General features: G+C 46.9%; 1 protein-coding gene and 2 long non-coding RNA genes across 4 annotated transcripts; 2 read left to right on the top strand and 1 right to left on the bottom strand.

The window, feature by feature from the left end:
• The first annotated feature begins 25,651 nt into the window (after positions 1–25,651).
• Positions 25,652–27,543, top strand: LOC123166491 (protein ALTERED XYLOGLUCAN 4-like). Its single transcript, XM_044584296.1, has 3 exons — positions 25,652–26,098; positions 26,199–26,497; positions 26,598–27,543. The coding sequence occupies exons 1-3, from the start codon at positions 25,732–25,734 to the stop codon at positions 27,375–27,377; spliced, it is 1,446 nt and encodes a 481-aa protein (XP_044440231.1). The 5' UTR covers positions 25,652–25,731; the 3' UTR covers positions 27,378–27,543.
• A 28,318-nt stretch (positions 27,544–55,861) lies between these two features.
• On the bottom strand, positions 55,862–57,766 carry LOC123167252 (uncharacterized). The gene is made up of 2 exons (XR_006483878.1): positions 56,611–57,766; positions 55,862–56,123 (listed from the first exon to the last, which is right to left on the bottom strand). It is a non-coding gene; the product is annotated as an uncharacterized lncRNA (long non-coding RNA).
• A 210-nt stretch (positions 57,767–57,976) lies between these two features.
• Positions 57,977–60,203, top strand: LOC123169413 (uncharacterized). Of its 2 annotated transcripts, XR_006484798.1 has the most exons (4): positions 57,977–58,075; positions 58,181–58,372; positions 58,457–59,725; positions 59,821–60,203. It is a non-coding gene; the product is annotated as an uncharacterized lncRNA (long non-coding RNA). The 2 variants fall into 2 exon arrangements; XR_006484797.1 differs by having other exon boundaries at positions 58,457–60,203.
• Positions 60,204–72,089: the final 11,886 nt, after the last annotated feature.

Raw genomic sequence — 72,089 nt, 5'->3', positions numbered from 1 at the left:
ATAAGTGCTACAAGAACTAGAGGAACTAAAGGGAAGACGCACATGTTTGCCTAATTGACAAGACTCGCAAAACACAGAATTATGAGAGTCCCTATTACATGGTATGGTAAATTCACTAAGCATAGAAGCTAAGACGGCGGGGTTGGGATGGCCCAAGCGACGATGCCAGAGATCGACGGAGGCCAGCATGGATGTTGGAGGGGTGGCGGCAGGAACTCCATTAAGAGAATAAAGATCACCGGAGCTATTGAAGCGAGCGATCTCGGCCTTGGTCAGGTAATCCTTTACAGATAAACCAGAAGGGTCAAATTCAGCCGAAACTAGATTGTCGCAAGTAAATTGGCGAACAGAGATAAGATTTTTAATGAGGGCGGGTGCAACTAGAACATCGCGAAGTAAAAGAGGTTTGGTGGAAGAGGGAAGTTGAGCCTGACCAACACAATATATAGGAATAGATGATCCATCTCCAAGGATAATGGAAGGGAAAGGAGATTTAGTGCAAGAAGATAACCAATTACTAGATGCAGACATATGACTAGAGGCCCCTGAATCAAAGATCCAATCCGTACCTGAGTTTCCTTGTGCAGCAAAGTTATTAGTGGCCTGGAGAAAGGCAGCTTGATCCCAGCTCGGCGTCGCAGGTGAGGGTGGCGTCGGAAGCGGTGCCGGTGGATACGATGGTGAAGGCAGTAGGGCCGGCTGGGGAGTGTAGTAGGCATTGGCCGGCTGTGGTGGGGGTGGCGTCGGGAGCAGGGCCGGCTGAGGTGTGTAGTAGGCGCCGCCGTCGGTGCTGTAATGACCATAAGGAGCATAAGTCGGGGCGGCGTGATAGGCATTGGCCGGCTGTCGGGGGTTGAGAACCCCGGGAGCACTAGTAGGCGGCCGAAGGCCAGGTTGCCAGGCACCTGAGTATGCCGGCGGAGCACCGAGGGTGGACGGAGCGGACCAGGGCATGGGCCATGCTTGAACAAGCCCCGTCCAAGGATCATGAGGAGGCCGCCATGCAACCGCAGATGGAGCACTGGTGGGTGGTGCAGGACTCGGTGCTGGTGATGTCGTAGGCGGAACCGAACGAGTCGACGGCGGCCTGTAGATAGGGTTTTTGCCGCGGTAGTTCGGACTAGGACGCCAGCCTGGGGGCGGTTCAACAGATGACGATGCGGACGGCCCGGCGGCAGGAGCCGGCCTGAAAGGCGGTGTAACACCCCGGTGTAATGATGCTACAGTAACCCTGGGGTTAAGTTAATCATTTTGCTTAACAAGTGTTTGATCACCCTTGGTTCTCTCTCCTTTCAAATTCCAGTTGAATTCAAGTTCAAATTCTGAGTGAAATTCAAAATTGCTCAAACATGAAAACTAAAATGTTCATCATGTGAAACATATTCTTCTGGTAATATTGGTGGTGAACCAACATTTTTGCAAAGGGTTTAAGTGGCCTAAACTACGTAAAACAGTGACCTAAGCAATAAATTAAATGCCTTTTTAATTTATAAAATTGGCAAACTATTTCAAAAGTCTCACAATATTTTTGTGGCAGTGCACTTTAATTCTTTGAAATTGTTTTGGCCAATGGCATAATTTTGCAAAGTAATTATTGGCTAAAAAGAAAATGCAAAAGCTGCTGAAAATAAAAAGAAACAAAAAAAGGAAAAAGGAAAAGCAGAGAGAGAAAGCCCCTGCCCCACTTGGGCTTCGGCCCACCCGAGCCAGCTGGCCCAGCAGGCCGGCCCACTCCCCCCCCCTCACCGGTCGCTCCCTCCCCTTCCTGTTCCTCTGCTTCGTGTCGCTACAGGGGCGAGGTCGACCCCAACCACCTCGCCGGCCTTGCCGGGAGAGGATAAGGGCGACGCCTCGGGCTCCCCTCGTCTCCCCTCACCCACTTGCCCTCTCCATATCCCCTCTTCCTCACTCCTACTCTGCCGATCTGGAGAAAGGGGCCGACGCTTTCGTCACCGTCGCCGCGCCACCATCGCAGCCACTGCCGTCCCCGGGCGCCTCCGGCGTGTGCACCTGCCTCGCCGACCTCTGCTACGCCCTCCCCGACCACGGGCTCGGGTCGGAAGCCACCAGGGAACCCACTGCCTCCCCGTCTTCAACCTCCGTCCGCCACGGGCGCCGCCATCTTCCTCCTCTCCGGCGACCCCTGCTGCTACTAAACCTATCACCGGCCTCCGTGTGCCGCTCGGTGAGCCCCTCATCCTTCTCCCTCTCCTTGTTGACTTTAGCACGCCCCCTAGCTGCTTACCCCACGCGCGCCCGAACGCAGCGCCGAGCTCTTCGCCGGCGGGTCTCCGGTGACCAATTGGTCATGGGCGTATGCCCGTTAGCTTGACCGCATCGTGCAGCACCCGCCTAGCTGGTTAGTTTGGCCGCTCGCGCGCTCTAACGCCGCACCCGCTCGAGCCCGAACTCCGGCGCCGCTTCTGCTCGTCGCCGGTGTCGTTCCGGTCGTTCCCGGCCCAAGCCATCGCCTCCATCTTGCGTGCGACGTCGAGCCGCGTCGAACGCATCTAGCTACGACCCCGGAAACCCCCTGTGCGCGGAACCCGACCCCTCTCCCGACGTGCGCCGCCGCGGGAGGCTCGCCGGAGCAACTCCGGTAGCCAGCGCTGACGTGGCCGGCCGGGGCCACTCCCCTGGTCACTGCCTCGTAGGCCCTGGGGGCCCCGTTGACTGGGTCAACCTAGTCAACGTGCTGACTAGGCAGGCCCCAGCCACTGACGTGCGGGCCCCACCACTTACATAACTAATTGAAATGATTTTAAAATTAAAAGTAATTAGTTTAGCTAATTAGTCACTGACATGTGGGACCCAGCTGCTAATTAACCACGTTTAATTAAAATAACCCACTGTTAGCCCTCTCTCTATGACATGTAGGACCCATTGGTCAGTTTGACCTGGTCAGCGAGTCTGTTGACTGCTGACGTCATCAGCACATCATGCTGACGTCATTTTATCTTTTCTGTTAATTTAAATAAATCCAGAAAATGGTTTAATCTTTGAAAATTCATAGAAAATAAACCGTAACTCGGATGAAAATGTTTTCTATATGAAAGTTGCTCAGAAAAATCCAACGAATCCGAATACGCGGTCCATTCATCAGTCAGATGCCTCTAACTATCTGAACATGGAACATTCCCCCTCCGGTCATCTGTGTGACACAGGTCCGGAACCGGGAAAACATTCCCGGTTGAATTCCCCCTTCACCTATATCATGTAGCCTTACGTTAGGTCACACCCGGCACCGCATATTGCCATGTTATGCTTTGTGATGCTTTGCCTACTTTATATTTATTGTTTCTTCACCCTCTTCTCTCCGGTAGACCCCGAGACTGATGCCGCCCCTGTGATCGACTACGTCGACGACGACCCCTCCTTGCCAGAGCAACCAGGCAAGCCCCCCTTTTGATCATCCCGATATCGCCCATTCCATTCTCTCATGCTTGCATTAGATTTTGCTACTGTTATTGTTTGCTCCTATTCTGATGCATAGCCTGCTTTTGTAACCTGCTCATTGTATCTTACCTGCTTATCCTAAACTGCTTAGTATAGGTTGGTTAGTGATCCATCAGTGACCCCCACCTTGACCTTGTTGCCCCTGCTTCATCATCGAAGACCCGATCAATGGGATCGAAGACCAGGCCCCGGCATCGCACATCACTTTCTCCTTAGTTGCTTGACACTGCTGGGTTACTATCGAGTGCCGAGGGTGAGACCTCTACAGCACTTCTGATGTTAACCCTGTAGTGTAGCTATTCGGTCGTGGTCATCGAGGGTGATTCCGCCTTAACCACTTTCGATACGACTCTGTTGTGCAACCCCTCAAGTGTGAACCTCGGGGGTGATTCCTCTTACGTTCACCTTGATGATTACATCGAGTGGAATCCATCGGGGGTGATTCCTCGGGTTTTCCCCTTGATGTTTGGACACACGGATACTTAGACTTTACAATTGTTACTTGGAAAGGCGGGTCGACCCTGAGGGGTAACCGCTTGTGATGTGGAGACGGGTTGACCTGGAAGGTGCCCGCGAGATAATTACGAGGCGTGGCCGGGCATTCCTAGCCCTTGCCGCAAGTCCTCGAGACGGGGCGACGGGGGTCACATCTTTCGTGAGTCTCTGCTTGTTACCGCGTGCTCCTAATCCACTACGATTTGGATATTTGATCCGAGGGGCCTCTGGCCTGATAGCACTAACCATCACGTGGGCATAGTATGGGCGTTCTGCGTCGTATGCATCAGCCGAGGCTTAATAGACGTCAAGCGACTGAGCGGCGCGCGCCGGGTTGGACTGGTAAGCTCCTGCCTTTTTAAGGAGGTAGCTAGGTCTGCTCACCGGCCGCCCACGCAACGTGCAGGAGTTCCCGGGGCGATGGCCCATGACCCCTGGGGGCATAGGTTTAGTCCGGCGTGCTGACCTCTCTATTAAGCCTAGGTCGGGTTGCGGCGTATTGTTTGGCCGAGGCCGGGCATGACCCAGGAAAGTGTGTCCGGCCGGAGTTAATCGAGCGTGGTGGGTAAGTTGGTGCACCCCTGCAGGGAAGAAAACATCTATCGATAGCATGTCCTACGGTAACGGACACTTGGAGTTGTATCCCGATCGATACAACTAGAACTGGATACTTGTGATGAGACTTGGATATGAGAATTGGATTAATGAACTGGATAGTATGGCTCTGGGATTGCTTTCTCGCAGGGAGTCGAGAAAGGATCTCTGGCCGAGGTTGATAACACTTCTACTACTTTACTTTATGCTACTCTACTCCCTCCTGTTGCTGCAAGATGGTGGTTTCCAGAAGATGCTAGTCTTCGGTAGGACTATGCCTTCTCTCTATTCTGGCATTGCTGCAGCCCAGTCCACATATACAACCTTCCTTTGATAATGTTGCATATGTAGTGTAGATCCTTGCTTGCGAGTACTTTGGATGAGTACTCACGGTTGCTTTGCTTCCCCTTTGCCCCTTTCTTCTTCTTTCCGGTTGATGCAATCAGATGTCGGAGCCCAGGACCCAGATGCCACCGCCGATGCCTGCTACTACGTGGAGACCGCTGACGACCAGGAGTAGTTAGGAGGCTCCCAGGAAGGAGGCCTTGCCTCTTCGATCGTGTTGCTTTTTTGTGCTAGCCTTCTTAAGGCATCCCTGTTCAACTTATGTCTGTACTCAGATATTGTTGCTTCCGCTGACTCTTGTGTAATCGAGCTCATGTATTCGAGCCCTCGAGGCCCCCGGCTTGTAATATAAAGCTTGTATTATTTTAATTTGTATCTAGAGTTGTGTTGTGATATCTTCCCGTGAGTCCTTGATCTTGATCGTACACATTTGCGTGTATGATTAGTGTACGATTGAATCGAGGGCGTCACAAGTTGGTATCAGAGCTGACTACCTATAGGTAGCCCCCTTTCCAACTCCTTGGCCGAAGTTGAGTCTAGTCACTGAAAAACTTTTACTAACATTGGCTGTGTGGCTTACGGGCCCACGTCGCCATTGGGTGGTATTAGGATCTTTTACTCCTCATCTATACTCTGGGACTCTGATCTCTCTTCCATTCGGGTTAAACGAATTTACTAACTCTAACATTAGGATCCCGTGACCACATTCACCCCAAAGTTGGATAAGCCTTGGTTATTCCTTAGAATAGTATTCTGAATAGTACACACACTGTCGTGTTGACTACGAAGTGGTATCCATCGTACCTCTTTCATTATGCATGTTTCATCATGAAAGGTCCTTGTCTTTGCAAATGCTCAATGCTGAACTACCCCCTGTTACATGTTAGCAGGATGGTTAGACCCGCTGGTCGTGGCCGTGGTGCCAACGATCCACCACCGCCCGAATTCCTGGACGTGATGATGCAACAATTTGAGCTGAACCGCCAGTTCATGGAAGGAATGATGGCTCAGTTTCCTCGTCCGAATATGAATCAACAGCCAACCCCAGTAACTCTGCAGGACTTCATGCGCCTCAACCCAACTATCTACCGCAGCTCAACTCAACCCCTTGATGCTGATGACTGGCTCCGCGACATCATGTATGAAATGGAGTCTGCTAGTGTTGCCCCTGCTTGCTATGTCACCTTCGCATCCTTCTTCCTCAAGGGTCCCGCTGCTCAATGGTGGGACAGCCACAGGCGTACCCTACCTGCTGGAACGGTCATCACTTGGCCGGATTTCCAAGCTGCCTTCCGTGCCCGCTTCATTCCTCAGGGAATCATGGACAGGAAGAAGCGAGATTTCCGTAACCTCACCCAAGGCAACAAGTCTGTAGATGCTTATCAACGGGAATTTCTGGATTTGTCACGTTATGCTGAAGTAGACATTGCAACTGATGCTCGTAAGCAAGAGAAGTTTCGTGATGGACTTCACCCTGATATCAAGCTAGCACTGCTCGTTCATGACTTTGCCGACTTCGCCACCTTGGTGAACAAGGCTATTCAGGTTGAGACTGGTCTTCAGGAACACCAGGGATCCCTCAGGCAGCCATGACGCTGGCTCATCTTCGGGCCCGTCCGCGCAGAAGCGTCGGATATGGATCCCCCACAGCATGTATCGTCCAACTGCACCCGCACCAAGACAGTCCTATGCTGCACCTCGTCTGCCTCCTCCACCGCAGAGGCAGCCTCTTCGAGATGTACCATCCCGAGCTCCTGCTCCCGATCCCAATGATGGTCTGTGCTTCAGATATGGCCGCCCAGGCCACCTTGCTAAAGAATGCAATCAGAAAAAGAGCCAGTTGGCTCTGCCTTCAACTGGCCGTAACAATCAGCCCCATAACAACAATGCCAGACCTTATGGTCGTGGTCAGGCTAATCATGTTGATCTGAATGAAGCTCAAGACCAGCCTGCCACTGTGATGGGTACTCTTCTCGTTAATTCAGTACCGGCTTCTGTTTTATTCGATTCAGGAGCATCGCATTCATTCATGTCAGAAAATTTTGCATACGCACACGACATTCGATGCGAGCCCATGAACACCCCGATAGTGGTACGCACCCCTGCGGGTCAGTGTCGAACTACCATGATTGGTCGTGACGTCCCCGTTGAAATTGAAGGGTTGGAATTCCTTGTTTCTCCCATTATCCTGGAGTCTTCCAATATTGACCTCATTCTGGGAATGGAATGGTTGAAAGCGCATACTGCCTCTATCGTTTGCGCCACCAAGGTCGTTCACCTCCTACATCCTTCCGATGAGATAGTAACCTACCATGCTCAGCTTGTTCAAAACGCTGAAGCACGACTTTATGCTTTGAATGCGTTGAACGCAGCACCTCTTGAGGGAATTGAAAAGATTCCAGTCGTTCGTGACTTCCAAGACGTATTTCCAGAAGAACTTCCAGGAATACCCCCTGCCCGGGCTGTCGAGTTCGTCATCGACTTGAAACCAGGCACCGTTCCTATTGCCAAACGACCCTACAAGATGCCACCTCATGAACTCCTTGAACTTAAGGAGGAAATCGACAAATCTCTTTGCAAGGGTTTCATTCGTCCAAGTTCCTCTGCTTGGGGAGCACCTTCTCTCTTCGTCAAGAAGAAGGACGGAACGAACCGTTTGGTCCAAGACTACCGTCCTATCAACCAAGCTACAATTCAGAACAAATATCCCCTTCCTCAGATCAATGATCTGTATGATCAACTGGCTGGTTCATCGATATTCTCTAAACTCGACTTGAGGTTGGGTTACCACCAGATCCGTGTTCGTGAAGAGGATATTCCAAAGACCACATTCGTCACTCGTTATGGTTCTTACGAGTACACTGTCATGTATTTTGGCTTGACCAATGCTCCAGCTACATTCTCCCGTCTGATGAACTACATATTCATGGATTACCTCGACAAGTTCGTCGTAGTCTATCTGGATGATATCCTGGTATATTCGAAGAACAAAGAAGAACATGCTGAACATCTTCGACTTGTTCTAGAGAAGCTTCGAGAGCATCAACTTTATGCCAAGTATTCCAAGTGTGAATTCTGGTTACCCGAAGTCACCTACCTTGGTCATGTCATCTCCAAGGATGGTATTGCCGTCAACCCAGAGCGCGTTCAGGCTATTCTTGACTGGACCCCTCCGAAGACTGTCAAGCAAGTCAGAAGCTTTCTCGGACTAGCCAGCTATTGTCGCCGCTTTGTCGAGAACTTCTCAAGATTGCCAAGCCACTGACCAATCTGCTTCACAAGGGCATTAAGTTCGATTGGACAGACAAATGTCAGGAAAGTTTCCAAGCACTCAAGGACAAGCTGACTTCTGCCCCAGTGCTTGCTCCCCCTGATTCTCGCAAGGACTTCGTCATCTATTGCGACGCTTCACGTCAAGGATTCGGCTGTGTCCTAATGTAAGAGCGCAAAGTAATTGCGTATGCCTCCCGTCAAGTGCGTCCTCATGAAGAGAACTACCCAGTTCATGATCTCGAGCTTGCTGCGGTTATCTTTGCACTGAAGCTATGGCGGCAATACCTTCTCGGTAATCGTTGTGAGATTTTCACCGATCATCAGAGTCTGAAGTACCTGTTTACTCAGCCAGATCTGAACCTCCGTCAGCAGCGATGGATGGAAGCTATTGCTGACTACAACTGCGGTATATCCTATACCCCTAGCAAGGCTAATGTAATGGCCGATGCCCTGAGTCGTAAGTCTTATTGCAACAATCACATGGTCTTCAAAGCTCAGCCCCGCCTTTATGAAGAGCTATGCAAGCTGAACCTTCAACTAGTTCCACAGGGTTCTCTGAATAACCCTGTCTTGGAACCAACTCTTCTAAAAGCAATCAAGTCTGCTCAAGCCAAAGATGCACATGTTGATCTGATGAAAAAGGATCTTGCCTTAGAGAAATCCAGAGATTTCTCACTTGGTGAAGATGGAACCTTATACTTCAGAGATCGCATTGTAGTACCCCGGTTCGAGCTTATGACAGAGAAGGTGATGAAAGAAGCGCATGACACCCCTCTCTCTATTCATCCGGGAAGTACCAAGATGTATCTAGACATCCGTCAGAAGTACTGGTGGTCTAATATGAAGCAAGACATTGCTCGATATATTGAAGAATGTGACGTTTGTCGTCGCGTCAAAGCAGAACATCAGAAACCGGCTGGACTTCTACAACCGCTTCCGATTCCTGAATGGAAGTGGGATAAGATCCAAATGGACTTCGTCACTGGCCTTCCCAAGTCTCAGAAAGGTAACGATGCTATCTTTGTCGTCATCGACCAATTCTCGAAGGTTGCTCACTTTCTGCCAGTCAAGGAGACTATCACTGCTAGTCAATTAGCAAACTTGTATATCTCCAGAATTGTGTCACTCCACGGCATTCCGAAGGAGATCAGTTCAGACCGCGGCAGTATATTCACTTCAAAGTTCTGGGATAGTTTCCAAGAGGCAATGGGAACTCATATTACCTGGAGCACTGCTTATCATCCCCAATCCCAAGGCCAAGTCGAGCGAGTCAATCAAATTCTTGAAGACATGCTTCGGGCTTGTGTTATTTCTTTCGGCAAGAAGTGGGAAGAATCTCTCCCTTATGCGGAGTTCTCTTATAACAACAGCTATCAAGCCAGCTTGAAGATGGCACCCTTTGAAGTGCTTTATGGACGTAAGTGCCGAACCCCTCTGAATTGGTCAGAAACTGGGGAACGGACGCTCATTGGTCCAGACATTATTCAACAAGCTGAAGAGCAGGTTCGCATTGTCCGGGATAATCTCAAGGCGGCCCAGTCCCGCCAGAAGAGCAACTATGACCGGAAACACTGGGGTTCAACTTATCAACCTGGTGAACAAGCTTATCTGCGTGTCACTCCTTTGAGAGGCACTCATCGGTTCGGAGTCAAGGGCAAGCTAGCTCCGCGCTACATTGGTCCTTTCCGCATTCTGGCCCGTCGTGGACTGGTGGCTTATCAACTGGAGTTGCCACCTCAGTTCTCTCACGTCCATGACGTCTTCCATGTGTCGCAACTTCGTCGTTGCTTCAAGGATCCGGAACGTGAAGTGGATCCGGAATTGATTGAAGTTCAAGATGATCTCACATACAAAGAGCATTCGATCTGCATTCTTGAAGAAGCTGAACGTCGAACACGCCAGAAGGTTACCAAGTTCCTCAAGGTGCAATGGTCGAATCATACTAAAGAGGAAGCCACTTGGGAACGCGAAGATAACCTCCGGGCTGAATACCCCGACCTGTTCCCTTCTACCTCTTAATTCTCGGGACGAGAATTTCTTTTAGAGGAGGAGAGTTGTAACACCCCGGTGTAATGATGCTACAGTAACCCTGGGGTTAAGTTAATCATTTTGCTTAACAAGTGTTTGATCACCTTTGGTTCTCTCTCCTTTCAAATTCCAGTTGAATTCAAGTTCAAATTTTGAGTGAAATTCAAAATTGCTCAAACATGAAAACTAAAATGTTCATCATGTGAAACATATTCTTCTGGTAATATTGGTGGTGAACCAACATTTTTGCAAAGGGTTTAAGTGGCCTAAACTACGTAAAACAGTGACCTAAGCAATAAATTAAATGCCTTTTTAATTTATAAAATTGGCAAACTATTTCAAAAGTCTCACAATATTTTTGTGGCAGTGCACTTTAATTCTTTGAAATTGTTTTGGCCAGTGGCATAATTTTGCAAAGTAATTATTGGCTAAAAAGAAAATGCAAAAGCTGCTGAAAATAAAAAGAAACAAAAAAAGGAAAAAGGAAAAGCAGAGAGAGAAAGCCCCTGCCCCACTTGGGCTTCGGCCCACCCGAGCCAGCTGGCCCAGCAGGCCGGCCCACTCCCCCCCCCTCACCGGTCGCTCCCTCCCCTTCCTGTTCCTCTGCTTCGTGTCGCTACAGGGGCGAGGTCGACCCCGACCACCTCGCCGGCCTCGCCGGGAGAGGATAAGGGCGACGCCTCGGGCTCCTCTCGTCTCCCCTCACCCACTTGCCCTCTCCATATCCCCTCTTCCTCACTCCCACTCTGCCGATCTGGAGAAAGGGGCCGACGCTTTCGTCGCCGTCGCCGCGCCACCATCGCCGCCACTGCCGTCCCCGGGCGCCTCCGGCGTGTCCACCTGCCTCGCCGGCCTCTGCTACGCCCTCCCCGACCACGGGCTCGGGTCGGAAGCCACCAGGGAACCCACTGCCTCCCCATCTTCAACCTCCATCCGCCACGGGCGCCGCCATCTTCCTCCTCTCCGGCGACCCCTGCTGCTACTAAACCTATCACCGGCCTCCGTGTGCCGCTCGGTGAGCCCCTCATCCTTCTCCCTCTCCTTGTTGACTTTAGCGCGCCCCCTAGCTGCTTTCCCCACGCGCGCCCGAACGCATCGCCGCGGAGGTCGTCGCCGGCGGGTCTCCGGTGACCAATTGGTCATGGGCGTATGCCCGTTAGCTTGACCGCATCGTGCAGCACCCGCCTAGCTGGTTAGTTTGGCCGCTCGCGCGCTCTAACGCCGCACCCGCTCGAGCCCGAACTCCGGCGCCGCTTCTGCTCGTCGCCGGTGTCGTTCCGGTCGTTCCCGGCCCAAGCCATCGCCTCCATCTTGCGTGCGACGTCGAGCCGCGTCGAACGCATCTAGCTACGACCCCGGAAACCCCCTGTGCGCGGAACCCGACCCCTCTCCCGACGTGCGCCGCCGCGGAAGGCTCGCCGGAGCAACTCCGGTAGCCAGCGCTGACATGGCCGGCCGGGGCCACTCCCCTGGTCACTGCCTCGTAGGCCCTGGGGGCCCCGTTGACTGGGTCAACCCAGTCAACGTGCTGACTGGGCAGGCCCCAGCCACTGACGTGCGGGCCCCACCACTTAAATAACTAATTGAAACGATTTTATAATTAAAAGTAATTAGTTTAGCTAATTAGTCACTGACATGTGGGACCCAGCTGCTAATTAACCACGTTTAATTAAAATAACCTACTGTTAGCCCTCTCTCTATGACATGTAGGACCCATTGGTCAGTTTGACCTGGTCAGCGAGTCTGTTGACTGCTGACATCATCAGCACGTCATGCTAACGTCATTTTATCTTTTCTGTTAATTTAAATAAATCCAGAAAATGGTTTAATCTTTGAAAATTCATAGAAAATAAACCGTAACTCGGATGAAAATGTTTTCTATATGAAAGTTGCTCAGAAAAATCCAACGAATCCGAATACGCGGTCCATTCATCAGTCAGATGCCTCTAACTATCTGAACATGGAACATTCCCCCTCCGGTCATCTGTGTGACACAGGTCCGGAACCGGGAAAACATTCCCGGTTGAATTCCCCCTTCACCTATATCATGTAGCCTTACGTTAGGTCACACCCGGCACCGCATATTGCCCTGTTATGCTTTGTGATGCTTTGCCTACTTTATATTTACTGTTTCTTCCCCCTCTTCTCTCCGGTAGACCCCGAGACTGATGCCGCCCCTGTGATCGACTACGTCGACGACGACCCCTCCTTGCCAGAGCAACCAGGCAAGCCCCCCTTTTGATCATCCCGATATCGCCCATTCCATTCTCTCATGCTTGCATTAGATTTTGCTACTGTTATTGTTTGCTCCTATTCTGATGCATAGCCTGCTTTTGTAACCTGCTCATTGTATCTTACCTGCTTATCCTAAACTGCTTAATATAGGTTGGTTAGTGATCCATCAGTGACCCCCACCTTGACCTTGTTGCCCCTGCTTCATCATCGAAGACCCGATCAACGGGATCGAAGACCAGGCCCCGGCATTGCACATCACTTTCTCCTTAGTTGCTCGACACTGCTGGGTTACTATCGAGTGCCGAGGGTGAGACCTCTACAGCACTTCTGATGTTAACCCTGTAGTGTAGCTATTCGGTCGTGGTCATCGAGGGTGATTCCGCCTTAACCACTTCGATACGACTCTGTCGTGCAACCCCTCAAGTGTGAACCTCGGGGGTGATTCCTCTTACGTTCACCTTGATGATTACATCGAGTGGAATCCATCGGGGGTGATTCCTCGGGTTTTCCCCTTGATGTTTGGACACACGGATACTTAGACTTTACAATTGTTACTTGGAAAGGCGGGTCGACCCTGAGGGGTACCCGCGAGTGATGTGGAGACGGGTTGACCTGGAAGGTGCCCGCGAGATAATTACGAGGCGTGGCCGGGCATTCCTAGCCCTTGCCGCAAGTCCTCGAGACGGGGCGACGGGGTCACATCTTTCGTGAGTCTCTGCTTGTTACCGCGTGCTCCTAATCCACTACGATTTGGATATTTGATCCAAGGGGCCTCTGGCCTGATAGCACTAACCATCACGTGGGCATAGTATGGGCGTTATGCGTCGTATGCATCAGCCGAGGCTTAATAGACGTCAAGCGACTGAGCGGCGCGCGCCGGGTTGGACTGGTAAGCTCCTACCTTTTTAAGGAGGTAGCTAGGTCTGCTCACCGGCCGCCCACGCAACGTGCAGGAGTTCCCGGGGCGATGGCCCATGACCCCTGGGGGCATAGGTTTAGTCCGGCGTGCTTGACCTCTCTATTAAGCCTAGGTCGGGTTGCGGCGTATTGTTTGGCTGAGGCCGGGCATGACCCAGGAAAGTGTGTCCGGCCGGAGTTAATCGAGCGTGGTGGGTAAGTTGGTGCACCCCTGCAGGGAAGAAAACATCTATCGATAGCCTGTCAACCGGTAACGGACACTTGGAGTTGTATCCCGATCGATACAACTAGAACTGGATACTTGTGATGAGACTTGGATATGAGAATTGGATTATAATTGGAACTGGATAGTATGGCTCTGGGATTGCTTTCTCGCAGGGAGTCGAGAAAGGATCTCTGGCCGTGGTTGATAACACTTCTACTACTTTACTTTATGCTACTCTACTCCCTCCTGTTGCTGCAAGATGGTGGTTTCCAGAAGAAGCTAGTCTTCGGTAGGACTATGCCTTCTCTCTATTCTGGCATTGCTGCAGCCCAGTCCACATATACAACCTTCCTTTGATAATGTTGCATATGTAGTGTAGATCCTTGCTTGCGAGTACTTTGGATGAGTACTCACGGTTGCTTTGCTTCCCCCTTTGCCCCTTTCTTCTTCTTTCCGGTTGATGCAATCAGATGTCGGAGCCCAGGACCCAGATGCCACCGCCGATGCCTGCTACTACGTGGAGACCGCTGACGACTAGGAGTAGTTAGGAGGCTCCCAGGCAGGAGGCCTTGCCTCTTCGATCGTGTTGCTTTTTTGTGCTAGCCTTCTTAAGGCATCCCTGTTCAACTTATGTCTGTACTCAGATATTGTTGCTTCCGCTGACTCTTGTGTAATCGAGCTCATGTATTCGAACCCTCGAGGCCCCTGGCTTGTAATATAAAGCTTGTATTATTTTAATTTTTGTCTAGAGTTGTGTTGTGATATCTTCCCGTGAGTCCTTGATCTTGATCGTACACATTTGCGTGTATGATTAGTGTACGATTGAATCGAGGGCGTCACAGGCGGCCCTGGTGTAGACGACAGAGGAGGACGAGCCGCAGCATGAAAGACCTTGGGGCGAGAGTCCTTGCGAGCTTGTGTTTCCGCCGCGAGTTGTAGCAATGAACGAACTTCAGCGAAGGTAGGAGGGGGGCGTATCATCGGTATGAACGAGGCTTGCTTGTCAAAGTCTTCGCTGAGGCCGACGACGACGATATCGATTAGCTGGGAGTCGCTAACTGTATCGCCGAGTTCGCGGAGCTGATCACCAATGGTCTTAACGCGCTGGCAGAACAGGTTCACCGGGGCGTCTCCTTGCACCATATTGCGAAGCTCGGTGTGGATAGCGTTTTTCCGAGCGTCGGTGTTGCTTTGGAAGAGCTGACGGAGGGAGTGCCAGATGTTGGCAGCGGTGGCGCCGTCGTGATCGAGCATGTTGAAGATCTCGGTGGTGATGCGGGTGTAGAACCACTGGACGATCGCGAGATCGTCTTTCAACCATTGCGGATCATCGGGGCGGGGAAGACAGTTGGCGGCGACATGCGAGCGCAGGTTGCAGCGGCCGAGGTGGAGATCGAAGAGATGTCTCCAATGGTAGTAGTTGTGGGCGGCGAGATCAAGAACTATGGGGATGTAGGGGCTGACGTCGGAGATTGTGTCAGCAAGAGATATTGGTGCGGCGAGGATGGGTGCAGGGTAGTTTTGTGGGGCTATGGTGAGGGCCGAGAGAGAAGCGGCTGCGGCGTTGGCAGCCTTGGCGATGAGTGCGGCCCGGCGCTCGAAGTAGCCGGACGGCGGCGGCGGCGGTGGCGTTGGCGGAGCCATACCCTAAACCCTGGGACCGGTATCTGATACCATGAAAGCTGAATAAAACTGTTGCTTATTGATGATTTGGTGCGGCATACAAGAGTATATAAGAGGGTACAAACCGACTTGGGGTAGGGGTACAAAACTGACTTGGACTAGAAGTCGTATACCATAATGACTACTCTAACACTTTGTACTCCCTCTGTAAACTAATATAAGAGTATTTATAGATCACTAAAGTATATTAGTTTACGGAGGGAGTAACAAAAACATTATGGAAAAAGTCCAAAACAAATCCTGAACTTGTAGATGAAAGCTAAACTAAACCCTGAACTTGTAATCTCGAAAATTAGCACACCGAACTTTCTGATCTCGGTCTATTTTAAACTTTAAGGGTGTTTAGCTGGGATTCGTTGATGTGGCAAGTCAAACCCTAAAATTGTTGACCGGCTGGCTGGACATTAGGACGAAATCAGGCCGGCCCATTACCGCAATCATGCGTGCTGCTCTAATTTTTCTTTTCTATTTTCTTTTCTATTATTTTCCTTTTTTTGTTTCTTTGTTTTATATTAACAATAATTTAAAAATATTTTTGTAATGAAAATAAACATTTTTTAAACTGCACAAAGTCACTTGTCTTCTATAACTCGCCATGGAAAATAACTGGGTGACAAAATAAAATGCGCTAACCCAGAGTGACCGCACTGAGAGCGACCGCAGCTAGCCACTCGCCCTAAACACTGCTCATGACGATAGATAGCACGACTTCAACAAGAACAGACAAGAGCATTCCTATATGTAAACATTTTTTGAAACATGTGAAAAACTTTCGAAATTCCAAATATCTTTTGGCAAATGTGAGCAACTTTTCAAATCATGGACAGTTTTTTAAAATGTAAACAGAACTTGAAAATTTCAAACTTTTTTATAAACATGAAGCAATTTTCAAATTGTGAGCAAAAATAGAAAACATGAACATTATTTTAACTTCTGGACAATTTATGAAATGCGTGAACATTTCTTAAATTTATGAACAAAATTTTGAACAAAAAATCCTTTGAAAGCTTGTGCAAACTTTGTTCTGGATTCAGAAATTGTTTCCCTTTTTTAAAAATGTTTATGTTTCAAAGAGTGTTCGCTTTTTAAAAAATGATTGTGTTTTCAAAAGCATATTCTTTTTTTCAAAAGTTTTCGGAATTTCAGAAAGTGTTCGCACTTTAGAAAATGTTTGGGGATTTCAAAAATTATTTACGTTTTGAAATTTTGTTTGCTCTTAAAAAATGTTTTCAATTCTCTAGGCTGCTGTCTGTGATTAATTATGTTCGGGCTTCTATTTATTTCAGCAACTGCCATAAATCCTGGTGGCTAGCAAGTGGAGAACGGCAATGTCAAGTCTCAAGTGCTTCTATTTGGACATCGCGCCTTATGGAAATTAAAAAAAATCATCACTTCGCGCCTGATGGGCCGGCCCAATTGAGTCTGCAGCCCACAGTTCCGGATTTGTTTTACCACGTCAACAATCCCTGTTTGGGAATGCCCTCAAGGTTTAAAATAGACCGGGATTAAAGAGTTCGGTGTGCTGATTTCTGAGATTACAAGTTTATGGGTCGATTTAGTTTTCGTCTACAAGTTCAATCTGAATTGCAACCTGAACAACGAGATTCGAATTCCTGCAAGCAACCGAAGAACCAGTAAGAACAAAGATGAATTGCAACTAAATTTACGGATGATAAATTGAGTACACGAACTAGACGAAAAGTTAAGGTTCCACTGTAATCTGACAAGACGGTAGTCCTATACGTCTCTTAAATGCAAAGTAGCGATGACTGGACAATACAATAAAACCCAAAATCTAAACCCTAAATTATGACGACTATTTATTAAGGCAGGCAGATGTGTAGGCGTACGAGCTGTCCCGGAGTCCATCTCCTCACGTCCGTGAAACTGGACCAGGCTACACCATGTGCCTTGTCTTGCGCTGTGTGAAGTCTTTAGACACGCGTGCGTGCATGGCTTAGCACTTTAGCAGGCCGGCCTTCCTTGTGACGTACATGCATGCGTAGAGCTCCCTCAGCTTAGTGCATGTAAACATGGATACATGCATGGCCTTGTACGATGAAAAACCATGGAGCCCTTCTTCCTTTAATTGACGATGTTACAGCAACTCTAACGGGCCCATCTAAACGGATTTTTGGGTCAGCCGTTGGAGTTGCTCTAACATCATCAATTTAAGAAAGAATGGTGATTTCGTCTTTTTTTGTCCGTTTGGGTCGGCCAAACAGACACGGATGTTCGCTTCCGCATTTGGGTCGGCGCGTGCGCCTAACACTGGCTGAACCCATTTTGACGGCGCAAAAAAATGAACGCATGCATATAAAAAAAGAAACAGCATTAATTAAACATTAAAGCCGGCCACGAAGGCCGGCGAGAGTCCACGCGTCCACATTTGCATTTAAAAAAATAAAAACAGCCTAAACTACGAGGTCCGTGAAGTCGATGAGCGTCGGCGCCGGCCCGGTCCAGCGAACGCCGTGTTCCAGAGCGCCATCATGTCGGGTTGTGCCGGCGCAAGCAGTGCCGGCGCGGGGGGGTGTGCGGCCGCCTGTGCAGCCGCGGCCTGACGCGCCTCCTCCTCGGCCTCGCGCTGCTCCTCCCCGAGGTCGCGCTCGAGCATCTCGAGGTACTCGCCGTCGCGGCGCTCCTCGGCCACCCTGATCGTGCGCCAGTGCTCGAGGTACGCCTGCTCCTGCGCCGGCGTCGCTCCCATCCAGACCGGCGGCGCGCGTACCCACTCGCGCACTACTCCCGTCCAGGAGTAGCGCTCGATGGGGGACGACTCCCGCTCCGGCTCCGGCTTGATGGAGGACGGCGGGGCCACCGGCGGCACCACGCTGTCACCCGCCACGGAGAGGGCAAAGGCCTGCCCCATTGTCGCCTCGTACCGAGCCTCGCATTCCGCCTCCGCCGCCTCCGTCCTGCGCCGCTCGTCCTCCTTGCTCTCCCGGTAGACGGCCGCAAGGGCCGCCTGGTAGGCGTCCTCCGCCGCCTGGTCCTCCTCGCGGACGACGAGCGCCGGTGGCGGCGACCTCCGGTCGACCTCGCGCACGCCCCGTCGCCTCGCCTCCTTGTGCTCGAAGGCGAACCACCTCGCCCAGTTGGGCGAGTCGGTTGCGTAAGCGGGGTCGCGGTGTTGCTCCGGCGTCAGCAGCGCCCGCCGGCGCCGCACCTCCTCCGCGTGAACACGAGCCGTCCGCGGCGCCGCGGGCACTGGGATCCTATCTGGATCCAGATGCCAGTCGTGCGGCAGCGTCACGTCAGGATACGGCAGAGGCTGGCGGTGCTGCCAGTGCCACTCCGCCTGGTGCACTGGCACGTTCACGCGCTGCCTCTGCCGGCGAGGCGCCGGCGGAGGCGGGAGGAACTCTGAGGGGAAAGGGGTGGCGGGGGACTTGCCCTTGGCCTTGCTGCCACTGGCGCCGGAGAAGAGGCCCATCTCGTTGTGGTTGTGGTGGCTAGGGTTTGCCGACGACGAGGGGGCAGAGGTTGGCAGATGTGGATGGCGAGTTTGGATGAGGACGGCCCCGCCGCATGATCGGCTTAAAAAGGACGAGCGCCGTCGCTGACGCGTGGGCCCGTCGTCATAAATTAAGCTGACCGCGTGGGCAGCGGGTAGTTGGACGGCCGTCATGTGGGGACGTGGCGGATAGTGAGAAGGCGCGCGAAGCGTCCGTTCGGCGTCCGCGCCGACGCATTTGGGGCGCAAATTTGGGCTGCAAATGCATCGGCGCTGACGTGACGCGGACGTGATTTGGGTTTGGGTCGTCGCGTTGGGCCACCATTTTTGTCAATGCCAACCCAAACAGACGCAGGTGGACGAAATGGGTTGGCCCTTTGGAGTTACTCTTAGCTTCCAAAGTAGTACATGTACGTCTATATGTGTGCATGCATAAATCTTTGTTTTCCGTCTCACATTTTAACTCTCGGTTTGTGTAAATCTTCTGAATATCTGTAAGTAAGAAATAGATGTGTAGTATTTTTGTTCTTGATAATAAAATAATATAAATTATATTTACCACAAGAGTTCACCTAAAAATTATCATGTTTATAATACTTTCGATCGTATTCGAGGTAGTCATGTCCTTATTAATGACTTAATGCTTGAGTCATTTTATAGATAAACTAGGAAAATCAAGAAGTGTTTTGCGCAGTGCATGGCTGGCAGGTTGGAATGAACAAGATCACGCAGTGAGAAGACGGTGGTTAGTCTTCTCTCGTCGGCTATTTTGGCTTTTCCAGTGGTATGTTGGTTTGTAATATATTTTGGTTTGAGTTAAATGAAAGGGACAATTTCATTTCTCCCTTTAACTTGAACCCACACCTGGCATTTACCCCTAAATTTTGAGTATGCTCAAATCTGCCCCTGTGCCGTTAGGTGGTGTTATAGAAATACCCCTGAGCGTCCTTTCTGTTAGGTCAAAGGAGTTTGACCGGCTTCAAGACTTTTCTTGGACAATTATACCCCTTCTTACAAGTGGGGCCAATGGTAGGAAAAAAACAAAAAGATTGAGGCCCACCGTACCGGTTCACCTATTCCTCCTTCTTCAACCTCCCGATGCACGTGAAACAGAAGGGAGGAGCTCGGGCTCCGGTCATTGCCGGCAACTCCCGACGCGGGAGCGCTCACAGAGTACCGTGGCAGTCCGCAACGCCCTGCCGCATCCGAGATACATAAGCGCGGAACCCGGAGGCCACGGGGGCCTCACCCTGCTCAACAGAGGTGCGGTCATGGCAGGGCGTTATGTCGAGGTCCACCCTACGGTCAACCACACAACCATTTGTAGAGGGAGAAATCTTCATCACGATGAGAGAGGCACTTTGGAGGAAGGAATCGGAGAGGGGAAGCCTCAGGGCTCGGCATCGACGGCGCACTTCTTGTCTTCTTCAACTCCGGCGGCATCGTCTCTCGTGCGCGTGTGGTCAATGGACTCCCAGAGTTCAAAAATCGCCTCCATGAGCTTTGCCACTGTCTACTTTGTCTCCCCGCCGAAGGAATTGGCCTGGGATTGCCCAATCGCCGGCGCCCCTCTCCTTCTTCCTCAGCTCCGGTCCACCGCCGCCGCGGCCGATCTCCGGCCATGGTGAGCCCTCGGCCTCTACGCCATCTTCCTCGCGTTCCTTATTGCTTCCTGAAGCTATTCACGTCGTTCCCTTGGAGCCGCACGACCCCGAGTATATCCCCCCGCGAGCTCCGAGATCCACTGCCCCGCTGCCCTCGTCGCCGTACCTCGAGCTCACTGTTTCCCATCCTCCCGGCCACCTTGGTCCACTTCGGATTCCCGCCCACAGCCTCGTAGGACATCCCTGCAGCACATAGACCGCCGGCATCTTCCTGTACATCGCCGTCGTGCCTTAGTGCACGCGCTGGTGTTTACCTTTTTTTTTAGATCCGCTGGTGTTTAGCTGCTATCGTTAAAAACTTGTCTAGCCTAACCGTCCTCGTTAGGTATTCCATGGACCCATGGGCCTTCTACTAACTAAAACAAAAATGCATTAAAGAGACAATGACATGTGGGCCTCCAATATCTAATGACCAGTCCTTGTTGACTGGTCTAGCTTTGACTTATTTTTTTCTTTTTATAGTTTACCTAAATGTGGACTGGTACCACTAAGGGGCATTTTGGACAAATTGCACGGTCAAACCCCTTTGACCTAACAGAAACGACGCTCAGGGGTATTTCTATAACACCACCTAACGGCACAGGGGCAGATTTGAACATACTCGAAATTTAGGGGTAAATGCCAAGTGTGGGCTCAAGTTAGGGGGAGAAATGGAATTGTCCTTAAATGAAATCGGACAGGAAGTGCTCCTTTTTTATAAGAAGAAAAAAAGACGTACTGATGCGGTATGGAAAAGGGCAACCACGCAGTATAGGTAAGGTTGACAACTTGAATTAATTAATCCATGGAGATCTAGCTACTTCATGCATCGCAACAGCCCAAAGGCACGTGCGTACACTGCTGGTGCCGACTTCGATTCTGAGCTCTTAGTTTATAGCTCATTTACTTTACACAACGCTTGCTTGACTTTGATTCTGAGCTCTTAGTTTGTCGCTCATTTACTTTAAACAATGCTTGCCTGTTTGTTTTTCGAAATGACAGTTATCCTATATTAATTAAAAATAAAATAGTTACTCAGTTAGTTAAAAAATCAAGTGAAAATTAGATTTTGCTTAGTTAATTATGAAGATCCAGGCATCATAAATGGCAACTACTTGTCCAAGATGATGGTAGTTGTTACTAACTTCAAGACGGTCGTCGACCGACCAAGCAAATTGCATGCGCACGGTCAAATTAACGCCGATTCCGGCCCGCCCACTTGATCATCCAGCTAGTTAGTTGTCCGTAATAATCAGTTAACAATGTAAGAAAGAAAATAGTTGTACGTCATGGTAGCACAAGCATTGGTCATCGTGTTAGGAGCCCCAGACCATCAACCTAATGCGAATCAATCTGTGGTTGGATGATTAGAGAGACAGTGGTATCCTCAGCCCATCAGGGTTCAAATCCTGGTGCTCTCATTATTACTGCATTTATTTCAGGATTTTCGACGATATACTTTAAGTGGGAGGAGACGTTTCCGTCAACGACCCGGCATGGCGGTAGCTGCTACCTTCCGCCCTTCTCTTCTGCGAGATAGAACTCCATGTACTGATTGTAATAGCCAATGCTACTAAGTAATCCTTGTAAGTTGTGCCCTCCTCGGTCCACCTCTGGTGCCTGTCTTCTGGTATATAAGTCATTTTGACCTAGAGAAAAATAAGAGAAGGACTTTCGGGACGGACCACCGCCGTCTCGAGACGGAACTTAGGCAGGAGCACTTTTGCCCTCCGGCGGAATGATTCTGCCGGGCGAACTTCCCTCCCGAAGGGGGAAATCATCGTCATCACCAACAGCCCTCTCATCTTTGGGAGGGCAATCTCCATCAACATCTTCAACAGCAACATCTTCTCTCAAATCCTAGTTCATCTCTTGTGTTCAATCTTTGTACCGGAACTTCAGATTGGTACCTGTAGGTGACTAGTAGTGTTGATTACATCTTGTAGTTGATTACTATATGGTTTATTTGGTGGAAGATTATATGTTCAGATTCATTATGCTATTTAATACCCCTCTGATCTTGAGCATGATTATCATTTGTGAGTACTTACTTTTTCTTGAGGTCACGGGAGAAATCTTGTTGCAAGTAATCATGTGAACTTGATATGTGTTCGATATTTTGATGATATGTATCTTGTGATTTCCTTAGCGGTGTCATGTGAACATCGACTACATGACACATCACCATATTTGGGCATAAGAGAATGCATTGTGGAGTAGTTATTAAATGATGGGTTGCTAGAGTGACAAAGATTAAACCCTAGTTTATGCGCTACTTCGTAAGGGACCGATTTGGATTCAAATGTTTAATGTTATGGTTAGATTTTATTTTAATACTTTTTTCGTAGTTGCGGATGCCTGCGAGGGGGTTAATCATAAGTAGGAGGTTTGTTCAAGTAAGAATGACACCTAAGCACCGGTCCACCCACATATCAAATTATCAAAATAGCGAACACGAACCAAACCAACATGATAAAAGTGACTAGATGAAATTCCCGTGTACCCTCAAGAACACTTTGCTTATTATAAGAAACCGTTTTGGCCTTGCCACAAAAGGATTGGGCTACCTTGCTGCACTTTATTTACCGTCATCGTTACTTGCTCGTTACAAATTATCTTGCTATCGAATTACCTATTACCGATAATTTCAGTGCTTACAGAAAATATCTTACTGAAAACCACTTGTCATTTTCTTCTGCTCCTCATTGGGTTCGACACTCTTACTTATCAAAATGACTACGATTGATCCCCTATACTTGTGGGTCATCAACGCCCTTTGGGCCTAGTGGGCCCTGGACAAGGTCGAGGCCGGGCTCCTTTACATTAGGCACCCCGTGTCTGGAACCCGGTCAATATTAAGTATAAAAATATGATTCCACTCATTACAGGAGAATATGTATCGTCGTAGTCGATACCGGGTCTATGTGTAAACCCTTGAGCTACTAGTCTTGCTTTATATCTCACTATGTCATTGTTTCGTTAATTTGTTGGACAGTAGCCCCTGTAAGCTCCCGCAAGGAAGACTTTATGAGGAGTAGGTATTCCAGTTAGGCCAATTTGAGGGCTTCAGTCATTCTTCCATAGATTTTGCTCTGCATCTAGTCGAAGGGTTTTAGAAATTTTTGAGGAGAAATATGTGTCGACAAGTTTAGTTTTTCTGTTGTACGATTCTTTTGAATCAATATATAGAACTTATGGATACTTCATTTATTTATTCAGGCGCCGTGTGATTTTCCTTAACAATGGAGTTTGAGTGTTTCGATGTCCCAGCTTTAGAATTTGTGTTCACATTTATGATGGTTCTTGATGTTGAACACCTATTTGGTGTCTATCAACTTCAAGTTGATTCACATTTACTGTTGTACATGTTGGCTCAGTTTTCCGGAGGTGCTCATAGAGGTGGAGTATGCGTGTGTGTGTTTATAGGGGTGAGTGTATGCACGTTTATATGAGCGCTTGCGTCTGTACCGTGTTAAAATGTTTTTCTTTGTTTCTACGGAGGCTTTGGATAAACCTTTTCCCTTGTTACCTGATTTTTCCCTCTTTTATTTGCAGTTCGGAGTTTACTTGTTTTATTTGGTACCTCTAGTAAGATCTTTGTGAATAATTAATAAAATGGATGCATGCATTGCCCAGATGCAGAGATCGGGGTCATCCATATTTCTAAAAAAAATCAAATTCAAGTTGATTCGCATTTACTGTTGTAAATATGTTTTCTTTGTTTAACGAGGCTTTGGATAAACATTTTCCATTATGATCAGATTTCTCCCCCTTTTATTTGCAATTCGGAGTTTAGTAGTTTTATTTGATACCTCTAAGTTGCTCTGGTGCATTCACTGTTCGTGCTCGTAGCCGCTGACATCAACAGGCAGCTGTAGCAGCGGGAGAAGTCCATTTTGCGGCAACAGACACTTGCACTCTAGTGAGCCATTGCAGCCGGAGAAGTCTTGGGGGAGACTTGTGTGAGATCTCACATTAGGTGAGGTCTATGAGATCAATTTTCTTGAAAAATATGTACTTGTTTAAATATTCTCAAAAAATTTATAGACGCACATCAATATTTGATGTACGACCTCAAAAAGTTTCGGTCCCTAACTAAACTTACATTAATAGAACCAAAGAAGACAAAATCACAAAGTACTATTCACCCAAAGCTGTTACTATTCACATTCAAATTTGTTTTTTTATCTCCAAATATACATCGAGTTTTGAGCTGATTTTTTTGATAGTTGTAGACACACCTCACATGAATGTTGTCAAATAATTTCAGATTTTTTTGAAATGTGTAAATATGATTTTTTTTTTTTTGGGTTGATCTCACAATCGCACCTAAATGTGAGATCTCATACAAGTCTCCCCCGAGAAGTCTGCCTCGTGCCTGGCAACAAGTATGTGTGGAACTGCTGTGCCCCCGAGGATCTCCTAGCGCTCGAATTCGACGACGGCCGGAGTACACAGCCGCCCCCGGCGTGTTCCTTCTCCGGCGAGGTAGCCAGAGCCTCATCTACATATGCAATTTCAAAGTTTTGTCGTCCAGACAGAATTTGGAACTGAAGCCTAACTAAGATTCCACGAGTCAATTTCAGTGAACAACCAAACAACGAAATTCGTATTTGGTCCCATTTCAAGTTTTCATGGTGAATTCTAGCCCAATGCATACCGACCAATCCAGTTCATACACCCAAACAAAGCCCGGGAAAAAAAATCCTTTCCGCCTTTGGACCCCGACCATGCGTCTCGCGTACGTCGTCATTTCCCCAAGATCGATCTCTCCGCCTCTACAAAAGTAGACTAGACACGCCCGTAGGTAGGTAAATGTAGAGGTCCTTTGTCCGACCTCCCGAGGCCATGACACAATGGCGTCAAGTCAAAACAACCGCATGACAGCTGCCATCTGAGCCGAGTGTTGGCCAACCATCCCTGCCGTCTTTTCTTTTTCACTCGTACATCAACCCTGCGGAACGCGCGCCTTTCCGGCGAGTACACGTCTGGCTGGTGAGATTGCATTTCCTCCGTATACTCCAGCGCGCATCATGCCAAAGGTTTCTTCACCGAGAAAATTAGAAGTACTATCACGTAACTGCTCACTCCAAAATATTAACGGACCAAGGCTAGCACTATGCAGTTTGGTGATCCACTAGCTAGCGTGGCTACCCCGGCCCTATCGACAGCTCCACCAAACCCTACCCCTGAGCGCGGTAGGCTCACCAGAAGCGAATTAACCGGCGACCAGCACGTTCAAATTCCCGCGTCAGCTGACCAATCACCGGCCATTGTCAGCCAAAGCAGAAACACACTCGCCGGGCCCTTCAAAAGCTGGCCGACGCCAACCTAGTACTGTGACTAGAGCGTCGCGTCTGCAAGTAACTGAGAGACTAGTCTGTGAGGAACTTGCATGCATGGCGCCCCTTCTTCCTCCCTCGCCTCCGTCCGGCAGCCCGAGGCTGCTCAAGAGCGGCAGCGGCAGCGAGTGGAGCGTGGTGGCGCAGAGGAACGTCAAGTCCTCGCTGCTGCTCCTGCTGGCCATCTCCACGGTCGTCGCCTTCTCCATCCTCTACTCGTCCCGGAGCTTGACCGTGGCCAGGACGGCCGGCGAGGCGCTGACGCAGAGCCCTCTGCTCGCCGCCCTCGACCTGAGCAGCAGGATGCCAGAGGATGACGACGATCAAAGCGATGAGCCAGCGTTCCCTGCGGACGACAGCGTGACGCCTGAGCAGAGCACACCTGCGGAGGTCGTCTCCTTGCCAGCTGCTGCTCCGAGCACCGGTAAGCGCATTTGAGAGCACGGTGCTGTCGATATTGGCCTGTACGTGCACCGGTTTGAGTGTGTTTGATAACTCTGGCTACGTGCCTGCTTCATGCGTAGGTGAGGCGGCCATGCAGCTCGAGGAGAAATGCGACATTTCCAGGGGGAAATGGGTGCGGGAGCCGAATGGCCCGGTGTACACCAACCTGACGTGCCCCATGCTGCCGGACTTCAAGAACTGCCAGAAGTTCGGCAAGGACGACGGCCACCTCTACTGGCGGTGGCAGCCAGACGGCTGCGAGCTGCCGAGGTTCGTACCGGAGCGGTTCCTCGACGTCGTCCGCGGGAAGCGGCTGGCCTTCATCGGCGACTCGCTGGCGCGCAACCAGATCGACTCCCTGCTCTGCCTCCTGTCCCAGGTACGTGTACCGTTTATGCTTGCGTGTACGCGAGTAGTTCTGAGTAAGTAGTCAAGTGACGATGAAGACTGACCTACATGGTCATGGACTCATGGTGTAGGCCGAGGCGCCCGTGGACGTGTACTCGGACGCGTTCGACAAGTACCGGACATGGCACTTCCCGGCGCACAACTTCACGCTCATGGTGATGTGGACCGAGTTCTACGCGCACGCCGTCCCCGTCGCCGGCGCCGACGGGAAGCCCACCTCCTCCTTCGACATCCACCTCGACAGGCTCGGCGCCGACTGGACGAGCCGCCTGCCGGGCCTGGACTACGCCGTCATCTCGGGCGGCAACTGGTTCTTCCGCGTCAATTATCTCTGGGAGGGAGGGCGCCGCATCGGCTGCCTCAACTGCGCCGGCAACGACGCCAACCTCACCGACTTCGGCGTCGCCTACGCCGTCCGCCGCGTCGTCAGGGCGGCCGTGGAGGGCATCGCGCAGTGCCGTGGCTGCAAGACCAGCCTCGTCACCTTCCTCCGAACCTACTCGCCCGACCACTTCGAGCACGGCTCCTGGTTCGACGGCGGCTACTGCAACAGGACGGCGCCGCTGCAGGAGCGGGAGGTGAGCATGGAGAGCATCGCATGGGAGCTGAGGAGGGTGCAGAGGGAGGAGGTGAGGCGGGTGAGGGCGACCAAGAGGAGGTTCGGGGTGCTGGACGTGACCAAGGCCATGATGATGCGCGCCGACGGCCACCCCGACAATCACTTCGACATCAGGTGGAGGAGGAACGGCAGCGACTGCCTGCACTGGTGCCTGCCGGGGCCCGTCGACATGTGGAACGGCGTGCTGCTCCAGAGGCTCGCGGAGCTCACGCCGCCGCCGGCCGCGCGGTGATCATCCGCCCTCGCGTACGTGGTTTTGCGTTGTCGGCGTCGTGCTGTACGTTGTTGCCCCAAGTTAGGAATCATGCATGCAGCTTTTGAAAGTTGCTAACTGTATAAAACCCACCGCAAAAATTGTACTCCTGCTTAAACCTTTGAAAGAATTTTTGTACTACTTACGAAGTGGCCCATGATTCTGAAACTTGACACCCTTTCTCAAAGTCTTTTTTTTAAATTTAGCAAGCACTCTCATAAACTCGCCAACCATAATTTTCTACTTGAACAAGTTATTGGAAACAAAAAAATGAGTGAATTTCAGGGGTAATTTAAGTTTTTCTTAAAAATAACTTCAGGTTTATATGCGGGCTTTACGGATTTTCTGCGTACAATCTCACTTATTTGCCAGTTCATCAAGTTAAATGAAGATACGGATAAGTTTTGTTCCCCTTTCGAGCTCAAGGTAGTTGAGCACACCTTTGGAGTTCAGTTAGAGAGTAACAAAATGATTCAACAACCATTAGCATCAAACTGATGAGCTTCCAACTAACTTTGCACAACGCTCCACTAGAAATATACAAATCTTCCACTCAAGAACTAAGGTTTTACATGCTTTCAACTAAAAAACAAAAACTTTCAACTTAATTACCTATGGAATTTCATTCTTTTTCTACAAATTTCATAAATTTCCAAGTGAACAAAAATTCTCAACACAATAAAAATACAATGTATTGAAATAAAATATAAACATTAGCATCCAATTACCAGATACACAACCTTTCAAACATCACACTCACAACTTTTATGAAAACTAAAGACTAATAAGAAATATAGAAAAGAACATAGCTACCCCTCTCATACGGCGCCCCTATTGCGAGCGGGAAGTGCTTGCAAAGATATATTGGACACTGTAATGTGTAATATAGAGCTCTAGATTCTTGGTGCACCATTGTAAGCATGTTTCCTTTGTTTTTAGTTATGTTATTAAGTGATCCTAGTTAAACAATAGGTAGTCCAACTCAAGGAGCCTTGAATATATGATATATTTTTCCGAGGCCTCTACCACATTTTGTTTCAGTACGACACCTCATTTTTGGTTGCATATTGGTAGGCTCAAATGCTTTAGATATATGTTAACAGAGACCTTCAGAATATTATTATGGATTTCATACAACAAAAATATCTTTTTATGCTATCCTTTTCTTGAGTGTCTATTTTTGCTATCACTTACGTTGGTTGTGTGCATCAATCAAATTAGAGGCCAGGGCTCCCTCATTTTCATGAAAAATGTCATCCTTCATGTTTCTTATCTCGGCCACATTTAATTCGAGTTTTAAACTTCTTTTTTCTCAAAAGCTCTCATGTAGATTTGTGCACTCCAGCATATAGCAGATAGTTGTTTCCAGCAACTTTCTTGGATCTTAGTTCAAGTACAAAGTATTTGTAGGTTTTTATTTCGTGGTTATTTTACCATGTTTATAAGATGGTAATATGTAGAGACATTCTATAAGAAAATGAGCATGGTAGAATTTTACAAAATACATGTGAGAGAACCTAGAAAGAAATATACATTTGTATTATGGGAAAATACATACCTACAGATTTTTTTTTGTTAAAAATATGATTACAAAACACATACATGTTCAAAAAGACAAGACATGTATTCCTTCTAAGAACAAAATAAACAGTTGGAATATACCTGTCTCACAATACATAAGAATTCATTTTTATATATGTTTGAAATATTCTTCATGGGGTCGAGTGCAAAGAGTTATAATAATTGTGCAAGACTTGTTGTGCAAATTGAAACCTTTTGCAAAATCTAGTGATTCCACATCCTAACTCTAGATCTTTTCTAGATAACTAGCAAAATGGCCCTCGCAAATGTGGGGGCATCATCTTTAAATTGAAAGTAGCTGCGAAATAAATATATTGGTTTATGAATATTCACATTATGAGACGACATATATAATATTATTCTGGAGACAGCGTAAATGTAATGCCAAATGAAATAACTTGTCTATGGGTAACATACTTAATCATATTTAATTGTATGTTGATGATGATTGCTTGCTTCAAACACACCCTATTAATGGCTATATGTGTCATTTTCACATGATAGTAGACCAACGCCTATAATTAAAAAGCTTATGCCGCTAGCAAGCCAATAGTGTTTATGTGATTAGTCAATAATTTGTCAAGTTAACATTATGATTGACGGCGTTGGTTTGATGTAGAAGTTTCTCTGGGCAAGGGATTGGTAATGTTTAGATGATCTATCTGATGGATAGAAAAATACAATCCTTAATGAATTGAAATAACTATTTTATCCTTGTTAAGAAACAGATGAACTAAATATAAGAATTTTATTTTACTGTACGCAAAAAATTATTTCTCTAATTTACTTCCCGCTTTCATGAATAGTGGTATTCTTACTTTCCTCTAAATTGTTGTGATGATCTTCCCCCATTCTGACATCCATAATTGACATGGAAAGTCTGTGAGATGCAAATTTGACCACTATTTTACATATGAATAATTTACTTAAAGTTGGAGAAGTTTTAGCATAAGTTTCAAGTCCATGAGATACAAATTTGCCCACTATACTTCACGCTCATGGTGATGTGGACGGAGTTCTACGTGCACGCCGTCCCCGTCGTCAGCGCCGACGGGAAGCCCACATCCTCCTTTGACATCCACCTCGACAGACTCGGTGCGGACTGGACCGGCCACCTGCCGGGCCTGGACTTCCGCGTCAACTACCTCTTGGAGGGCTGCCTCACAGATTTCGGCGTCGCCTACGCCGTCCGCCGCATCATCAGGGCGGCCGTGGAGGGCATCGCGCGGTGTCGGGACTGCAAAAGCAGCCTCGTCACCTTCCTCCGGACCTACTCGCCGGACCACTTCGAGCATGACTCGTTGTTCAACGGCGGCTACTGCAACCGGACAGCACCGCTGGGGAGCGGGAGATGGGCATGGAGAGCATCTGGTGGGAGCTGAGGAGGGTGCAGAGGGAGGAGGTGAGGCGGGTGAGGGCGACCACGAGCGTACAACGCCATTGTTTTGAGAAAAAAGAACAAGAACTCTTGGTTAAAATGCACATAGTGAGATTTCTGTTAGTTTACCTGTGTGTATGATACGTCCATTTTGCATCATGCTTTTATGTTGATATTTATTGCATTATGGGCTGTTATTACACATTATATCACAATACTTATGGCTATTCTCTCTTATTTTACAAGGTTTACATGAAGAGGGAGGATGCCGGCAGCTGGAATTCTGGGCTGGAAAAGAAGCAAATATTAGAGACCTATTTTGCACAACTCCAAAAGTCCTGAAACTTCACGGAGATTATTTTTGAATATATAAAAAATATTGGGCAAAGAAAGTACCAGAGGGGGGCCACCAGTTAGCCACAAGGGTGGAGGGCGCGTCCCTCCCCCCTGGGCACGCCCCCTGACCTTGTGGGCCCCCTGGCAGGCCTCCGGTGCCCATCTTCTGCTATATGGTGTCTTTTACCCTGAAAAAAAAATCATAAGAAACCTTTTGGGACGAAGCGCCGCCGTCTCGAGGCGAAACCTGGGCAGAACCAATCTAGGGCTCTGGCGGAGCTGTTCTGCTGGGGAAACATCCCTCCCGGAGGGGGAAATCATCGCCACCGTCATCACCATCGATCCTCTCATCGAGGGAGGGTCAATATTCATCAACATCTTCACCAGCACCATCTCCTCTCAAACCCTAGTTCATCTCTTGTATTCGATCTTGGTCCCAAAACCTCAGATTGGTACATGTGGGTTGATAGTAGTGTTGATTACTCCTTGTAGTTGATGCTAGTTGGTTTATTCGGTGGAAGATCATATGTACAGATCCTTAATGATAATTAATACTCCTCTGATTATGATTATGAACATGCTTTGTGAGTAGTTACGTTTATTCCTGAGGACATGGGAGAAGTCTTGTTATAAGTAATCATGTGAATTTGGTATTCGTTCGATATTTTGATGAGATGTATGTTGTCTCTCCTCTAGTGGTGTTATGTGAACGTCGACTACATGACACTTCACCATTACTTGGGCCTAGGGGAAGGCATTGGGAAATAATAAGTAGATGATGGGTTGTTGGAGTGATAGAAGCTTAAACCCTAGTTTATGCGTTGCTTCGTAAGGGACTGATTTGGATCCATATGTTTCATGCTATGGTTAGGTTTACCTTAATTCTTCTTTCGTAGTTGCGGATGCTTGCGAGAGGGGTTAATCATAAGTGGGAGGCTTGTCCAAGGAAGGGCAGCACCCAAGCACCAGTCCACCCACATATCAAATTATCAAAGTAACGAACGCGAATCATATGAGCATGATGAAAACTAACTTGACAACAATTCCCATGTGTCCTCGGGAGCACTTTGCTTCATATAAGAGTTTGTCCATGCTTGTCCTTTGCTACAAAAAGGATTGGGACACCTTGCTGCACCTTGCTTACTTTATTTACTTGTTACCTGTTACGATTTATCTTATCACAAAACTATTTGTTACCGATAATTTCAGTGCTTGCAGAGAATACCTTGCTGAAAACCACTTGTCATTTCCTTCTGCTCCTCGTTGGGTTTGACACTCTTACTTATCGAAAGGACTACGATATATCCCCTATACTTGTGGGTCATCAAGACTCTTTTTTGGCGCCGTTGTCGGGGAGTGAAGCGCCTTTGGTAAGTGGAATTTGGTAAGAAAACATATATATAGTGTGCTGAAATTTATTGTCACTTGTTACTATGGAAAATAATCCTTTGAGGGGTTTGTTCGGGGTATCTTCACCTCGACCGGAACCACAATTAGTTGCTCCTCAACCTACTACACCTACTGAAAATATTTATTATGAAATTCCTTCGGGTATGATAAAGAAACTGCTAGCTAATCCCTATGTAGGAGATGGAACATTACATCCCAATATGCACCTAATCTATGTGGATGAAGTATGTGGATTATTTAAGCTTGCAGGTATACCCGAGGATGTTGTCAAGAAGAAAGTCTTCCCTTTATCTTTGAAGGGCAAGGCATTGACATGGTATAGGCTATTGGATGATATTGGATCATGGAACTACAACCGATTGAAATTGGAATTTCATCAGAAGTTTTATCCTATGCATCTAGTTCACCGTGATCAGAATTATATATATAATTTTTGGCCTCGTGAAGGAGAAAGTATCGCTCAAGCTTGGGGGAGGCTTAAGTCAATGTTATATTCATGCCCCAATCATGAGCTCTCAAGAGAAATTATTATTCAAAAAATTTATCCTCGGCTTTCTCATAATGATCGATCCATGCTCAATACTTCTTTTACTGGTTCCTATATGAAGAAGGATATTGAATTCAAATGGAATTTATTGGAAATAATTAAACGCAACTCTAAAGATTGGGATCTTGACGAAGGTGAGGAGTCAGGTATAAACCTGAAGTTCGATTGTGTTAAATCTTTTGTGGATACCGATGCTTTTCATGATTTTAGCACTAAATATGGACTTGACTCTGAGATAGTAGCTTCTTTCTGTGAATCTTTTGCTACTCACCTTGATCTCCCTAAGGAGAAGTGGTTTAAATATCATCCTCCCATTGAAGTTAAAGTAGCGGAACCTGTTAAAGTTGAAAAAGAAACTATTATTTATAATGTTGATCCTATTGTTCCCACTGCTTATATTGAGAAGCCACTGTTCCCTGTTAGAATAAAGGATCATGCTAAAGCTTCAACTGTGGTTCGTAAGAGTAATACTAAAACACATACACCCTCTGAAAAAATTAAAGTTGAACCCAGTATTGCTATGGTTAAAGATCTCTTGGTTGATAATATTGATGGGCATGTTATTTATTTCTCTAATGAAGCTGCTAGGATAGTTAAACCCGGTACTAAAGACAAACATAGACCTGTTATTGGCATGCCTGTTGTTTCTGTTAAAATAGGAGATCATTGTTATCATGGCCTATGTGATGTGGGTGCTAGTGTTAGTGCAATTCCTTATACCTTATATAAAGAAATTATGAATGATATTGCTGTCACTATTAAGCTTGCTAATACAAATATTATATCACCGATTGGGATTGTTAGAGATGTTGAAGTCTTGTGTGGGAAGATAAAATATCCTACTGATTTTCTTGTTCTTGCTTCCCCACAAGATAATTTTTGTCCCATTATACTATTGATGCTAGGATAGACTGCGAGAAAGATATTGTTACTGTTGGTTTGGGAGATATGTCTCATGATTTTAATTTCTCTAAATTTCGTAAACAACCCCATGATAAAGAATTGCCTAGTAAGGATGAAATTATTGGTCTTGCTTCTATTGCCGTGCCTCCTAATGATCCTTTAGAACAATATTTGCTAGACCATGAAAATGATATGCTTATGAATGAAAGAAGGGAAATAGATGAAGTATTCTTGAATCAGGAACCTATTTTGAAACACAATTTGCCTGTTGAAATCCTTGGGGATCCTCCTCCACCTAAGGGTGATCCCGTGTTTGAGCTTAAACAATTACCTGATACTCTGAAATATGCTTATCTTGACGAAAAGAAGATATATCCTATTATTATTAGTGCTAACCTTTCAGAGCATGAAGAAAAGAAATTATTGTAAACTCTGAAGAAGCATCGTGCCGCTATTGGGTATACTCTTGATGATCTTAAAGGCATTAGTCCCACTTTATGTCAGCACAAAATAAGATTGGAGAAAGACGCTAAACCAGTTGTTAATCATCAACGACGGTTAAATCCTAAGATGAAAGAAGTGATAAGGAATGAAATACTAAAGCTTCTAGAGGCAGGTATAATTTATCCTATTGCTGATAGTCAATGGGTAATTCATGTTTATTGTGTCCCTAAGAAGGGAGGTATCACTGTTATTCCAAATGTCAAGAATGAATTGATTCCACAAAGAATTGTTACAGGTTATAGAATGGTAATTGATTTTCGCAAACTGAACAAAGCTACTAGAAAAGATCATTAACCTTTACCTTTTATCGATCAAATGCTAGAAAGATTATCCAAACATACTCATTTTTGCTTTCTAGATGGTTATTCTGGTTTCTCTCAAATACCTGTGTCAAAAGAAGATCAAGAGAAAACCACTTTTACATGTCCTTTCGGTACCTTTGCTTATAGACGGATGCCTTTTGGTTTATGCAATGCACCTGCTACCTTTCAAAGATGTATGACTGCCATATTCTCTGACTTTTGTGAAAAGATTGTTGAAGTTTTCATGGATGATTTCTCCGTTTACGGAACTTCTTTTGATGATTACTTGAGCAACCTTGATCGAGTTTTGCAGAGATGTGAAGAAACTAGTCTTGTCTTGAATTGGGAGAAGTGCCACTTTAGGGTTAATGAAGGTATTGTCTTGGGGCATAAAATTTCTGAAAGAGGTATTGAAGTTGATAAAGCTAAAGTAGATGCTATTGAAAAGATGTCGTGTCCTAAAGATATCAAAGGTATAAGAAGTTTCCTTGGTCATGCGGGTTTCTATAGGAGGTTTATTAAAGACTTCTCTAAAATTTCTAGGCCTCTCACTAATCTCTTGCAAAAAGATGTTCCTTTTGTTTTTTATGATGATTGTGTAGAAGAATTTGAAATACTTAAGAACTCCTTGATTTCTGCACCTATAGTTCAGCCACCTGATTGGAACCTACCCTTTAAAATTATGTGTGATGCTAGTGATTATGCTGTTGGTGTTGTTCTAGGACAAAGAGTTGATAAGAAATTAAATGTTATTCAATATGCTAGTAAAACTCTAGACAGTTCCCAAAGAAATTATGCTACTACTGAAAAGGAATTTTTAGCAATTGTATTTGCATGTGATAAGTTCAGACCTTATATTGTTGATTCCAAAGTAACTGTTCACACCGATCATGCTGCTATCAAATACCTTATGGAAAAGAAAGATGCTAAACCTAGACTCATTAGATGGGTTCTCTTGCTACAAGAATTTGATTTGCACATTGTTGATAGAAAGGGAACTGAGAACCCCGTTGCAGATAACTTGTCTAGGTTAGAAAATGTTCTTGATGACCCACTACCTATTGATGGTAGCTTTCCGGATAAGTGATACGTCTCCAATGTATCTACTTTTCCTAACACTTTTCCTCTTGTTTTGGACTCTAATTTGCATGATTTGAATGAAACTAACCCCGGACTGACGCTGTTTTCAGCAGAACTACCATGGTGTTGTTTTTGTGCAGAAATAAAAGTTCTCGGAATGGAACGAAACTTTGCGAGGATTTTTTATACAATAAAAGAGAATTTATGGAGCCAAGAGCCACCGGAGGGGGGCACCTGGGTGGGCACAACCCACCAGGGTGCGCCAGCCCTCCCAAGCGCGCCCAGGTGGGTTGTCCCCGCCTGGTGGCCCCGCAGACCCTGAAACCGACGCTATAAAATCCTATTTTTCCTGAAAAAAAGGGATTATCGTGTTCCACGAGACGGAGCCGCCATCACCTCCTGCTCTTCATCGGGAGGCCAGATCTGGAGTCCGTTTGGGGCTCCGGAGAGGGGGATCTTTGTTCTTCGTCATCACCAACCCTTCTCCATCGTCAATTCCATGATGCTCCCCACCGGGAGTGAGTAATTCCTTCATAGGCTTGCTGGTCGGTGAGGAGTTGGATGAGATTCATCATGTAATCGAGTTAGTTTTGTTAGGGCTTGATCCCTAGTATCCACTATGTTCTGAGATTGATGTTGCTATGACTTTGCTATGCTTAATGCTTGTCACTTTGGGCCCGGGTGCCATGAACTCAGATCTGAACCGTTTATGTTGTCACCATTATATCCATGTTCTAGATCCGATCTTGCAAGTTATAGTCACCTACTACGTGTTATGATCCGGCAACCCCGGAGTGAAAATAGTCGGGACCACTCCCGGTGATGATCGTAGTTTGAGGAGTTCATGTATTCACCGTGTGTTAATGCTTTGTTCTGGTTCTCTATTAAAAGGAGGCCTTAAGATCCCTTAGTTTCCAATATGGACTCCGTTGCCACGGGAGGGTAGGACAAAAGATGTCATGCAAGTTCTTTCCATAATCACGTATGACTATTTACGAAATACATGCCTACATTATATTTATGAACTGGAGCTAGTGTCGTATCTCCCTAGGTTATGACTGTCACATGATGAATATCATCCATCAAATTACCGATCCAATGCCTATGAATTTATCTTATATCGTTTCTGCTAAATTACTACTGCTATCGTTACTGTTGCACTTGCTGCAAAAATACTGTTATCACTTGTTACTGTTACCATTGTTGCTGTCACTATTACCAAAACTATCATATTACTTTGCTACTGATCATGTTGCTGTAGATAATTAATCTCTAGGTGTGGTTGAATTGACAACTCAGCTGCTAATACTTGCAAATATTCTTTGGCTCCCCTTGTGTCGAATCTATAGATTTGGGTTGAATACTCTACACTCGAAAACTATTGCGATCCCCTATACTTGTGGGTTATCAAGACCTTTTTCTGGCGCCGTTGCCGGGGAGCATGGCTATATTTGCTGAGTCACTTGGGATTATTATCATATTATCATTATGAAGGATCCAAAGACTACGATGTTTCCCTCAAAGATGAGGGGAGGTAAGGAACTGCTATCCAGTTCTGCTTTAGATTCACCTTCTATTATGAGTAAACTTGCAACACCACCACATGCTGTCAATTCTAATATGTCGCAAGTTAATGATGATGCTACTTCTACTATGAATGATGCTTATGATGATGATAGTACCTTGATTGATAATGATGATGTGCCACTTGGTGAATTTCTTGATGCACAAATTGCTAGAGTAATACAACATGATGTTGTTGAATCTGATGATGAGCTTGAAACTGAAACTCCTGAAACACCTGCTAGAACTAGCCTTCCTAGATTTGAATTGCCTAAGGTACCGGAAGGTTATGTTATGAATGAGGAGACAACTAGAGATATTCTTGCTTGTAAGGATAGAGATGATCTAGAGAAATTACTGTGCAAGTATAAAGAAAAATCTCTGAATGCTAGAATGAAATGTGATCCTAAGTTTTCTACTTCACCTATCTTTATTGATGATAAGGATTATGAATTCTCTGTTGACCCAGAGTTAATTACTTTGGTTGAATCTGATCCTTTTCATGGTTATGAAACTGAAACTGTTGTGGCACATCTTACTAAGTTGAATGACATAGCCACCCTTTTTACTCATGATGAGAAAACTCGCTATTACTTTATTCTCAAATTATTTCCTTTCTCATTAAAGGGTGATGCTAAAGCTTGGTACAATAGTCTTGCTCCTGGTTGTGTGCATAGTCCCCAGGATATGATTTATTACTTCTCTCAAAAATATTTTCCTGCTCATAAGAAACAAGCTGCCTTACAGGAAATATTTAACTTTGTGCAAACTAAAGAAAAGAGTCTCCCACAAGCTTGGGGGAGGCTTTGCCAGTTACTTAATGCTTTGCCTGATCATCCTCTTAAGAAAAATGAAATACTTGATATCTTCTATAATGGACTAACCGATGCTTCTAGGGATTTCCTAGATAGTTGTGCTGGTTGTGTTTTCAGGGAACAAACTGTTGGACAAGCTGAAGAATTATTGAATAACATATTGAAAAATTATGATGATTGGACTCTTCCTGAACCACCGCCTAAGCCCACTCCAAAGAAGAGGGGTATATTATATCTCAGTCCTGAAGATATGCAAGAGGCAAAGAAATCTATGATGGAAAAAGGTATTAAAGCTGAGGATGTTAAAAATTTACCTCCTATTGAAGAAATACATGGGCTTAATACACCACCACTGCCTAAGGTGGTAGAGGTAAATTCTTTAATGAAATTCAATGATAATGACAATCCTCACAATATGCACCCTAGCCAATGCCTTTATGAGTTTGAAAACTACATTAGGAAACAAGATCACTTCAATGCAAATGTTATGAAACAATTGAAATACAATTATGATATGATTGCTCGCTTGAGTGACTTATTACTCAGAATCTCAAATGGTGTTAGAGGTGTGGGAAAGCATGCTTCTATGGTTCAAACTCAGTTAGAACAAGTTGCTAAATCACAAAGAGAATTGCTTAATGAAATGAATAACAACATACATGACTTTGCTGTTAGAGTTGCAACTAGAGGAGGTAAAATGACTCAGGAACCACTTTATCCTGAGGACACCCAAAAAGAATAATACCACTGCACCTAGTCCTTCTAAAAAGAAGAAGAAAAAGAAAAATGATAGGACTTTGCATGCTTCTAGTGAACCGAAGTAGAAAAACCTCCTGATAATGAAAATGATGTTTCTATTTCTGATGCTGAAACTCAATCTGGTAATGAACATTCACCTAGTGATAATGAAAAAGATAATGCTGATGTTCATGAAGATACACAACCAAATAATGAAAAAGAACCAGATAATGATGTTGAGATAGAACCACCAGTTGATCTTGATAACCCACAACCCAAGAATACAAGATATGATAAAAGAGACTCCATTGCTACAAAACACGGTAAAGAAAGAGAACCGTGGGTTCAAAAACCTATGCCTTTTCCACTCAAGTCAACTAAAAAGAAAGATGATGAAGAATTTGAACGCTTTGCTGAAATGCTGAGGCCAGTCTTTTTGTGTACTCGCTTGACATCTTGAAAATGCCTCCTTATGCAAAGTACATGAAAGGCATCATCACCAATAAGAGAAAAATACCGGAAGCTGAAATCTCCATCATGCTTGCTAATTATACTTTTAAGGATAGAGTACCTAAAAAACTTGGGGACCCAGGAATACCAACTATACCTTGCTCCATCAAAAGAAATTATGTGAAAACTGCTTTATGTGATTTAGGAGCTGGTGTTAGTGTTATGCCTTTCTCTTTAAATAAAAGACTTGACTTGAATAAACTCACACCTACTGAGATATCTTTGCAAATGGCTGACAAATCAACTGCCATACCTATCGGTATCTGTGAGGATGTGCCCGTTGTTGTTGCTAATGTTACTATTTTGACTGACTTTGTTATACTTGAGATGCCCGAGGACGACAACATGTCTATTATCCTTGGTAGACCCTTCTTGAATATTGTAGGGGCTGCTATTGATTGCAATAAAAGCAAGGTCACTTTTCATATCAATGGTAATGAGCATACGATGCACTTTCCGAAGAAACAATTCCAAGTGAATGATATTAATGTTATAGAAAAATCTTCGACAACCACTATTGGAAGTTTTCATCTACCTCTACCTACTATTAAAAAGAAATATGAAATGCTTATTGGTGGGGACATTCATATCCCCGCTAAGGTAACTTAGTGATTTACGAAAGTTCTTCGGTTTCATGCTAATCGAAAGTGGTTGTTAATAAGACTTGATCAACCTTATTAATGGATCATTTTTGAGAGGTATGAAGTTGATGAATTTAGTAAGCACTACCTTCTGTCCCTATCTTTCATTTTCTGTTTTCATTAGTTAAATAAAATAAAATGCCATGTTTTGTCTGTTTTCTGAATTTCCCGTGCAATAAAAAAATGACCCAAAAATAAAAGTCCTCAGAATGCTCTGTAAATTTAATACGATTTTTTCTGAATATTTAAGAATTTTTGGTGCAAATAATATCAGAGGGAGGTGCACCCGGTGGGCACAACCCACCTGGGCGCGCCAGGACCCCCAGGCGCGCCCTGGTGGGTTGTGGTCCCCAGGTGGGCCCCCCTCACTTATACCTTCACACCACATCATCACTTACCTCCAGAAAAAATTCTCCATTGCTCTCTCTCTCTCCCGTGTTCTTGCTCTCAAACCCGCGGATTTCGATCTCTTTGCTCGAAGCTCCGTTTCCGAAACTGTTTCGGGGGATTGTTACGTGGTATGTGACTCCACCGTTTGTCCAATTAGTTTTTGTTTTAGTGTTTTATATTTTGAATAATTAGCTACTCTTGGTTCTGCTGTAGATGAGCTTGCATGTTGAATTCTTAGAGTTCTAAGTATTTTGAATAGTTACTATGGCCTCTATGTGTCCCTATGAGTAGTTGCTATCAATTTTGTGAAGTTTTGTTGAGAAAAATTTGTGGACTAAAAATTTCAGAATTTTTGTTCATAGGAAAAGGATGAATATCTTTAGGAAGTTTGCTTCTAAGAAGAACTCCAAGGATGTTATTGGGGAGTCGTCTGACAATGATCTCCACCCCCGGAGGTTGGCAGAGGTACGGCCGTGCGAATGGCCGCATACCCAGTTCATGGAAGAGGTTGAAAATGTTCAGGAGTTTACACAACATGCTGCTAATGCTGGCCTCACCGACTTCATCACAGCTGAATGTGAACGGTACCATCTCCTCACAAACATTTTTGTTCAAAGTTTTAATTTCCTTCCTAGGAATAATCCTCCTGAGGTGTAGTTTAGTTTACGTAATGATACCCATCGGATACCACTTACTGAATTTTGTAACATATGCTTGCTTCCTGCTGACAGGAGCTTAGTTGAGCCTCGGCCAGCAGAGTTTGAGGCCTTTTATCGTACATTGACAGTGGGAGATGAGAGAGGGGCCTCGGCTATCACTGCTGCTGGCTTGCATTTTATTGCTATACATTACTTTGCTCTTTTCATTGCAAAATGCTTTCTTGCCAGAGAGAAGGTGGGTGCACTCAGCTCACCAGACCTTGCTATTTTACGTCGTGCAATAGAGGGCGACAACACTTATAGCTTGGGAGATATTGTGGCACGTCGCCTCCATATTAATAAATCCAAGGGTAAAATACTGAAGGAAATATGCCCTAGAGGCAATAATAAAGTTATTATTTATTTCCTTATATCATGATAAATGTTTATTATTCATGCTAGAATTGTATTAACCGGAAACATAATACTTGTGTGAATACATAGACAAACAGAGTGTCACTAGTATGCCTCTACTTGACTAGCTCGTTGATCAAATATGGTTATGTTTCCTAGCCATTGACATGAGTTGTCATTTGATTAACGGGATCACATCATTAGGAGAATGATGTGATTGACTTGACCCATTCCGTTAGCTTAGCACTTGATCGTGTGTTGCTATTGCTTTCTTCATGAATTATATATGTTCCTATGACTATGAGGTTATGCAACTCCCGTTTACCAGAGGAACACTTTGTGTGCTACCAAACGTCACAACGTAACTGGGTGATTATAAAGGTCCTCTACAGGTGTCTCCGAAGGTACTTGTTGGGTTGGCGTATTTCGAGATTAGGATTTGTCACTCCGATTGTCAGAGAGGTATCTCTGGGCTCACTCGGTAATGCACATCACTTAAGCCTTGCAAGCATTGCAACTAACAAGTTAATTGCAGGATGATGTATTACAGAACAAGTAAAGAGACTTGCCGGTAACGAGATTGAACTAGGTATTGAGATACCGACGATCGATTCTCGGGCAAGTAACATACTGATGACAAAGGGAACAACGTATGTTGTTATGCGGTTTGACCGATAAAGATCTTCGTAGAATATGTGGGAGCCAATATGAGCATCCAGGTTCCGCTATTGGTTATTGACCGGAGACGTGTCTCGGTCATGTCTACATAGTTCTCGAACCCGTAGGGTCCGCATGCTTAAAGTTTTGATGACAGTTATATTATGAGTTTATATGTTTTGATGTGCCGAAGGTAGTTAGGAGTCCCGGATGTGATCACGGACATGACAAGGAGTCTCGAAATGGTCGAGACATGAAGATTGATATATTGGACGACTATATTCGGACACCAGAATGGTTCCAGGGGTTATCGGATATATACCGGAGTACCGGGGGTTACCGGAACCCCCCCCCCGGGGGGGATTAATGGGCCTACATGGGCCTTAGTGAAGAAGAGGAGGGCGGCCAGGGCAGGCCGCGCGCCCCCTCCCCCTCTAGTCCGAATTGGACAAGGAGGGGGCGGCGCCCCCCTTTCCTTCTTCTCCTCCTCCTCCTTCCCCCCTTCTCCTAATCCAACAAGGAAGGGAGGGAGTCCTACTCCCGGTGGGAATAGGACTCCTCCTGGCGCGCCTCCTCCTGGCCAGCCGCCTCCCCCCCCTTGTTTCTTTATATACGGGGGCAGGGGGCACCCCATAGACACAACAATTGATCATTGATCTTTTAGCCGTGTGCGGTGCCCCCCTCCACCATAGTCCACCTCGATAATATCATAGCGGTGCTTAGGCGAAGCCCTGCGTCGGTAGAACATCATCATCGTCACCACGCCGTCGTGCTGAGGAAACTCTCCCTCAACACTCGGCTGGATCGGAGTTCGAGGGACATCATCGAGCTGAACGTGTGCTGAACTCGGAGGTGCCGTGCGTTCGGTACTTGATCGGTCGGATCGTGAAGACGTACGACTACATCAACCGCGTTGTGCTAACGCTTCCGCTTTCGTTCTACGAGGGTACATGGACACACTCTCCCCTCTCGTTGCTATGCATCACCATGATCTTGCGTGTGCGTAGGAATTTTTTTGAAATTACTACGTTCCCCATCAGTGGCATCCGAGCCTGGTTTTATGCGTAGATGTCATATGCACGAGTAGAACACAAGTGAGTTGTGGGCGATATAAGTCATACTGCTTACCAACATGTCATACTTTGGTTCGGCGATATTGTTGGATGAAGCGGCCCGGACCGACATTACGCGTACGCTTAGCGAGACTGGTTCTACCGACGTGCTTTGCACATAGGTGGCTGGCGGGTGTCAGTTTCTCCAACTTTAGTTGAACCGAGTGTGGCTACGCCCGGTCCTTGCGAAGGTTAAAACAGCACCAACTTGACAAACTATCGTTGTGGTTTTGATGCGTAGGTAAGAACGGTTCTTGCTCAGCCCGTAGCAGCCACATAAAATTTGCAACAACAAAGTAGAGGACGTCTAACTTGTTTTTGCAGGGCATGTTGTGATGTGATATGGTCAAGGCATGATGCTAAATTTTATCGTATGAGATGATCATGTTTTGTAACCGAGTTATCGGCAACTGGCAGGAGCCATATGGTTGTCACTTTATTGTATGCAATGCAATCGCCCTGTAATGCTTTACTTTATCACTAAGCGGTAGCGATAGTTGTAGAAGCATAAGATTGGCGAGACGACAACGATGCTACGATGGAGCTCAAGGTGTCGCGCCGGTGACGATGGTGATCATGACGGTGCTTCGGAGATGGAGATCACAAGCACAAGATGATGATGGCCATATCATATCACTTATATTGATTGCATGTGATGTTTATCTTTTATGCATCTTATCTTGCTTTGATTGACGGTAGCATTATAAGATGATCTCTCACTAAATTATCAAAGTATAAGTGTTCTCCCTGAGTATGCACCGTTGCGAAAGTTCTTCGTGCTGAGACACCACGTGAAGAGGTTAATTATTTGATATTAGCTCACTTGATGAATGGAGAACCCAAGCCTATGAGAATGCCAAGTTGTTTAAGGAAAAAGTTAAAAGATGGCATGACAAGATGAAAGAACATGCGGTGTCCCCATGTTTGGTTTTGGTAACTGATGACAATCTCTATGGACTAATGGTTGCCTTGAGTTATATTTGAAGGATTTGTCCATAGGCATTTCTTGAAGTCCATGTGTTGGTTTCAAGGAGTTTATGTGGTGACCAAGGTGTTATTAAGGAATTATCCAAAGATTGGTCATGTGAGAGTTGAGCTTATTGCAAGCATGTCTTGAAGAAGAAGATTGTGTGATCATTCATGTTTACCTTCAAGACATCATCCAAATGAAGAGAGTTGGAAAGAGTCAAGGTTGATCAAGACTAAGTCAAGAGTGAATCAAGTTGATCAACACACAAAGCGCACAAGATGTACCGAGGGATCAAGCGATCCCATGGTATGGTAAGCATTGTCAATTACGCTTTGTGTACTAACCCATGGTCTTCATGAGAGTTCTTTGTGGGGTTAGGTTGCGGTGTGCAAGTTCAAGTGAAGCGGGCAAGTTCAAGTAAAGCATCACGAAGAGATCAAATGCTTGAAGCCATTGTGGTGACAATGGACTTGTGAAGATGTGCGGAAGGGTGGCTCACCCATAGTGGAGTATGGGGGAGCAATCAATAGTCTTCATCGAGCCAACGCAATCAAGAAAGGTGGTCCAACTTGAGGGAGTCAAGATCGTCATCATCTAGCTCAAGTGGACCATGTGCAAGGCAAAGGTTTGCTCTTGATAGGTTTTCTATTTTACCAGTCTCATGATGGTAGTTGGGAGACCGGGTTATAGGATCGATTGCCGTACTATCAAGGGGGGCTCTCGATGAGTAGCTTGATCGTATCGTTCATAGAGAGCTCAAACCATTGCATCCTTGCATCATCTTTATTGGTTCTTGTTTGGTTCTTCTCTTTGTGAGTTTTGGAGCTTATGGTCATCTTGGTGACAAGCTCGAGTTCATCGAAAATGGAGTTCACTCGCATCTTCTGTGATGTTTTCGATGTTGGAGGTTATGCCGGTTCTTCTCGGTTGGAGGTTTCACTCCTCTATTTGTTGGCATACCTCCCCTACCTCTTCTTACTATAACTAGTCGATGTTTTGATGCTACTCGTCGTCTTGTATCCAACAAGCTTGAGTTTGCTCAATTCGGAGCTCATATGAAGAAGTTTTGGCAGTTCTGTTTTTCTCCCTGCGGTAGTACCGCGGTGGCAGCGGTAGTACCGCTTGTAGCGTCAAGCGGTAGTATCGCTCTACTACCGCCTCGATTTTGGGTCTACTCTTTTCGTGTCGGGTTCATCGGTAGTCGCGCGGTAGTCGCGCGGCAGTAAGGCACGGTAGTTCTGCCTATAAGCGGTAGTACCGCTCCGGTCGAGCGGTAGTACCGCTACTGCACTACTGCCACCGTACTTTGCTCTGTCCTGCCTCCTTTTGTCCCGTGTTCTGCTCCTCCAGCGGTAGTACCGCTGGGGTGAGCGGTAGTACCGCTTATCGACGGTACTACCGCCCCAAGGTTCTTGTTTTGTTGCTCCTTTTCACTGCTTCTTCCGCCCGAGCGGTAGTACCGCTAGTGTGCGGGCTGAGCACTTAACGGTTGGATTTTCCCCCTCCTATAAAAGGGGGTCTTCTTCCCCAATGAACCTAATCCTTTGAGCTCGTGTTCTTCCCCCATTGTTGACCTTCTTCGAGCTTGCTAACTCTCAATCCCTCCATGGATTCTTGCTAGTTTTTGAGGGAAAAGAGAGAGAAGATCTAGATCCACATTTCCACCAATAACTTTCTCCTCTATGTGAGGGGAACCCCTTGGATCTAGATCTTGGAATTCTTGGTGTTCTCCTTCTTGTTCTTCCTCTCATTTTCCTCCCTAGCATTAGTTGCTTCGGTGGGATTTGAGAGAGAAGGACTTGGGCACTCTGTGTGCCCTTGCCATTGCATTTGGTGCATCCATTTGAGTTCTCCACGGTGATACGTGGAAGTTACAAGTTGAGAAGCTTATTACTCTTGGGTGCTTGGTACCCTTGAGCTTGTTCCTCTTGGGTGCTTGGGCGCCCTAGACGGTTGGTGGTCTTCGGAGCTCAATCATTGTGGTGTAAAGCTCCGGGCAAGCGTCGGGGTCTCCAATTAGGTTGTGGAGATCGCCCCGAGCAATTTGACGGGTTTCGGTGACCGCCCCCAATGGTTGCCAAAGTGTACGGGTTCGGTGACCGCCCCCAAGGGTTGCCATTTGTACGGGTTCGGTGACCGCCCTCAAGGGTCCCTTAGTGGAATCACGGCATCTTGCATTGTGCGAGGGCGTGAGGAGATTACGGTGGCCCTAGTGGCTTCTTGGGGAGCATTGTGCCTCCACACCGCTCCAAACGGAGATTAGCATCCGCAAGGGTGTGAACTTCGGGATACATCGTCGTCTCCGCGTGCCTCGGTTATCTCTTACCCGAGCCCTTTACTTATGCACTTTACTTTGTGATAGCCATATTGTTTCTTGTCATATATCTTGCTATCACCTAAGTAGTTTTTCTTGCTTAGCATAAGTTGTTGGTGCACATAGGTGAGCCTAGTTGTTGTAGGTTTTGTGCTTGACAAATTAACCGCTAGGTTTATTCCGCATTTGTTCAAGCCTCAACCGTAATTATTTTAAAGCGCCTATTCACCCCCCCCCTCTAGGCGACATCCACGATCTTTCACAAGAGGATACAAAAGCGTGAGTTTAATGTAGGTGATCATATTTTGCTATACAACTCTCGTTTAAGATTTTTTGCAGGAAAACTTTTCTCTAAATGGGAAGGCCCATACATTATCGAGAAGGTCTATCGTTCGGGTGCCATAAAAATCAACAATGATGCAGGTAAAAATCCGAAGGTGGTAAACGGTCAAAGACTTAAACATTATATCTCAGGTACTCCCATAAATGTTGAGACCAATATAATTGATACCGTGACACTGGAGGAGTACATAAGGGACGCTTTCCAGAACGTCCCAGACTCCGAAAAGGAATAGGTATGTGGTACGGTAAGTAAACCGACTCCAAAACGTTTCCAATGATAAATTTTATCCATTTTGGAATATTTAAAAAATTAGGAAAATTAAAAGTAGTCTGAAAGAGACACGAGGCCACCACAAGGGTGGAGGGCGCGCCCTACCCCCTGGGCGCGCCCCCTGACCCTGTGGCCCCCTCGTGTGCCCTCCGGACTCCATTTTCTTGCAGAATACTTCTTATGGTCGGTAAAAATTCATTATATAATCTCCCGAAGGTTTTGACCACCGTACCACGACAATATCTCATGTTCTTGTTTCCAGCTGTTTTTCTGACAGATCTAGATCGCCATGAGGTCTCCAAGCGACCCCAAGGACAAGTTTTTCAAGAAGGTCATCAACCCCTACCTTGCGGAGGTGCTGCGACACCATCAAGCCATTGAGATGCATGAGGGGTTCTGCACATCCGCGATGTTGAGGGGCCGAAGAAGACCGGAAGCGTGGAGACAAGACTCGAAGCACTAGAGCAGCAGGTTTTCAAGTGTGAAGGGATGGTGGAACGTGGACTCAACGCCAACCGATGATCACAGAGTTCACAACAAGCACAAGCTGGATCCCAAGAGCATTGAGGAGGCCATCTTCAGGCTTCATGAGAAAATTGAGCATCTCCAAGCCCAGATCTATGACCTGCAAAACCAAACTGTGAGTATGAATATAGATTCAAGAGGATGAGTTTGGCAGCAGATTCGAGGATCCCGGAGACCCACTCATCTTTCTATGATGGTGAGCCTATGCCTTGGAAGATGGACGACAAGCCTGCTTCATCAACAACTCCATCATCACCACCTCCAAAGAAAGAGATCTAAATACATGGGTATGGGCACTCCCCTTGGCACCTGCCAAGCTTGGGGGAGTGCCTCAGTATCGTATCACCATCATATCTTTAGCTTTATCGCTTTTCTTAGTTTGATCCTTTGGGTTATATCTTGATCTAGTAGAATAAAGTTTTTAGTATGATCTAGTTTTGAGTTTTGCTTTATGATCTCTCTATGTAATCGAGTCCGTGAGATATATAATAAAGAGTAGTTTTGAGATAAGGGCTTTGCTTTCTTTCTATGATCTTGAGGGAATTAAATAAAAGAAAGAAAGAAATAAAAATATCATATATTGATCTTATGGAGAGTAATGACTTCACATATAAAGAGTATGATGAATAAAAGTTGTTAAGAGTTGACAAACATAGTTTTGGTCATTGTTGCAATTAATAGGAAGTAATAAAGAAAGAGAGGCCACACATATAAATATACTATCTTGGACATCTTTTGTAATTGTGAGCACTCATTAAAATATGACATGCTAAAAAGTTGATGTTGGACAAGGAAGACAACATAATGAGTTATGTTTGCTTATATCCGAATAGAAGTTATATTGTCATGGATCATCCAATATGTTGAGCTTGCCTTTCCCTCTCATGCTAGCCAAATTCTTTGCACCAAGTAGAGATACTACTTGTGCTTCCAAACTTCCCTAAACCCAGTTTTGCCATGAGAGTCCACCATACCTACCTATGGATTGAGTAAGATCCTTCAAGTAAGTTGTCATCGGTGCAAGTAATAAAAATTGCTCTCTAAATATGCATGATCTATTAGTGTGAAGAAAATAAGTTTTATACGAACTTTTGATATGGAAGAAATAAAAGCGACGGACTGCATAATAAAGGTCTTTATCACAAGTGGCAATATAAAGTGATGTTCTTTTGCATTAAGATTTTGTGCATCCAACCATAAAAGCGCATGACAACCTCTACTTCCCTCTACGAAGGGCCTATCTTTTATTTTTATCTCCTACCCTTATGCAAGAGTCATGGTGATCATCACCTTTCCTTTTTACACTTTTTCCTTTGGCAAGCTCTATGTGTTGGAGAGATCCGGATATATATATCCAATCGGATGTAGGTTATCATAAAGTATTATTATTGACATTACCCTTGAGGTAAAAAGTTGGGAGGCGGAACTATAAGCCCCTATCCTTCTCTATGTCCGATTGAAACTTTGTACCCATAAGTATCGTGTGAGTGTTAGCAATGGTGAAAGATTATATGATAGTTGAATACGTTGACTTGCTGAAAAGCGCTTATATTGACTCTTTCTGATGTTATGATAAATTACAATTGCTTCAATGACTGAGATCATAGTTTGTTAGTTTTCAATAAAGTTTCTGATTCATACTTTACCTTGTGAACGAATTGTTACTTTAGCATAAGAAATTATATGGCATTAAAAGTTGATGTTCTAAAAGATGATCATGATACCCTCATGTCCGTATTTTATTTTAATCGACACCTCTATCTCTAAACATGTGGACATATTTATCGATATCGGCTTTCGCTTGAGGACAAGCAAGGTCTAAGCTTGGGGGAGTTGATACGGCCATTTTGCATCATGCTTTTATGTTGATATTTATTGCATTATGGGCTGTTATTACACATTATATCACAATACTTATGGTTATTCTCTCTTATTTTACAAGGTTTGCATGAAGAGGGAGAATGTCGCAGCTAGAATTCTGGGCTGGAAAAGGAGCAAATATTAGAGACCTATTCTGCACAACTCCAAAAGTCCTGAAACTTCACGGAGATTATTTTTGGAATATATAAATAACTTTGGGCGAAGAAAGTACCAGAGGGGGGCCACCAGTCAGCCACAAGGGTGGAGGGCGCGCCCCACCCCCTGGGCGCACTCCCTGACCTTGTGGGCCCTTTGGGAGGCGTCCGGTGCCCATCTTCTGCTATATGGTGTCTTTTACCCTGGAAAAATTCATAAAAAAGCTTTTGGGACGAAGCGCCGCCGTCTCTACACGGAACCTGGGCAGAACCAATCTAGGGCTCCGGCTGAGCTGTTCTGTCGGGGAAACATCCCTCCCGGAGGGGGAAATCATCGCCATTGTCATCACCATCGATCCTCTCATCGAGGGAGGGTCAATCTTCATCAACATCTTCACCAGCACCAGCTCCTCTCAACCCCTAGTTCATCTCTTGTATTCGATCTTGGTCCCAAAACCTCAGATTGGTACCTGTGGGTTGCTAGTAGTGTTGATTACTCCTTGTAGTTGATGCTAGTTGGTTTATTCGGTGGAAGATCATATGTTCGGATCCTTAATGATAATTAATACTCCTCTGATTATGATTATGAACATGCTTTGTGAGTAGTTACGTTTGTTCCCGAGGACATGGGAGAAGTCTTCTTATAAGTAATCATGTGAATTTGGTATTTGTTCGATATTTTGATGAGATGTATGTTGTCTCTCCTCTAGTGGTGTTATGTGAACGTCGACTACATGACACTTCACCATTATTTGGGCCTAGGGGAAGGCATTGGGAAGTAATAAGTAGATGATGGGTTGCTAGAGTGACAGAAGGTTAAACCCTAGTTTATGCGTTGCTTCGTAAGGGGCTGATTTGGATCCATATGTTTCATGTTATGGTTAGGTTTACCTTAATTCTTCTTTCGTAGTTGCGGATGCTTGCGAGAGGGTTTAATCATAAGTGGGAGGCTTGTCCAAGGAAGGGCAGCACCCAAGCACCGGTCCACCCACATATCAAATTATCAAAGTAACGAACGCGAATCATATGAGCATGATGAAAACTAACTTGACAACAATTCCCATGTGTCCTCAGGAGCACTTTGCTTCATATAAGAGTTTGCCCAGGCTTGTCCTTTGCTACAAAAAGGATTGGGCCACCTTGCTGCACCTTGTTTACTTTATTTACTTGTTACCCGTTATGATTTATCTTATCACAAAACTATTTGTTACCGATAATTTCAATGTTTGCAGAGAATACCTTGCTGAAAATCACTTGTCATTTCCTTCTGCTCCTCGTTGGGTTCGACACTCTTACTTATCAAAACGACTACGATAGATCCCCTATACTTGTGGGTCATCAGTGTATAATGGGACAGCAACAGAAAATTACAAATTGTTGCCATTGATTAAAAACGCAGGAGAAAAAGTTTGTTTTGGCAAAATTTGCCATGGTACAAAAAAGTAAATATTGAAAAAACAAATTACCATCAGATGGTGAAAAATATTGTCATTCATGAGAATCTAGAAAATCTGTCATACGTAAAGATTGTGCACGATAAAAATTGCCCTTTGGAAAAAATAGAGGCAAAACTTGAAGTTTTGACGTGTGCTTAGTAAAACATACTACAACATGGAAAAAATGGCATGAAAAAATGCGTCCAGTTAGACATCCGATAGCACGACAAGTTTTGTGGAAAAAATTCAAACATAACAAAAACTTGCCATGGTATTTGAATTAAAATTTCTATTTTTGTATGAGAGAATTTGTCGTGTGTGTGTGAAGAAAGAACAAATTATGAACAAAAAGTTGCCACGGCAAGTTCTAAAAAAATGCCATGGTATTTTAGTTAAAATTTCCATGGGTGAAAAAAAAGAACAAATTATAAAAAAAGAATTGCCATGGCAGATTCATAAATAGAAATTTGCCATGGGAGTATAAAATTAAATTTGCCATGTGTGATAAAGTAAAATTGCCATGGCAAAATGAACGCAAATTTGCGAAAATGGGGAAATAAAAATAAAAATTGCCTTGTTTGAAGAGCGATGAATCATGGTCCAAAAATGTGAAAAATTGCCATGTTGTATAAACTACACTTTCCATATTGTCGAAAAATAGTAAAATTGTCGTGGCAAAAAATAAAACTAATAAATTTTACATGGCGTTTATAATTAAAATTGCCATGTATGTTAAAGTAAAAATTCCCATGCCAATATAGGTAAACTTTCCATGCCAAAAAAAGGTGAATTGTCATGTACAGAATGTCATGTTTGGTGTGATAATTGATAAATTGTTGGGCATGTAAAAAACACACAAAACAAATGGCCATGACAAATGCATATTAAGATTTGCCATGGTGCTTTAATTATAATTGTCTTGCTTTGTGTGACAAAAAATTGCCATGAAATGTATGAACGTAGTACAAAATTCCATGACACAAAACCTACATTTGCCATGCTCCATTAACTTAAGTTGCCATTATCATATCAAATATTTTTTGCCTTATTTGCAAAAAAGACAAAATCTGTCATGGTCCATGAAATTAAGTTGCCATGTTCCATTAGCTTAGTCAAATGATGTTATTCCCTACAAATTTGCCGTGGGTGAATTCCAAAAAAATCTGCCATGGAAACCACTACATAATTTGCCCCATGTGCTTCACTTAGCACATTTGCTTCCATGTTTCCACTCAGGCCCTCTGTCTCAAAAGACCCACTTGTGGTTCTGGGGAGCCTGATAGTTGGAGGTTTGGAGTATTAACTGTGGTTGTGAGATCCAGCTCCACATGCACCTACATTATATAAGTCTACAGTCATCGTACACTGACTTGGCTTTATTTGCCTCTTGCTCCCTGAATAATAGAATTTGTTATCACCTTTTTTCAACAGTCAGCTGAACAGGGATATGTACCTATACTTTTACTGAAACTTAACGACACTGCTCCTGAAAGAAAGCCGGTTATTATACTAATGCACAACTCTTACAAATGCGAGGAGTGGTTGCGCCCACTGCTTGAGGTACAACCACCTCTCTTTTGAATGTTGCCAGTGTGCCCCTAAGTAGCACGCATCGATATTTAGCATTAGTTATTTTCATTTTCCTTTACTCGCTTACACATTTATTGGCATATGCGTCCAGGGGTTATATTTATGATGGTGAAAGAGCCAACCACAAGACTAACTTACATATACGTAATCTACTTACTTCCTTTTATGTCCTTATGATTTCGTCAAATATTCAGCAATTGTAGTAGTATTCATAGATTTCATTTGACCTGACCACCCCTACATCCATGGTTTAAACACACGCATTGAACTCATCCATGGTACCATATATTACTTCTACTTGTTAAAATTATTCTTTTATCATTCTTAAGAGCAACTCCAACGCGCCGACTCAAAAAGACGCGCGCTTTGTACACTTTTCGTCTGTTTGGGTCGGCCGCCCGCTCGGCGTCCGCCCAGTTTTACGTTTGGGTCTGCCGTGCGCCCAACGCGTGTGACCCATTTCATGTCCGCGTATATGCCATCATCCCAGAGTTCATGCCGGCGTCATGCCAGCACTTACCAACGGCCGACACACATGCCGGCACATAAAAAAGGGGCGGGAGTTCGACCACGCCATCTCGGCCGTGGTTATGCCCACACACTTGTCGGCATACAAAAAAGGATGGCACTCTCCGCCATAGATCACTCGTCGTCGAACTTGAGCATGTCGTCCTGCATCTTCTCGAACCATGGCTTCTTCCTTGGCGACATGGTGTTCAAGTCCACCTTCATGATCTTCACCCCCGTCATCATGCTAGCGACTGCCACTTCTTTTGCCTTGGTATTGGCATTGACGGCCTCGATCTTGAGCATCTTGGCTTGCTTCTCCGTCTCCATCTCAAGCATCTTGGCTTACTTCTCCGCTTCGAGCTCAAGCCTCCTCCTTTGGATCTCCATGAAGGCATTCATTTGCTCTTCATTGTCTTGCGGGCGCTTTTCATCCCTTGTGTCCTTTTTGGTCATGATGCCCTCCAAAGTGGCATGCAAGGCAATCACGTTGCATCGTGTTTGTCCTCCTTCTTTGAGTTGGTTTCCCCCGCGGTCGTGGCTTCCCGTCCTCCCCATGATCCTCGATGGCTGCCCCCCCCCACGCGCGTTGGCGGCGGCATATTGCGCCTTGAACTTCTCCTCCCCTTTAATGACCATCCAACAAAGGGGGAGGTTGAAGGACTTGCCCTCATGTTGAGCCTTGAATGCCTCCAAAGCTTGGAACGCCTACAAATGGATAGCATGCACGCATACGGGCAAATGGACATGCAAATTAACATGCAAGCATAATGGAAACGGATACAAAGAGGGGCATATGTATACTATATCTTTCATGCCGATGCTGCTCACGGGGCGTGCCTTGATGGTTTCAAGGGTGGCACAAAACTTGTTGCACTCTTGTTGTATCAGCCTCCATAGCTTTGAGAGGGACACCCACCCACGCTTGCTCTCCATTTGATACGACGCAAACTTCTTGCATTCATGGTACTCACGATGAACACAAAGCCCAAAGGTTGATGTTGTTTGTTCGGCGCCGACCTTGGGGTCTTGCCCAATGTCCTTCCAACACTCACAAAGGAGTTTGTCCTCGGACGGCGTGTATGCCTTCGTCCGTTTGCTTTTGTGCTTCTTCTTTGCGCTGTCTTGGTGCCCTCGAACAAAGGCTCCCCATCGATGTCCATTTCATCCTCTTCCTCGAGGCCGTAGTTCTCCGGGAACTCGTGGTTGAGCAGGAAGGAGTGCTGCCCATGCCGACCTGATCTTGCATGAAGGTGTCGTCCATGCCAGCTTGATCATAGGTCATCGGCATGAATGGCGCTCGGTCGTCTTGGCTTTGGGTCTCCTCGGGATCGTAGGCAGCCGTTGCGGCACCGCCAGCAGAGGCAGCGATAGTCAGAGAGAGGCGATACCGGAGCTCTTCTCCCCCACCCACCCCTCACATTGAGCGCGAGCGAGGCTGGCAGTTCCCCTTCCCTTCGTCTGTCGCTCCAGCGGCGTGAGGGTGGGGGGACCCCAGTCCTCCATTTTCGACTTGTAGATAGGTATTGGGGTTGGTGTCTCGGCAGCGCCATCGTGACGGTGGGGACAACGTCAAGTGAAATAACTGTTGCAGCTTCGCCCTCATCCCGGCGTGGTCATCTTTGACGTTGCCGGTGAGCTGTGGAGGATAGGTGTGTGTGTGGTGCGCCTTTGATTTGGGAGAGGCGGCGGCGGCGCGGCCACTGGCATCCCCCGAGCTCTGTCCTCTTCCCGGCATTGTCCTTTGTGGTGGTGTTGTCGGGCTCGCGGAGGTAGATTTCTGTCGTGCCTCCGGTGCGGTGAGGCTAGGTTTCTAGTTCCTGGCCCGCGTGGTGGTGGCGGTGACCAAGGCGGAGGATTTTGTGTCGAGAGGCGACGAAGATGGTGGTGGTTTGATCTACTTCCTCACCAACGTGTTGGTCCATTTGAATCGTAACTTCGAAGACTTCCCATCTCCAGATCCAAGACTAGGTCAGGTTCGAGGGAGCGGCGGCAACGGCGGCGCGGCGTGCCTTCAGTTCACAGTGGTGCAGTGGTTGGTCGGGCTCCCTGGGATCCGTTCATAATTTTCTTATTGTATGGGGTACCTTGTATCACTGGCCGATCTTTAATGTAGTTCTGTGGTGTTTTTCGCAAAAAAACATGGTTAGTGGGTAAGTAAACTCGGCGCGTCTTGTGCCTAGAGTAGAGATTATGGGTTCAGTCCAATCAAATGTTAGTTTGTCCTTACTTCACAAAATTTGCTTTTGGAGCTCGGCCTCCATGGAGGCTGGTTTTCGAAAAATTCAAAATTCAAGAAAAATCATATTTTTAGATTTCAAAAATATCTGAAAAATACAGGCATACCTGGAGGCATAACACACATGTGTGTAAATTTTTTGGATGAAATACGTTAAAATAAGGGCGTGCAAAAAGGATAAATCTGTGCCTTTTCAACACATGATATTATTCATCTCAAAAGTCCGTGAATTTGTTCTTTTTGCACAGATTGCATCTCAAGGTATTTCATTCTGAAGTTTTACACACATACATATCACATCCTTGTGTACTTGTACAATTTTTTTCAGATTTTTTAAACCAAAAAGTATGATTGATATTTTTTCAAAAAATTCAGCCTCCGTGGAGATCAAGCAACAAAATGCCATTCTCCTTGTTTTACAGCCTATGTCGCACGAAAAAAAAAAAAGACTAAATTTTTTGCGCAAAGGAATCGATGGCCACGGCCTATCCCGAGTTCGTCGGTGACTGGGTTTCGTAGAGGCGCTGCTCCCTCCCCTGATAAAAACACAGGCGCCGGTTTATATTTGTAGTAGTCTATATCTTCTATATCTATATCTATATCTATACCTACTATTAAAGGGAATAGGTATTCTTGATTTAACTCCGGTTTGTTCTTTTTAAGTTTTGTCTGTCCGTTGGAGGAACATATATGTGTGCAAACAAAGGAAACGGGATGTATGAACGAAACCGGAAGTCTGTTGAAGATTAAAAATATAATCGCAAGAGACAGGAATCGAACACACGACATGTACGTGAGACATCCAAGTTGTTGCCAACTAGCCAGACAAGAAGATGTCATCTATAGTGAAGTTATTATTTCTATATAGATCATCTGTGGCGCTGATTAAAGAGCTCACGCAAAGTCGAAGCCCACGCAAGATTGAATTTCCACGTTGCTGGGTTGGGCCTTCGCCTGACGGGTTCCTCCCGTTGTTTCGCTGGGCCTGTGGCTGCACCTGCCAATAGTAGAAAAGATTAAAGCCCCTAATAAAAGAAGGACATGCACTGCACACGCAGGTTGACTCTAATCTTACATTCTTAAAAAGTTAGTATCAATTTTTTTAACATGTAAAGTGTCCACCTCAATGTCCACTAAGCTTGACATGTAGCCATTCCCCGTCAGTTTAAATGACATGTCAGCAGTTCAGTTTCAAGTCATGCCATCACATAATCGTGCCGCTACAATCCACACGCTTTTCCGCTACGTCCGCACGGTTCACTCGCAGCCCAACATGGTTTCCCTGCTACACGCGCACGACCGAGTCACCAAAAAAACGGTGCTCGCTGTGTTCTACGCGCTGGCTTCCCAGCCCAATAACCGGCACGGGCACCGCTAGGCGCCGGCGCATTGGCCGAAACTTTCGGCCGGTCCAGTCATAGCCGCTTGATGCGAGCCGCGCGGCGGTTGGATTTGGAGTAAAAAAAAAGTAAAAAATGCCCCACCTTCTTCTTCCTCAGGCCCCGTGGGGCATATCCGGCGAGATCCTCCGCGGCTCACAGCACGGCGCATCTCCGGTGAGATCCCCCGCGGCTCGCAGCACCGCGCAGCTCCAGCAAGGCTCCCGCGGCGCATCTCCGGCGAGGCCCAGCAAGGCCCCCGCGGCGCATCTCCGGCGAGGCCCAGCTCCAGCAAGGCCCCCGCGGCGCATCTCCGACGAGGCCCCCCACGGCTCGCAGAGCCACACGTCACCGGCCGCAGCACCCGTCGTAGAGCTCGTGTTGTTCCTCGTCCTTAATTTGCCGGTCGCAGCAAAAAATTCCACCGGTCGTAGCAAAAATTCTTGACGGTTGCAGCAAAAACCAATAAAACGTTGATAGCAAAATTGGAAAAAATCGATGCCGTTCCAACAAACCAAAAACCTGATGGTAGCAAAAATTGAAGCTTGTTCCAGCAAATCAAAACGCTAGTGGTAGCAAAAATGAAAAATCGAGCGCTGGTTCCAGAAAAATCAAGAAGCCGGTGATAGCAAAAATTGACATTGGTTGCAGCAAACCACAAAACGGTTATAGCAAAAACAACTTGTGGTCCAGTTAGGGGCTTCTCTAGTAGTAGCAAAAAATGCACAAGGTTGTAGCAAAAAATGTACAAGGGTGTAGCAAAACACACAGTCGCAGGGTCTCGACAACCTCATGAAAAAGGATGTAACAAACGACAGTGCCGGTAGTAGCAAAAAACCAAAACTGTTGTAGCAAAAAAGTGCTACAAAATGATTCCAACAAAAAGACATGGCAGCAAAATTTGGTTAGTTCCAGCAAAAAACGAAGACGGTGGTAACAAATTAGTACACTGGTTCCAGCAAAAACAAACATGAAAGCAAAATCTGGAGTTATAAATAACATGCCTCGAGCTCATAAGCCATGGCCACCCTGGCCTATGAGCTCGCAGGCCATGGCCCCCTGTCGTAGTAGCGCCGGTGTTCGGCCCCGTCGCGTTCGGCCATGGCGAAGGGCGCGGCCATGGTGATGGCATCCCGTGCAGCAGCAACAACTCTCACGATGCCGCGCTTCATGGGGGAGGGCGCCCCGTGCAGCAACTCTACAGCAATGGCGTCTGAGAAAAAGTAGATAGGCAGAAGCAGCGGCGTGGGCAGGGCAGGAAAGAAAGGAAGGAGATGTGGTGTGTGGACACCAGCCGCTCTGGAAAGGATAAGGAAAGCAGAGCGGTGTGCGGGCCCTCGCGGGATGACGTGTCCCTCCTGCTTTAGCGCTACGCGCGGGGGTGACCGAGTCGACCGGCCGAAGTTTCGGCCGATGCCCTGGCTCTAAACGTTTCCCCCTTTATTACCTCCCTAATTAACTCCCCCACTAACTGATTTTCCATCAATCTCTCTATCTTCTACACCGGTGCCTTTTCATCTTCTGCGCCGAATAAATTGAGAAGTAAAAGATGGAGTTGTTCTCCCAACAAGTAACGCTTCTGCCCGGGAGGATTTGTCCCTTATTTAGGTTTAGTTGTTCAAGATTAGCTAGAGACTACTGATTTTGAAGCCCCGGATGTCCAACGCCGTGACAGGTCTCGAAGAGGATGGAGAGGTTGGAAGAATATAGCACCAGCCGCTGTCGATAGGAGACACTGCATCCGCCGCGCAGCCACCGCATGCGGCATCGCCCTCTATCACTGCCCGCCTGTGTTTGGCAACTCCCCGTTCATCGTCTTCTTTCTTGCGTTCAACATCACCCAGTCCATCAAGATCTTCCCCACATGGTAGGCCTCTTCTCGCACCTCACTCGCCCTACCTCGGAATCTGCCGCCAGATGGATCTGAGCTCTCTCTTCTGTGCGCGCGTAGGTACAAAACTGAACCGGTGGGACGCGTAGCATATGGTGGGGTTCACAGGGATGCTGGCGTCGTTTTTGGCCACCTTCGCCGTGCTCGCCGACCCCATCGGCCTACAAGAATGGTTCAGCAGTCTACCTCTTCGCCACAATTGCAATCTTCGACTGTGTGGCTAGCGCTGGTTCTCTCTTTGATTGTTCTAGCTGTTGGAAATTTTGCATATTTAATATTGGATTGTTGATCTGACGAGTAGTACCCTTTTTGATTGATAATTTGGTAAACGTACATTATTCAGTTCATATCTTTGAATACTTCAGTAGTTAATTTTAAGTCAAGATTGAAGTTTTACTAGAGACATAAATACGACACATCTTTGTTCAGTTATTGATCAAAAGTATATATTGTACATCTGTGAAGAAACTGCAAGCGCCTAACAACATGCTAAAACCTCGGATTACATAGAACATAATGCGCGTGGTTGGGGCCATGGTGTAGCTAAGGTGGTGAGATTGTTTGACTGAAGATTTACTGGTCTGGTAAGTGATACAGGTTACCATTAAACTCCTATCTTTCCATCGATGGCGTGGAGGACCCTGCAGGTAACTACTCCTTTATATCAATCTTTGATTATATCTCTCAAGTTAACCTTGCAGTGTTATTTGTTTGCTCCGTTCAATATATATTCCTCTCATACGGACCTTGCAGTGTTATTTGTTTGCTCCCTTCAATATATGTTCCTCTCATACAGGTTATAGTGCTCCCAGAAATTTAGATATCCCCTTGGGACCGCTGATTGCTCCCTTTGACCCCCATGGCATCCGAGCTCTGAGAAATTTTGATTTCCCCTTGGGCCATTCCTGATGCCTTCATGGCTCTATTTGTAATCCTCATCTTCTATCTTGCTAATCACTGTGAGGTTATCCTATATGATTTGCTGATTCTTTTTTCTCATGCCCTGTCTAATTATGTTCATAGATCAATGAATGTATTATTTGCCATCCCAACAAGCATGATCATTGTTTGTTCTTCCCGATTATTGTTGAATTGTACTATCTAATTTTGTACAGGGCTAGATTTCCATAATTTATTTTTTCGTGCACAACATTGAAACTAGAAAATAATTAATTTAGATTGTCGAGCAATTACAGAGCACTACAGATTGTTTTCGGTGCTATATGCTACACTGTACATCATATTTAAATTTTTCCTTCCAGTGGTCCAAGCAATAGTGCCTCGCTTTACCAGGAGATCTTTCAGCTCTACTCATCGCCAATTTTAATGGTGTGGTTATGAACCAAAAAATTCAGAGTAAATATGAATGTTCAATTCTCCCAAGTGTTTTCAGTTATTTTTCCTAATTTTGTTCTTCATTTCAGTTTCTTACAAGAATCAAGAATGCCAAGGACAACTCATCTTCTAATTGTTGCTTGCTAGGAATAGAAACGATTTTAACATCTGATAGGATATTTTTTAGACAAAGTATTACGTACAACTTTAAGCCTTCAAGAAATAGTTTTTTGCGGGTTCAAGAAATAGTTATCATGCCATTAAAAATAGAGCAGTGATACGCACACGATACTATGGACAAGAATTTTGGATGACAAACCAATCAAGTCGTCCATGCAAGACAACAGACGGCCACTCAAGATAGGACCATCGTGCAACAATTGTTTAAACTATTTGCCATGTGCACAATAGTTTTGTTAAAAATGTTTTATTTGTTTTGTTCTGTTTGTGTAAAGCACAACTTCCTTACCAATTTTAAGAGCTATATGGCTGTATGTTATTCATGATACCTTTTTATGTTTGAACATTTAGAATGTAAATATATTTTCCCAACATTTCTATCCATATTTCTTTCTTATTCATCCATAATATATGTTTTTCGTCTATCTTCTCATGAACGAAAGAAAGTCCCGCAGCAACGCGCAGGGTGTCATCTAGTTTACCCAATAGAGGAAGCACATGCATGGTGCTGATTCGCTCTACTAATTAAGTTGCCCTGTGTATAGCCCCGTAAAGGAGAATCAAGCTGGAGTGTGTGACCCCACAAGCGCGTGTATTGAGTCCTAACCTTTTCAGTACTGTTTTTTCATACGGTTAATATTTTTGTTTCTAATGTGCTGCATATTCATCAAAAAAATCTGGTTGGTCTACATGTAGTTTTGATTGAGCATGGCTCCAACAAACGGGACACGCGACACTACAAGCCCGGTTAATGCTGCTACAAGGAATACGCAATGCTGGAAGGCTGACCACGTCTTTTTTGTTGTTGCACTAAGGCGGACGGCATGTTTCAAAGTTTGACCATCATTATTTTGAGTTGGAATAGTTACCTTTGTGCTAGATGGATCTGGCTTCAGCAGACTGACAATGTCCGCTCTTGGTCCCATCTCCCGATCCCGCACGACCCTGATGCTCTGGCGACCGTGCGCAGCTCCACATCTTGGGTCCTGGGCGATGACTCGAAATGTCATTTCTGGTCGAATCACTGGCTGGAGCCCAAGAGCATGCACCACCTCCTCGTCGGGTGCTCTTTCTCGAGGCAGCTTTGACATGAGCTCATCTCTTGGTGTCGATAGACATATGGGCCTCTGTAGCTCGACGATTGGTTCCAAGATTGTTGCACGACTGGTTCCAGGATTGTTGCATGACCTCCTGCGTTGCAGCGCCATCGCCGCCCCGCAAAGGGCTCTCCTGCTTGCTATATCTTGGTGCCTGGTTTCTTTGGAACCACCGGAACAACATCATGTTTGACGACGAGGCACCCTCTCTTGAGCGCCTCCTCAACCTCATCCCATTGTTAGAGTCCGAAGCAAAACGAAGCCTCCCCGTGCGTTTGGATTCTGGACCGTTCGATCGAGCTCCTTGACGCGTAATGGCCGTCAGATCTCCGGGGCGACTGATACTGGTTGTCCGATCAATCCGGCGTTCGATCCTCGCCGTCCGATCGAAAACGAGACAGCTGCAATGCCCCGGTCGTGCCACCGCGCGTAAATAGCCTGCCCCGCTTGGGGCATTTTCGTCATTTCATGCACTAGAGGTATAAAAGGGGCGGCTCCCGTGGAGATAACCCTAGCTAGCTCCTCTCCCACTCGCGCCGCTCCCTATCCTCTTCCTCACGCCCCGCCTCTCTCACCCCCTCCAAACCCTAGCCCACGCCCGCCTCCCTGCCCCACCGCCGGCCGCCGCCGCTCGCCTGGGCACCCATCCACGACCCGTCTTCCCCTCGCGCTGCCGCGCGTCCTTTGCTCCGCCCCGCCCCGAGGACTGGCGGCCCGCCCGCTCCACCTCTTCACGGACGTGCCCGAGTGCGCGTGCGCCAAGTTCGTCGCCCCCCCCCCCCCCCGCGCGCGCACTTGCACCGGCTCCACTTTGTCCGGCCCGCGCCGCGCCGCGGCTCCGCCGCCCCTGATTGCGCCCCTACAGCGGCTGCGCGCCCACGGGCCGCCCGCAGTGCCCCCCCCCCCCGCGCGGTCGCCGACTCCCTCCGGCCGGCTCCGCCTCCGCCTTGTGCAGCATCGACCTCCCCGAGTTCTCTTTCTCTGGTGGGGGAGCTGCTGGCCACAATCTAGACGAGTTGGGGTTCTGCTGTTGCATTTTGCTAGGGTGAGGTTCTTGTTTTATTTGGTTGATTCCCGCTGCTCCCGCCATTGATTGATCTATACTGACATGTTCTTGTTTGTTCCCTCTCCTTTCTTCTTGTTTGTAGGGCTGCTGCGTCTGTTTTGCTCTCTACTTGTGTGTCTGCGTGATCCTTCTTTGTGAGGTGAGGTTCTGCCTACTCCCCTGCTTCTCACCTGCTCGATGAAATGCGTGACTGGGTTTCTGCCGGTCTGAGATCATTTCTTTGTTTTCTGAGACATGAATGAGTGTTTACCATGTTAGATCTGTTGTGTGATGCTTCTAAGAGGTGATTTTGCAGATGTTTTTATGCTTTGGTTGCTATGGTTCCTAGACCTAGGGATTGACTCGGTTAGTTGGACTAATTATTAGATTTAACTTACTTAATGGTTAGATAGCATCTTTGGACTATTGTATGTCCGTGAAACTGTGAGTGGAAACGCTTGGAATTTGATGTTTTGTTGGCTACCTATTATTGCAGTTATTTGCTACCTTTCACATGTGAGTCTGCAGAAAGTTTTATGAAAATGTACTCTAATTCAGTATTGAAGGTTTGATTTGATAGCAACTGATTACTTGAACTTCAGCTTCTGTTGTACTAGCATTGGTGGACATTTATCTTCATATGTGGGAAGAGGGGATGAGTTTTAATAATGAAGCCTGTAATGCAAAGAACGGGTGGGCACCTGCAAAGTGGTGATGAGGAAGGAGTCTTGCAGGAGGAAGTTTCAGAGCTAGATGGTCTAGCATCCACGTTGATTTATGAAAATAGTAAGTGTCAATCGAACTTGACTGTGTATGTTCTGAAAGATGCAAATGTTGACCACCATGTTGATTTATGACTGTTTATGTTCTGAAAGATGCAAATGTTGACCACCACGTTGATTTATGAAAATAGTAAGTATCAATCGAACTTTACTGTTTATGTTCTGAAAGATGCAAATGTTGACCACCACATTCTTTAGTTTCATGCGAGCACTGAAATAATCGTGATGATCTTGTAGAATTTCCGAGCAGTTATGTCATTGGTATTCATTTATTAGTTTGTTTAGGTATGTGTGTATGCACACGTGTGTGGCAAGTAATTTTATATGTCTCCCTCAAGCTACGTGCAATCTAATTTACTGAGCCTTGTTTTAATAAATAGTTTTTGTTCTAGCTAATTTCAAATTGTGTTCTACCTCCTGAACTTTATCTTACATCCTCTGACTTGGGAAGCTAACATGGGTGCTCTCTTTCCATGGTAGCACAGCCGAGGCTGAGCAATAGAGAATCTCTTGATGATTAATTTTTTGGACTATAAATTAAGTTTTTTTATTTGTATTGTCCTATATTCTTTGTTTTTTCTGATGTTTGTCTCTCTCTCTCTCTGATCGATGCTCTTTCCATTGCCTTCGCTTGCAGGTTGCCACTTGTAACGCCCACAATGCGGCTATATCTCCCACGTGTCGAGGCACGACTTAGAGGCATAACCGCATAGTGGTTTTGTCGCAAGAAGGGTCATCTTCACACAATCCCATGTAATGAACAAGAATAGGATAAAGAGTTGGCTTACAATCGCCACTTCACACAATACATAAAATATAATTCATACATCATCCAAAATACACACATAGACCGACTACGGTCAAGATCCAAATGAAAATAAGATAACCCCAAATGCTAGATCCCCGATCGTCCCAACTGGGCTCCACTACTGATCATCAGGAAAAGACACATAGTAACGACCACGTTCCTCATCGAACTCCCACTTGAGATCGATCCCATCATCTGCACTGGCATCGTCGGCACCTGCAACTGTTTTGGTAGAATCTGTGAGTCACGAGGACTCAGCAATCTCACACTCGCGAGATCAAGACTATTTAAGCTTACAGGAAAGGATGGTGAAATGAGGTGCAGCAGGCACTAAGCATATATGGTGGCTAACAAACGCAAATGAGAGCGAGGAGAGAAGCAACGGAACGGTCGTCAACTAGTAAAGACCAAGAAGTGATCCTGAACTCCTACTTATGCTACAGTAATCTCACGTTAATGATGCCACGTCACCACGGTTATTGTTGTTAACCTCGCGATGATTCGAAACCGTTTCAAAATTTAAATTCAAATTAATGTCAATAATAAAAGTTTTCAAAAATATAAACAAAAATGTTCGGTGGGTGCCAGATATTGCACTGATAATTATTGTGGAGAAAACATATTTTTAGAAAATGCCTAACTATTTTAAAATAATGTAGAACAGAAAAGAAAATAAATAAAAAGAAAAGAAAATGCAACAGAGGAAACAAACAAAAAAAACAAAGGAGGAACCCCCCTCCCCCCACTGGACCCTGGCCCAACTGGGCCGACCCCCAGGCCCAGCCGGCCGGCCCACCCCTCTCACCTTATCCCCTCACCCCCACCCACTCACCGACAGCACCCACTCCCCCCCGGAAATATCTCCTCCTCCCTCCCCCGATCCAGAACGGGATCGAGAGGAGACCACCGTCGCCGACCGCCCCGTTGCCATCGCCACCCGGAGCTCGCCCTCGCCGGAGCACCCCCCCCCCCCCCCCGCCGGCCTGTTTCCCCTCCTCCCCTGCGTCGCGTCGTCCTCGACCCCCCTCCACGAGCCCCGCTGCCCCGTCCCTACAAACCTCGGTGAGGCCACGGCCTCGTCCTCCTCCCTCCCTCGCCCCCGCGCTCACCGCGCCCCGCGACCACCGCGCCCGCCCTGGCCACCGGCCTCGCCTTCCCGCACCCTCTGCGGGCGAGCGCCCGCCCCATGGCCCCCCCCTCCGTCGCCGTGCACTCGCCGACCCGGGGGCCGAACGCGCTCACCGCACCCCCGCCTTCCCCTCCTCTCTGTCCCGCACGCGCTCCGGCCGCGCGCACGCATCTCGCCGCCGGCCCACGCGCGCCTGCGTTCGGCCACCACGACCCGGCCTCCTCCCCGTCTCTCCCTCGGTCCCGTGGTCGCGCCACCACGCCTGCCCCTCCGCGCCACTCCGACCGCACCGGCGCCACCCCTCGCCTCCACCCGCTGTGGCCCCTGGCCGCGCTGGCGAGCCCCGCCCTCGGTGCCCCGGCGACCTCGTCCCGCCCTGCGGGCGAGCGCTCGCTCGGGTTCGCCCGCACCCGTGGACCAAACCCGCTCGCCCCCCTGGGCCACTGCCAGGTGGGCCTCGCCCCCCTGAGCCACTGCCCCCCGGGCCCGAACCCCGTGGGCCTATGACAAACGGGGCCCAGCCCACAGAACGAAGAGGAAAAAATAAAATAAAATGAAATGATTAAAAAAATAAAAAAATAAACTAATTAATATAAATAAATAAATAAATAAAAATTAATAATAAAACAAATAATAAAAATAAATTTAATTAATTAATTAACTAAATTAATTAAGTTAATTAATCCTATTTAAATTAATCTAATTAGATAATTAATTAACTAAACAGTAGTTAATTAGGTAACAGCCCCTGACAGGTGGGACACACCTGTCAGGTTGACCAGGTCAACGGTCAACGTTGACTGCTGATGTCAGCATGACATCATGCTGATGTCATAAATCCAAATTTCGAATTAAATTAAATAATTAATTAAATTCCAGAAATTAATAAAATCTTTAGAAAATCATATCTTTTAATCCGTAACTCGGATTAAAATATTTTCAACATGAAAGTTGCTCAGAACGACGAGACGAATCCGGATACGCAGTCCGTTCGTCCACCACACCTTCCTAACCTATCGAACTCGCAACTTTCCCCCTCCGGTCCATCTGTCCGAAAACGCAAAACATCAGGAATACTTTCCCGGATGTTCCCCCCTTCGCCGGTACCACCTACTGTCGCGTTAGGACACCCCTAGCACTGCTCATTGTCATGTCACGCATCGTCATGCTTATGTTTGCATTGTATTTACTGTTTATTCCCCCTCTTCTCTCCGGTAGACTACGAGACCGACACTGCTGCTGCTCAGTTCGACTACGGAGTTGACGACCCCTCCTACTTGCCAGAGCAACCAGGCAAGCCCTCCCCTTGATCACCAGATATCGCCTATTCTTCTCTATACTGCTTGCATTAGAGTAGTGTAGCATGTTACTGCTTTCCGATATCCTATCCTGATGCATAGCCTATCCTTGCTACTACTGTTGTTACCTTTACCTGCAATCCTACATGCTTAGTATAGGATGCTAGTTTTCCATCAGTGGCCCTACATTCTTGTCCGTCTGCTGTGCTATACTATCGGGCCGTGATCACCTGGGCGGTGATCACGGGTATATACTTATATACTATGTACATGACACATGTGATGACTAAAGTCGGGTCGGCTCGTAGGAGTACCCGCAAGTGGATCTTTGTGGCGGAGCAACAGGGCACGTTGAGACCGCCTAGGTGAGAGGTGGGCCTGGCCCTGGTCGACGTTCGCGGTTACTTAACACGCTTAACGAGATCTTGGTATTTGATCTGAGTCTGGCCATTTGGTCTATACGCACTAGCCATCTACGCGGGAGTAGTTATGGGTATCCCGGCGTCGTGGTATCAGCTGAAGCTCTTTTTGACGTCAGCGACGGAGCGGCGCGCGCCAGATTGGACTGGAACGCCACTAGACTAGGTCTGCTTCCGACCGCCCTCGCAACGTGCAGGTGTGCATAGGGCGATGGGCCCAGACCCCTGCGCGCATAGGGTTAGACCGGCGTGTTGACCTCTCGGTTGAGCCTAGGTGGGGCTGCGACGTGTTGATCTTACGAGGCCGGGCATGACCCAGAAAAGTGTGTCCGGCCAAATGGGATCGAGCGTGTTGGGTTATGTGGTGCACCCCTGCAGGGAAGTTTATCTATTCGAATAGCCGTGTACCTCGGTAAAAGGACGACCCGGAGTTGTACCTTGACCTTATGACAACTAGAACTGGATACTTAATAGAACACACCCTTCCAAGTGCCAGATATAACCCGGTGATCGCTCTCTAACAGGGCGACGAGGAGGGGATCGCCGGGTAGGATTATGCTATGCGATGCTACTTGGAGGACTTCAATCTACTCTCTTCTACATGCTGCAAGATGGAGATGACCAGAAGCGTAGTCTCCGACAGGACTAGCTATCCCCCTTTTATTCTGGCATTCTACAGTTCAGTCCACTGATATGCCCCTTTACACATATACCCATGCATATGTAGTGTAGCTCCTTGCTTGCGAGTACTTTGGATGAGTACTCACGGTTGCTTCTCTCCCTCTTTTCCCCCTTTCCTTTCTATCTGGTTGTCGCAACCAGATGCTGGAGTCCAGGAGCCAGACGCCACCGTCGACGATGACTCCTACGACACTGGAGGTGCCTACTACTATGTGCATGCCGCTGATGACGACTAGGAGTAGTTAGGAGGATCCCAGGCAGGAGGCCTGCGCCTCGTTCGATCTGTATCCCAGTTTGTGCTAGCCTTCTTAAGGCAAACTTGTTTAACTTATGTCTGTACTCAGATATTGTTGCTTCCGCTGACTCGTCTGTGATCGAGCACTTGTATTCGAGCCCTCGAGGCCCCTGGCTTGTATTATGATGCTTGTATGACTTATTTATGTTTTAGAGTTGTGTTGTGATATCTTCCCGTGAGTCCCTGATCTTGATCGTACACATTTGCGTGCATGATTAGTGTACGGTCAAATCGGGGGCGTCACAAGTTGGTATCAGAGCCGACTGCCTGTAGCAATCCCCCTTTCCACACTCCTTGGTCGAAGTCGAGTCTAGACATTACAAAACTTTTACTAACATGGTTGTGTGTCTTACGGGCCCACGTCGCCATTGGGTGGTACTAGGATCTTTTTACTCCTCGACCTTTACTCTGGGACTCTGAACTCTCTTCTACTCGGGTTAAATGAATTTACTAACTCTAACACTAGGACCCCGTGACCGCATTCACCCCAAAGTTGGATAAGCCATAGTTGTTTCTTAGGATAGTATTTTGAACAATTCACACACTGTCATTTGACTCCTTTGAAACGTCTTTGCTTTCAGATGGAACCCACGAGGCAGGTCGTGCGCCACACGACGGCCATTGGTGCCTCGGGATCACCTGCGGTGCTAGCTGAGATGATGACCTATCTGGGTTATCGCTGGCACCCTGAGTACACCGTCTACGAGGAGTACCAGGACTTTAACCAGGAGCAGTACCGTGCCATCATCCACCTCTACTCATGGGAGTATGACTCCACTACTGTGCTGCACACCGCACATGGAGTTGGTGTGACCATCGATATGGCTGTCCACGATGCTGCCTATGCTGCTCTGACACGTCTTCGTGGAGAGTATCGGGAGTTGGACACCTCCCCTTTCAGGCACATTGCTATCGCATCTGATGTTGGTGCGGAGGGATACTATACTGCTGCCTACTCCACTGTCACCCGAGAGCCCTTCTACCATCAGAACCTGGTTCTGCATGCTGATGGGCTGGATCGAGCTAACCGAGCTCTTCGCCACGAGATGTACACCACCCGTCAGCACCTTTACCGTGCTTTGACGCTACTGCACCCTTTTGTCCGATCTGGACAGCTACCGCGTACTGCGATCTACCCAGCCAGGACCGTGATGCCCCACGGTGTCGGTTGGCCAGAGGTGGGAGGCTACTCTCCCGCACTTGGTCCTCTTCTGCCACCTGAGCGTCGGGCTCTACACCTGAGTATCCGCGGCCCCCAGTTTGCTGACGTGGAGGGCTATCCGTTGCCTCACTACCAGCTGTCGGGCTACGATTACCTCCACAGTACCTCTTGGGACTGATATAGGCTTGCTTGTAGTGTTAGATGCATTCGCCGCGAGCCTGTGTGCCGCCTATGATGTTGTAGTCTATTTACTGAACTCTGTGTACTGAACTCTATGCATGACCCCTTTTGTAAGTTATGCCGACTACTATGTAGTAGCTATCGTGCTCCTTTCATTATGCATGTTTCATCATGAATGATCCTTGTCCTTGCAAATTTCTCAATGCTGAACCCCTGTTATATATTAGCAGGATGGTTAGACCAGGTGGTCGTGGTAGTGGTGGCAATGCCCCACCACCACCTGAGTACATGGCTGGTATGATCCAACAGTTCGAACTGAACCGCCAATTCATGGAAAATATGATGGCTCAGTTTCCTCGCCCCAATATGGACCAGCAACCAACCCCAGTAACTCTGCAGGATTTCATGCGCCTCAATCCAACTGTGTACCGCAGCTCAACTCAGCCTCTGGATGCTGATGACTGGCTCCGTGACATCACCTATGAGATGGAGTCTGCCGATGTAGCCCCTGCCAGCTATGTCAACTTTGCTTCCTTCTTTCTGAATGGACCCGCAGCTCAATGGTGGGACAGCCACAGGCGTACTCTGCCAGCTGGAACAATCATCACCTGGCCAGACTTCCAAGCTGCTTTCCGTGCCCGCTTCATTCCTCAGGGAGTCATGGACCGGAAGAAGCGTGAGTTCCGCAACCTCACCCAAGGCAACAAAACTGTCGAAGCTTATCAGCGGGAATTTCTGGACTTGTCCCGCTATGCTGAAGAAGACATTGCAACTGATGCTCGCAGACAGGAGAAGTTCCGTGATGGACTACAAGCTGACATCAAGCTCGCACTTCTAGTGCATGACTTCGCCGATTTCGCCACCTTGGTGAACAAGGCCATCAATGTCGAAACTGGTCTGCAGGAATACCAGAGCTCTCACAGGCGCAACCGTGACACGGGCTCATCTTCGGGCTCGCCCTCACAGAAGCGTAAGATATGGATCCCGAACAACATGTACCGTCCAAATGCATCTGCCCCAAGGCAGACCTATGCTGCACCTCGTCTGCCTCCACCACCATCTAGGCAGTCAAGACTTCCAGCCCCACCGTCCCAAGCCCATGTTCCCACTCCCAATAATGGCTTGTGCTTCAGGTGTGGTCAACCAGGGCACCGTGCTAGAGAATGCAACCAGAACCAGAATCAACTGGCCCTTCCAGCAACTGGCCGTGGTGTTGAGGATATAGACCTTAGAGTCACCCGCCAGGAGGGGCCGGGTTACTCATATGGTCATTGCCAGAAGCCCGGTGCCAAGCCTGAAGACGGTGGGCCAAAGATGGGCTTAAGACCCGGATATGGCTTAAAGCCCGTAGTTGCAATCTTTATTATGCTAGAACTTGTAGTGTAAGGCAAGAATAGTTGAGAGTCCGAGCCGGACACTCTTATGAGCCGGCCGGGACTCTGAGAGCTGCAGGGCGTCAGCCTCCCTATATAAAGGGACGACCCGGCAGCGGTTTAAGGCAGAGAACAATCTCATCGAGAGCCGGGCATAACAGTTTAGCTCCCTGGTGATCGTAACCCTAATCAATACCACCTCAAACTGGACGTAGGCTTTTACCTTCACCGTAAGGGGCCGAACCAGTATAAACCCTCGTGTTCCTTGTCCCGCATTAACCCCTTCAAGCTTCCTAGCTGCGATGGCTCCACGACTAAGTCCTAGCTCGAGGACATCTGCCGTGACAATTCCACGACAGTTGGCGCCCACCGTGGGGCCAGCGCACGGTGGATTTGAGTTCTTGAAGGGCAGCTTCGAAGGGCTCAAGGGATACGCTGTGGGCCGGATGACCAAGAGTCGTCGCGGCAAGCTCTATATCGACGATGCAAACTGGGGCCCCGACGCCGGCTCAATTGAGTACGGGTACCGGGTCCCCTTCGGCGGAATTCATGTTTTCATTGGCAAGATTGGTGAGCCGGGCCCTGAGCCGGATCTCTGCGCCGATCTCATCGAGACGGCTCAGCGTGCACGACCCGCCCGGGCCCGGCCTGCCTTACGGCACGCTTTTGTGGGATGTATCCATGGAGGGCCCTCTGATCAATCTGGATCTGGTGATGAGGCGGCCGCCGGCTCTGACGGCGAGTCGTCCACCGATGAGTCAAACTCGTTGTATCAACTCCAAGATGGCAGGCTCATGGGTTGTTCCGATGGTGACAGTATTCCGGACCCGTTTGAGCCGCCAAGTCAGGTTGGAGTCTTTATGGCCGGTGCGCAGCCTGTTCAGAACCCCGCTGCTGGAGCGGGAAACCCGGTGCCTTCTCCGGCTCAGGTGCTAATGGATCTCACGGACAAGATGACGGCGCTGTTAACCGCTACGGTTGACCCGGCAGATCAAGCTCAGCATGATGCGGAGGTGGCGCAGTTAAAATTGGATCTAGTGAAAGCCAAGGAGGATCTGGCAGCAGAGGGGATCAGGATGGCTGCGGAAAGGGCGGCTCTCGACGCCCAAACCCAGTTGATTCAAGCGCAGTCCTTCCGGCTAACGATGGATCAAAACGCGTCCAATGAGGTCCTGAGAAGGAGGCATCAAAAGGCCCAATCTCGACTCCCTCCGGTTTACGATCCGCGAAACCTCTTCAACACGCCAGGTGCAGGGTCTAGTAACCCGCCAGGGGTCATAGTGCCCGGGTCTGGGACCCCTATTCAGCCACAAGTGATGGGGCCTCCCCAGGTGCCCCCTGCCCCGCCTCAGTACGTACCAATACCCCCGGGTCATTATAATAACCCGCTGGAGAACATGGTCGCCGCGGCGGCACGGCTGGCGGCTCTCCCAGTTGACGGCGACTCTCCGACGGCTATTGAAACCCGTCGGGTCAGGGAACTCCTTCAGACAGCACTGGCGCAGCAAGAGGCGTATTCCTACAGCCGAGACAGGATCCACTCGACCCCTCGTCCAGGCCGGAGCCCGAGTTACAGCAGACACATGGTCTCAGCGACCGGTTCAAGTAACGTCCGACGCCATGACCCGCCCCCTGGCCATGGCCCGGTTCATAACGGAGCCTTTCACGCAGCAGACCAGGACAGAGCGCGGCAAGAGGCGGAGCAGGTGCCTCAATTGACGGCTTACCAGACCCCCCCGGCTTATCCGACGACTTCCGTCGACGTGGGTATCCCTACCAGGACTGGGGGTGTCCCTTGTTTAGTGCCAGCTATCCGCAATGAGCGTCTACCCAAGGACTTCAAAGGCCCTAGGAAGGTGCCTAATTACACAGCAGACTTACAACCTGCAGCCTGGATCGAGAGTTATGA

Source organism: Triticum aestivum, chromosome 7D (assembly GCF_018294505.1).
Source record: "Triticum aestivum cultivar Chinese Spring chromosome 7D, IWGSC CS RefSeq v2.1, whole genome shotgun sequence".
Lineage (NCBI taxonomy): Eukaryota > Viridiplantae > Streptophyta > Magnoliopsida > Poales > Poaceae > Triticum > Triticum aestivum.
This window is presented reverse-complemented; position numbering and strand designations above follow the sequence as displayed.

Coding starts and splice junctions, on each gene's coding strand:
- LOC123166491 (XM_044584296.1), top strand. CDS start 25,732: ATGGCGCCCCTTCTTCCTCCCTCGCCTCCGTCCGGCAGCCCGAGGCTG. Junction 26,099..26,198: donor AGCTGCTGCTCCGAGCACCG/GTAAGCGCATTT, acceptor CTTCATGCGTAG/GTGAGGCGGCCATGCAGCTC. Junction 26,498..26,597: donor TGCTCTGCCTCCTGTCCCAG/GTACGTGTACCG, acceptor CTCATGGTGTAG/GCCGAGGCGCCCGTGGACGT.